This window comes from Stegodyphus dumicola, chromosome 10 (assembly GCF_044657685.1).
Source record: "Stegodyphus dumicola isolate Sdum_Otavi_A_Nest chromosome 10, ASM4465768v1".
Lineage (NCBI taxonomy): Eukaryota > Metazoa > Arthropoda > Arachnida > Araneae > Eresidae > Stegodyphus > Stegodyphus dumicola.
This window is the reverse complement of record NC_140777.1, coordinates 180,088,899-180,148,755: the sequence shown is the minus strand read 5'-3', so window position 1 is coordinate 180,148,755 and position 59,857 is coordinate 180,088,899. Positions and strand designations below refer to the sequence as shown.

Genomic DNA, 59,857 nt, shown 5'->3' with positions numbered 1-59,857 from the left:
ATCAAAAAGTATTATTCTATTTAATTTCATTGCTCATGCATTTTTTTAAATACAAATGAACTTTGACATTCCATGAGAAATATATGATCGTGATTTTCAGTTATTTCAGTCAGACCCATGGAGGTAGGAAGTTATTCTTACCTCCATGGTCAGACCCAAGATCTCTCTCCCCCCTTCAAACGTGTTTCCCGCACCGGGGTGGGGGGGGGTCTACCACCGGTCACCACCTGTTTCCCAACTTCTGTACCCTATGAGTTCTAAATATAGCATTGACCCATTATCACACAAAGGAAACTATCTTTCTTTTAAAGTACACCCTTTAAGTTTTAGTTGTTTAAGGTCGTTTAAACATCTAACTTCTCTACATTCAGTTTTATACACAGAAAAATACAGATTCAATTCTTCGAATAAATTCAATTTTGTACAATGAAAATGTATTATTCTACGATAAGCTGTAAGGCAAATAACATCTTTTTTTAAAGCCACAGGAGTAGAAAGCCAGATATTTGTTACATCAATTAATTTGTAGTAAAAATCGAATGCTATGTTACATGTGTGCGAATTAGCTGAGTCTGAACCGAAATGGCTTTCAACTTTATCACGCTTAAGGACTGTTTTTCAATTACATTGTGGTCGCTGCTTTTTGGTTTAATTTTCTAATGACATATAAACATTAAATTGTTTTTATTTGAGACTTAGGAATACAATAAAGCAAACTAGACTGCTGAAAATTCTTCAGAATGAGGTTAATAATATGGAAAAATACATTATTTATGCACTTTTGGGTTTTATATGTGGTAGTTAATATGGAATCCTTAAATTATATCCGTATATCTATGTATAGGTAATTTATAAATGGAACATAATATACAACAAGGTATAAAATATAAAAGCAAAATATCTTTAATGTACAATGTTCATTACCATACGTGTATTTATGTAATGTCAAAATAAATGATTAGTTAGGTTTCGTACAGATATACTTTATTTTCATATTTTGCATTTTTTGTATTATATTCAGTACTGTATACGTATGTAAAGTTTAATTTTACCTGTTCTCCTTTTGGGTTACAACTTTAAGTCAGAAAGAATTGTTAAGGCCTTCATAGGGATTAAATTATGTACAATCAATTAAGATTCGACTTTTCCTTTCTTTTAATAATTATATATCTAATACAGTATTTTATAAGTATACATAAAATATAGCAGGTTTTTAAGCTACTTATTTATATATGCATTGTTTGGTCTGGTTTGCTTGATTATATCTCTTCTGAATAAAAAATCTGTTCTGAATGCATTTTAAATCAATTTTATAAGCGTCCTTTATTCTGCTCTTACGTACAGATGTCATACAAAAACATCGTTAAATTGCATTCGATAGCGGTCAAAATGGATATTTTCGCTGAAATATGGTACCCGGAATTTTTCGTGATTCCAGTACTTCCTTTACTTCGCATAAGGAAGTAAAAATCCAGCGTACTAGGACCCTTTCCCGCCCCCCATCGCTCATACACAGCTGAAATGAAAAGCCGTTGCATGGGTGTTTTTACTTCTTTGTACGAAGTAAAAAAGAACTATTGTAATCCCGAAAAGTTTCAGGCAGCATATTTTGACCGCTATCGAATGAAATGTAACGATGTTTTTGCGTGATATCTGTACGCAAGGAAAGAAAAAATACTCTTTTCCACCCAAAAATTATAAAACTACTTTAAAATGAATTCTGAAGGGAATTTTTCGTGGCGTCTGTACGTACGTACGTATCTCGCATAACTCAAAAACGAGTAGCTTCAGAACGTTGAAATTTTGTATATAGGAGTGCTATAACATGTAGATGTGCACCTCGTATTTTGGTTGCAATCGGCCGCACCAAACGTATATAACTATATTTATATATATATCCACTCTGTTACCCGGCTCAGTGATCTCAGTTTCTTTACTTTTACATGTTTGTAAATTGTACATTTTTTGCTTTAAAAATGATTGAATTATGTTGTTTTTATCTTCCGGTTAAGGATTTTATGTCTTTAGTAAATCTGTGTGCAATATTTTTAGAATTATCAGCAATTTTAAAGTTGTTTAATTGCCGCTAAGCCTTTTTCTAATGGCGGCCATTGACGTTTACATTTGAAACAGGAGACTAGTGGATTTGTTGCCAATCTAGAGAAACTTAGCTTCCCAACAACAAAGATAACGCATTCATTTATTATTGCCAATTAAATCATGCTTAATTCTTTCTAAAATTTTTTCGAGGAAATAAGTGTTTAAGATTTACTTCGTAATTTTTAAAATAGATATTTTGAGTTTTTCTGTATTTTTGCCTTCTCGCGAAGTGAGAACTGAATTAATTCAATAAGAAATACTCAATCGTCTGTGAAAAACTGTTTCTTTTTTGTTTTCTTTGCTTAATTTCTTTTATACATCATTCTAGCTTTATTATAGTATTTGAATAGAACATGTGGCAACGATTAGATAATTCTATTCTTTAAATGATATAAATTTTGTGCATTATGAGTTATAATATGAACGAAATATATAAGTTAACTGTTATATAATTATTGGAATAACAGTTAACTTAGTTTCCGTTATATAATTATTATATAAGTTAACTGTTATATAATTATTAATACTATTAAGTGAATCTAGCGCCGGAGTGTCGCTATGGTAAACAAATACTAGAGTGAATTTTAAAGAATGCACTTATCCTATTGTGGTTTATGCGCTGTCGGCGAAGTAGATTTAATTCAATCCAATAAGTTTAAATGAAATGCAAGAAAAAAATGCGTATAATTTAATATTCCGTACAAGGAAGTCATGTGGTGTACACATCAGATTTTTTTTTGATATTATACTATAAATATTTCTCCTTTCAAAATATTATAAACAGAATTTAAATTAGTGACCAAGTCACTGAGAATTTTGTACTACAAGAATTTGAAAGAAAACGAAATTATCTGCGAACACTTATTCTCGAAATTTGGTGATATTTCAGTTGATCTTCAAGCCCCAAGTAGAGTAATAGGCATGGAGGTGGGAAGTTAACCCCATGGTAACACGGGAGGGAATATCTTGAACGTCATTCGCCATTGACATTTACGAGGACCAATAAGAAAGTATGGTAGAGTGGGGAGAAGAATCTTTTAGGAGTAATGCCAAACGGGTTTTCTTCTGCACTTGTGCTGCCTTAAAGGAAGGTTCGTGCGAGGCCTTCGCAGGCTCTGAATTTTAACTTATCCTGCAGATCTGCGTGAAGACACAAGAAAGGTGTGCATTTTCTTCGAATTGCTTTGAACTTACAAAGCGGGGTCCTAAATAGGAGAGTGAATTTTGAAGGCACATTTATCTACAACTTACTCATGGCGTCAGTGAAGGATATGGAGTTCTGGGTCGTCGATGGCAGTTCCATAGAGTACTTGGACCTAAGAACATGCGAATTTCAACGTGAGAAAATACCACGCGTAGTTTCCTCTTTTGATCTGAGTCTTCGATCTACTCCCCCGACTGCCCCTTATGTGCCATTGATTCCAGTTTTCGTAACAAAGTCGGGCAGAAAGAGTGTTTCATTCCCTGATTGGACAACCACGGTTTTTTTCGACTTCAGCAGAAGTATATTACAAAAACTTGAATTGATCTGCGAGGAAGATATAGCAAAGTTGTATGTAAGTCATTTGAGAGCGTTCTGTCATTATGTGGCGAGATCTTTTTATCCTGCTATGTGCTTTTCAATCAGTTTATCCCCGCAAAGGAAGTGTAGATCTCTCCGAACATCCAGGATAAAGTTAATCAACTCACTTAAACTGGAAGCGACATGGAAGCTAGTAGAGATTCTCTTTGGCAAAGTTCGTTTAGATTCTGACGTTATGATGGATATCCTGGACCCATTAATCTCGTGGAAAAAATTAGCAAAGTTTTCCCTTAAGAGCGATCCTGCCATAACGGATTCTATTTTATCTCATCTTCGAAGGAATCAACGTTGGGTGACGACGGAGGAGTTGATAAAATTTTTTTCTTCGAATTACGTGAACGTAGCAAGACCAAAACATATTTTGGTCTTCCTTAACCATGGATTTAAGAACATGTATAATCCTGTGTCAGGCGACACTCTCTTACTTTGGAGGATTTCAAGCGATCGAAATATAAAACCCCGTTTTCGGTAAGTCCTTTTCTTGTATATTTTTCGGATCATTAATGGCTGTCTTTATCCAGCTGACCGTTGAATGGTGGCAATTTGATTCTGGCTCGATTGTATAAGTGTTTCTATTTATTTTGTTATTATTTCATGCCTAACGTAAGCATCACAAATGAGTCCCCCAGGAAAGATTTCTGTCTTTCATACGTTGCTTTCACATATTTGGTTAAAATAAACAAATCACGATTTTTTTTTTTTTTTTTTCCCCACCTCAGCTATTTCTGCTACAGAAAAACTCTGATTATTCGATCTCTTGCTATTCTTTTTACCGAAGGAAATTAAGCTTTTTGTTAACTCATTTGTATATTTTTTATTTTTCATTTTTCAAAGTAACGTTAAAAAAAGATAATTTTATATTTATATAACGGGAATCAGAAGCGTACTCAGTGGTTGCACTGGGTGCCTGACCTCCCCCAATATCGCCGAATTATTCCAAAAACGATAGCAATTTAAAAAATTTCTGATCCATAAAAATTATAAGTAGGGCAAAGGGCGTTAGACCAAGAATGCTATTAATTTCGTTTTGGCATTTTGCATTGAACACTTTAAATGTCGGTTCACTTTTCAAATTGTTGCCACCAAATATTAGCACCTTGTGTTATATTTAAAGAAATTAAATAATGAAAAATCTGCATAAATGTATGTATGCGTCTTGCATTGCGATAAAACAACAGTACCTGGAGCCGAAATTTTGAAGAACCTTAATCCTCAACCGAATATGGGCATCTGGAAGCACTAATTTGAATTTGTTTTATTATCTATTTCATATTTTGTTAGGCGTTAAAGAATTTTTGATTAACAAACTCAACGATTTCAAAGCCAGGAATGGCAACCCTACGAAAAAGAAAACATTTTTATCGCCTCATTTTAAAATTATTTTGCGATATTGCTGTTGAACTGAATTTTATAGTTTAAGTGTGAAGTAACTGATATTTAATAAAGAAAGGTAAAACACGAAACGTTAAAAAGGTGTCTTTGAGGGGACTTTTGTTTTCGTTTTGCGATTTTCATTCGAATCACTGTAAAGTTTTGTTTCACTTTTCAAACTGTTGCCATCCAATATTATCGGCCTATATTATATTTAAAGAAATTGAATAATGAATAATCTCCATAAATGCATGTATGTGTTCTCGCGTCCTGATAAAACGACGGTACCTAGAGCTATCCAATTTTGAATCACGTCATCCTACTGCAATTACGGGCATCTGGAAGCCCAAATTTGGAATTTGTTTTATAATTGATTTCATATTTTGTAAAACTTTAACGAATTTTTGATTAACAAACTGAAGGATTTCAAAGCGAGGAATAGCAACGTTGTACAGATGAAACATTTTTATATCTGCGAGACTCTGTATCGGACTAAAGATAGGCTCATTTTAAAACTATTATCCGGTATTGCTTTTGAACTGAATTTTATGGTTTAAGTGCGATAAACATGATATTTAACAAATAAGGGTAACACACAAAATGTAAACAAAACAGCCGTTTTGACGTAATTTAAAATCTGAAAACTTTCACATGTTCTTTTTTCTTTAAAATGAAATCGGAATTAGGTTTATGGTTTAAGTGTGATGATGATATTTAATAAATAAATGTAACACATAAAATATTAAAAGACGCCCTTTTGGATGTAATTTAAAATCTGAAACCTTTCAGATTCTTATTTTATTTATTGTTTATTCTTATTATTAATTTAATTATTTTTATATTTTTTATTTAAAAGCAGAATCGATCTTTAAATTTACCATAGATCAGAGAAACTGTTTGAGTCTTGGCGCTAATTCAACTCATTATCCGATTTCACGTAAAGCGGAATGGCTTTTTTTCTTAGTTATAAGACCTGAAATCAGAACTAAGCGCAAATGAGGATAAATTCTACAGTGGGAGTGGGGGAAAGAAAAAGAGCATTCTTTATTCAGTCCCACAAACGTCATAAAAAATATGGAGTCACAGAAAATCATAAAGGTAGGAAATATATTCACTTTCATCATTCTTAGGACTCCAGAAACTATCTCCTTCCTCGTTATATTGCCCACCAGCGGTCGAGCGGTAACGTCGCTGAACACTGGTAGTTCGGTCTGAGGTTCGAATCCCGCGAACAGGCTGGCTGCATGGGTGTTTTCGTGGTTTACCTCATGTGTAACGTGTATACGAGCCAGTTTTCCTTAGAAAGTCCTCCACGAAGGCATCCCTCCCTTAAGGCAGATAGTCCTCGAGTGCTTTGCCGTAATCTAATAAACCAAACCAATCCTAGTTATATTAAACATTTAGGGTTAGGAAATTCGGTTTGATCACTCGCCAGTTAAAAGAATATTTTAGAAGTGAGAACGAAATTATTTAAGTTCTGTTTAACTACATTTTGCCGTATTAAATCATCTTTATCATCTTTATCTTAAATCATCAACATAACAAACGTGTAAAAAGTTGCTTTCTGATTAAGCAAGCAATGTAAATTGATATTATTTTATCACCTTTGAATTTTATTTCATAATCAATTTTTTTAAATACCTATCTTTCTCTTCTTTACCTTTTTTCTGATCAAATGTCTAAAATAAGTGTAATTTCTTTAAACTTCAGAAATTCATCCAAGTATCTCTCTTCACGTTAATAATTTTTTAAATATTCACTAACTCCACATTCTTTTTAGCCAAAAGCCCAGAAAGGCTATTAATTTGGGTTTGACATTTTGTGTTGCTTCATTGTAAACGGCGTTTCATTTTCAAACTGTTGCCACCCAATATTACATTCCTGCATTATATTTAAAGAAATTAAATAATGAAGAATTTGCATGCATGTATATATGTTTCTCGCATTGTGATAAAACAACGGTACCTAGAGAAATTAAATTTTGAATGACATACTCTACCACTCGAATATAGACATCTGGAAGCCCGATTTTGGAATTTAGAATTTGTTTTATAATCTATTTCATATTTTGTACACCTTTAACGAATTTTTTGATTAAGAAACTCAACAATTTCAAAGCGAGCAATGGGAACAATGCAGGGGGGGGATTTGAAAGGTTTCAGACTTTAAATTACGTCCAAAGGGGCGTTATTTTTGTGTGCTATCCTTATTTTTTAAACATCATGTTTTTCGCACCTGTGGGCCCACCAGCAGCCGAGCGGTAAAGACGCTGAATACTGGTAGTTCGGTCCGAGGTTCGAATCCCGCGAACGGGCTGGCTGCATGGGCGTTTTTGTAATTTTCCCCACGTGTAACGTGTATATACGAGCCAGTTCCTTAGAAAGTCCTCCACGAAGGCATTCCTCCCTTTAGGCCGATAGCCTTCGTGTGCTTTGCCATAATTAAATAATCCAAATCCAAACTCCAAATTTTCGCACCTAAACCATCAAACTCAGTTCAAGAGCAATATCGCAAAATAAGTTTTTTAAAATGAGGATATCTTTAGAATTTCTGATACACAGTCTCGCGCGATAAAGATAATTTTTTTTTTTTTTTTTAATACAAGGTTGCCATTGCTGGCTTTGAAATCCTTGAGTTCGTTAATCAAAAATTCGCTAAAGTTTTACAAAATATAAATCGATAATAAAACAAATTCCAAATTTTAAATTTGGGTTGTTACTGAACAGGAATGTACCCAAATTAAAAATGAGCATTTTAAATTATAATGTTGATTTGCATATATTTTATCTTGCATGTAAATAAATATATACTATATACCACTCTATAAGTATACATTAAAATAAAGCAACTTTTAAGCTACTTATTTATATATATTGTTTGGTCTGGTTTGTGTGATTATAGCAAAGCATTCGACAACTATTTTTCTAGGGTAAGGTTGCTTCAGTGGAGGAATTTCTAAGCAAAACTGACTCGTATACATGTTACACACGGGGAAAACCACGAAAACGCCATTACAACCATTTCGTTGACCGGGATTTGACACCCGAATCGACTTACCAATATTCAACGACTTTACCGCTAGTAAGCCACACACACACATCCATATTAAATTATAAAAATTATATTTATGTGTCGTTTAAAAAGTGTAATTCAGTGCAATTTAATCATAGAGCGTTATAAATATTGGGAAATCTCAGATCAGCGGCACTTGGCACAATTTTTTCCGCCATCTTGAATCACGAAAATTCACCATACCCTCGGCATGGAGGTTACCTCCATGACCCTCGGGGGGGGGGGGAGCGACTAAATTTCAACTCAGCAGGAAAATTTGATTGGTCAACGGTACACGTCACATCTGACGTCAAAAGCGGGGTGTTTTAGATTTACCCCACCATGGGATTACCTGCCATTTTCGGTTGCTTGTTTTCTGAGCTCCGCAGTGATATTTTTTGGCGGGCCAAAAGTGTTTTTTGATAAAATATTTTAATTGGTAATTTAGGTATTGTTTGCTTGTAATTAAACACGTGATTACAAATTATTGTAAAGTATTTATTTTTGAGACAAACTTTTTGTAATCTATTTATTTTTCATATATTGCCTTTTGAGAACAGATAAATTTAGCGGAAATTTCCTTTGTTGAACAAAGGAAAATAAAAAATGTTTCAGAATAGCAAGCCGTGTTAGTTTCAGTCAAACATTAAATATTTTAATATCATATGCTACCATTTGTTTGTGTCAAACATTAAATATTTTAATATCATATGCTACCATTTTTTTGTGTCAAACATTAAATATTTTAATATCATATGCTACCAGTTTTTATTCATTTTTTAATATTTCTGATGACAAAATAAGTTTTTTATTTTCTATTGTAGTACATAACTTTTTGTTATAACAATGGAATATGAAAAGATAGCAGTATTTGAATGTATGTACTGCTGCAAAAAGTACAAGAAGAAAAAGGTTTTATATGAACACATTCGGGAAGTACAAAGTACCTGTTGTGGCTGAAGGAAATTTGAAATGTCCTATTAATGCCTGCAATTTTTCATGTAGAACGTTTGAAGAGTTAAGAAATCACGCAAGAGATCAACATGGATACACTCTTAACTCCGTTGAAATGACATTTAATACATATGAAGGTAAGATATTAGAAATTTGCATTTTCTGCGATAAAAGTTTTTAATTTGAATAGCCCCAAACTGAGTACAAATTACTATTTTTGCAAATTCATTCATCAAGCTGGGGAATAAAATACATCTATTTTTGTGAGTATAATTGATAACAGAATAATTTCCTTAGCATCTTGCTTTTTTCTGTTAGCCTGATAAACCCCCATTATTCTTCAGTAAAAATATTTCAAAGTAATATTTCTCTTCCTCAACTATTTGAAATATGAAGTAAACATTTTCTAAATAATAAAAACATATATAGAGATGTACTGCTACATAATTATTTATACATGTAATTCAGTGCTTCATTAAAAAAAAAGACTATCCTGTTATTACACAAACGGATCTCTTAATGCATATGTATGATGAAGATATCAAAAATAATGTGGACCTAATAAAAAAATTGTTAAAATCTTTATTAAAGTGGCAACCTTCAATCGTAAGTTTAGTATCATAATGATAGACACTTATTTTATTATATGTAAATGAGGCTTAAAATTTATTGTATGTTATTTTAAAACTACTTAAAGAAATTTATTCGATGTCTTAAAATTTTAATAACCTATACACATTGTATCAGTTATCAAGAAACAGGCTACAATGTTTTTTTTACTTTAGACATAGGCCAGATGACACTCATGTTATGGAAAATGTCTGGTGACAATTTGTCTCTTAAGAATAAATTTCTTGCATTATTATACAACTTTGGGGAATATGTTTTAAGTCTTGTTTAGCCGGAACACGAGTACTAGTAACTGTCAAATAGGAAGAAAAATATGCCAATGTACAACTTAAAACAGAGTCATAGCTAGGGTTTTCAGCGCCCAGGGACAACTGAAGGTTTCGCACCCTCTACTGCTTGCCAAGGATGGAAAACATTTAATTCTAAAATGTCGTAACATCAGTTTGCCGCCCCTTGGATTCTGCACCCGGGGACAGATGCCCCCCTCTAGCTACGCCCCTGACTTAAAATTAGGCAACTTTATTTCAGTGTAGATTTTAAATAAAACTATCAGTTTTGAGAGCAATTAGACACAGGTCTCTCTTCTTGAAGAGAAAAAAAATTCTGCTAAAGTGACCAGTATCTATTTACAATCAGTGTCAAAATAAGATTTTGGTTAGTTTTAAATTAGTAATTTTGTTTTAAAGATTCACTAGTGCACAATTACAATGGGCTTTTATATTGTATGTAGGCTAATGTTTACCCTTCAAATTTAGATTTCTTACAATGGAAAAGTGAGGAAGAACGAAGGGAAAAAATTTCTTACTTTTTGAGAAGTACAATAACTCTTAAAAAAAAAAAAAAAAAAGAAAAGAGTGGAAAAAGAAAAAAAAGTTACTTCCTTTGTAGTCGATGGTGGGAAAAAAAGTTACTTCCTTTGTAATCGATCTGGATTTTATAATTCTAAAAGTAAAGGTGTAAGAGCTATAAAATCACAAGGTACCTGCAAAATAGAGGGGCACTGTCCATCTACTATTGAAGTTACCAGTAATGGCATTATTAAGATTTTATATTTCCAAACACACGTGGGACACACATATATGTCTGTAAACATATAGAACATTTGCCATTAACAAAAGATTTGCGAGAAGTGATTGCAGGTAAGTTTCTTTATGAACTTGATTTATAAAACAGACATTATTATACAACATTATCATATAAATGCAATATTTTCAGGTAAGTTAAATGAAGGCATTCCACCACAGAAAATATTAGATTCCACAAGGAATAGTATTAAAGAAGACATTTACAGGGAGCATTTATTGACAAAAAAAGACATACATAACATTTCTAATTCTTACTGTATTGGTAATGATGAACAATATCATCCAACTGATGCTGTCAGTTTAAGGATCTGGATAGAAAAAATGAAATGTTTAGATGATAATCCAGTTCTTTTTGTAAAATTCCAAGCAGAAGTAGCAGATCAGCACTTGGAAATTAGTGACTTCTGCATCATCATAATGACATGTTCAAAAGCATATGCTTTTAAAGTTTGGATCCGATAGCATATGCACCGATAGCACACATGGGACTAATGCTTACGATTTTCAATTATCGACAGTTTTGGTCATAGACGAGTTTAATTCAGGATTTCCTGCTGCATTTTGCCTAAGCAATAGAGTAAATTTAGGTTCAATGCAAAAATTTTTTCAGTGTATTAGGGACAAAGTTGGACTGCTGTCTGTAAACTGCTTTATGAGTGATGATGCACCAGTATATTATACTGCATGGACATCAGTAATGTGTGATGCCAAATTTAGGATTCTATGCACCTGGCACGTTAAAAAGGCATGGCTGCAAGCAGCAAATTCAATTATCCTCTCAAAGCGAAAGGAAGTTTTGAAATTTTTAAATGTAGTATCTGAATGTCATGATATAAAAGAATTTGAAGCACTGATATCTGATTTCCTCAGCAAACTCTTTGCTGATAGAGATACAGACAAGTCTGCTAATTATTTTGCTTCAAATTATGCAAACAGATGTGAGTTGTGGGCTAAATGTTATAGAAAAAGATGTAACATCACAGCTAACAATCATCTTGAAGCATTGCATCGAGTTTTAAAATATTCTTATCTTGATGGGTTGAAAAACAAGAGGGTTGATAGGTGCATTGCGAAGCTTATTAATATGGTGCAAGATAAATGGTTCCAGAGATTTATCAAAACAACAAAAGGGCCAAACACAGCAAAGATCAACCAAACAAATTTACGACACAACAGAGCAATAAATTTTCCAGCTAATAATATCACAGAAATCAATGAGTTTTCTTGGCATGTGATTTCAGAAAGTGACCCTACTCTTGAATATACTGTTACTCAAATACATACACAATGCATTAATTGTAACATTGTTTGTAAATGGTGCAAAATTTGTAACGATGCATTTGTATGCACATGCACAGATGCCACGATTAAAGGAAGTGTCTGTAAACATATACATGCAATAATTTTAAAGACAAGATTACCTAATAGAGAACAGCCAGCTAAAACTAAAGAATCAAATGATGTAAAATCCTTTCTTGATCTATCAGCACAAAAATTTAAAAAATCAGGAACCAAGCACCATATTATAGATCAACTGAGTATCATATCAAAACTTGTAACATCAACAACAGTAAATAATATACCTTTGGGAGATATTGAAAACACACTGAATAAAGTGATTAGAAAATTAAAGAACGAAAAGCCGAAATTGAACCTACAAATAAAAAAGCAGAGAAACAAAAGAATTTCTTTTCTACGAGAAAGAAAAGAAAAAGTCCATGCAGTACTGAAAATATTGCAACAGCTTCATACAAGAAAGCTGCTATAGATGCATTGGAAATAATGAAACTCTTATAATTCATGATTCTTTTGATCATGTATATTGATATCTCATCATGTAAATATATTGTATATAAAATAATCTCTAAATAGTTTATAAATTAAAATATGATGAATTAAAAACAGTATATAAATTTAAAATGCTCTTAATCTTATCACTACTTCATCCTTGCTAGTTACACAAGTAATTTATTAATCAGTTTTTGATCTGCATATTCTGTCGCAGTATTTCACTACTAAATTATTAGTGTAAAGTTCTCCAGTTGATGGTACACATACAGTACAGTTAGCAACATCATTTTACAAAACATAGACATATAATGTGTTTATTAGGACGTATCACAACAATATGTGCAAAAGAACTAAAAGTTTCAGCATGAAATATGCAGTTACAGATTAAGTCAAATATAGATAGTAACATCATATACAGATAGAGAACATAATGGGAATAACAATCGCACTTGATTATTACAAAGGAAATTCATAATTCAGTATCTGCTGACAAATCAGAGTGTGCTGGTATTTCTCTAAATAAATGATTAAAAATGCCACAAAAATATAATAAGTGCTTTAAAATTCTTAAATTCATATAATGTAAATCTTAGTGTTTTTGAAAATGCTACTGTATTTTGTTATTGAGCCGCTAGTTATAATAACAATTTATGAATAGTGAAAACTTAAATTATTCCAAGAGAATTGATTAATAAATTTCATACAGTAAATAAAGCATTGGGCTGCAAAAGTATGCAGATATATGACAACCAATAACAGAAATAAAAATAAAATCTTGAAAAATTTTGTTAATTGGCGAAGCATGCAAGAGCTATTTATTTATCTTGTAAACAATACATTTTCAGTAGAATCAGTACTTTAAAAAATTGATATACTTTGGAAACATGCTCTGCAATGTAGTTGTTTTGTGATGAAACTGTTGATAGTGATGCTTTGATAATGCTTTTGTTGATTTGCTCCACACAGTAAAACTGTAGAATTTTTGTATACATAGTTCTTGCTTTTATGTATGGATGCAAATTATACAGCTTTTAATTTTTCATGAAACTTGCATACATATTAAAGTCAAGTGACTTTTCAGAATATTACAACATTATAAATCTCACACCTTGAGATTACTAAGGCTTATACACAGATTTCAAAGGAAAATATTGATATAGACACAAGTATATAGTTTCCATTAATTAACACATTGTTATTGATGTGTGTATTTAATTATGGCAAAGCACAATAGGGCTATCTGGCTAAGGGGAGGGATGCCTTCGAGGAGGGCTTTCTAAGGGAAACTGGCTCGTATACACGTTACACATGGGGAAAACCACGAAAACACATATGCAGCCAGCCCGTTCGCGGGATTCGAACCTCGGACCGAACTACCAGTGTTCAGCGACTTTACCGCTCGGCCGCTGGTGGGCCCATTGTTATTGATGAAGATCTCTTTAATGATTCTTACATAAAGCTATTTGGATTTTTTTCCAGAGAAAAAACAAAGTTTCGTTTAACCTGCGAGCACACGCACCGATCCGACGAACACTAGAACACGCGCCGGGTATGTCATACCCGAATAAAAAGTTTGTAATTAAAAATTTGCCGAATAAAATTAATCGGTTTTTAAAAGAAATTAAAATGTAAAACCAAGTTAATACTTCATTTTAGACAAAATATGAAAGAATAAGGAGAGGTAAAATTATTTACTTACAATATTTTGAACATTGTTTACAAAATGAGGTCATATGTTCCATACATATACTCGTACTTTTGCTACAATTTTCACAAATGTATCTAGTCTTTCTATCTTTTTTCTTGGGGCACCATGACCACCTCTTGTAAGTAATTTTAGGTTTTTTGGGGGGTGGTTCATTGTTAACATGTTCATCGGTGGTCAGTGTTTGTCTAGAATCAGGAACTACAGATGCTCGTCGTCGTTCATTTTGAACACTTTCTATTAGCTGCATCCCTAAGGCTTTGAGAAAAGTACGCCTGGTACGGTATTCCGTTGGTGGTTCCTTCTTTGATAGTAGAATTATTCTTGCATTAATGGCAGCCACATTTAACACTGAAAAGAAAATCACCATAGGCCATTGACGTGCTACTCTTGCTGTAGAATACGCAGCTGTCATCTCATCTACAACATCGACTGCTCCTTTTGTCATGTTATATAATGTAATGATTTCAGGCTTTTTAGATTCCCCAATAGATTCATCGATTTGATTGCCGGAATGCATTGTGGATAACAGGATCGCACTCTTATTTTTTTTTCAGCACATAAGATACAAGTGTTGCTTCTTTCCGAAAATTGAAGAATATACTTCTCTTTTCTTTGCCAGAAACTCAGGTGGGATTTCTCTCTCATTTTTACGCATTGTACCTATTATCGTAATTTTCTTCTTTGGGAGATCTTGAGATAATTCAAATCCCATATACCAATTATCAACTGTTAAATTTCGACCAGAGTTGTATAAGGGCCTTATTAAACGTTTGACAACTTCGCTTGCACCATTTTCAACTTGAAATGGCCCATCTGGTTGTTTACCAGCATAAATTTCCATACTCCAGGTATAAAATACCCTTGCGTCTACAAGAGCAAATATTTTTATGCCATACTTTGCTGGCTTGTTGGGCATATTTTGTTTGAAGGAACGACAACCTCTGAATGATTCCAACTTCTCATCAATGGTCACATACTCTCCTACAGTATAAGCCTTTTGGCAATTTGTGACAAAATTTCCAAAAAATTCTCTGATCGAAGCTAATTTATCAATGTCTCTTCTACTGGGACGATCTCTAATGTCATCAAAATGGAGGCATTGTAAAAGAAAGAGGAATCGGTTCACTGACATTGTTTCCCGAAATATGTCCATTCCTGTTCCGCCTGTTGCCCACAAATCTCTTACGTTCACATGGGATGATTTATAAACTCCACATAAATACAGCAATCCAATTAAAGCTTTGATTTCCAACTCATTTGTTGCTTTTGCATCCCGTTCACGAATGAAATTTCCACGTACAATCAATATAAATATTTGTATTGTCGACTACATGTTTTAACATATCTTCATCGATAAGCAGTGACCAGGAATCTAAAGGTGTTGAGACGTCTTTAGAATACTTCGTATTTCTAGGGAGTTTAGTTATAATATTTTTGGCTCCAATTCTAACATTAGTCCAGAATTTATTTTTGTTCCATTTTACTCCATTTTTTCCAACATAAAACTCATTGCTACATTGCAAAGTTTCATTCTCTGTATCTGAATCACTACTCTCTATGGATGAATCATGATTACTATTATATTCTTCGTCATCAACATCTTCATCGTCTTCACTAAATGAATCCTCATCAGAAGAAACTGTTTCAAGAATATTTCTCAATCTTTTCATCTCTTCATCGTAAGGAATATACGGCGCCATGCTTACAACTTAAGAAAAACCTATACTTGAAAAAAAACCGTTGCACCTGTCATCTCAGGAATTTCCCCCATTTAAGTATGTGGCCTTGAACTCAGCTACACCAAGTTTCGTCCTTTTATGAAAGAATAAGTGATAAATATACAAAAAGAAAAAGGCCCATGGGTATGACATACCCGTTGCGTGTGCTCGCGGGTTAAGAAAATAAACCACAGAATATTCTTAATTTTATTATAAACTTTCATTACATCACATGAATCTTTAAACACTGAACTAATCGTTTTCAATTTAAATCACAAATGTATTCATATTGATTTATTGACAGTATGAATAATGACCAAAACTTAATATTATCTGTATATAGTAAGAAATCATTGATACATAGGGTAAAAATAAGCATGAAGTTAGACTATATTAGCATGCTAATGGATCAACTAATTAAAAAACTTTACCTAATCATTTGTACAAGATTATTTAATGAACACAAAATGTATAGGAGTTACTCCAACCCTTTTTTGACCGCGGACACATTCTAACATATATTTTGAGATCTTGTACCCTTATGACTAAACATTCAAGCAGATTTCAGGCATGATAGACTTTTAAGTGCTTCTTTGTCATGAAATAACCTTATGATCATTCCATTCAACTACTACAAATCAAGGAAAGGAGAATTAATTACCAGTGTTTTATATTTTTAGCCACTTGATAACGTTACATAATATGGATTAACTCAAAGCAAATTCTACTGATTATAATCAGATAATTGCATATCTCTTCTGAGAATTTAGATTCTTCCGCATTCATTTCTTTGCAGATTTTGCTCTAAATGGATTTCAATACATATTTACCACTAATAATCGCAAATGATAATAAATAACAAATTAATTTTTATTCTAAACATGATTTGGGCTGGCTGCATAGGCGTTTTCGTGTTTTTCCTCATATGTAACGTGTATATGAGCCAGTTTCCCTTAGAAAGTTCTCCAGGAAGGCATCCTTCCCTGTAGGCAGTTAGCTCTCGAGTGCTTTAATCAAATAAAAACCTATTTTTAAACTATAATTTCAAATTTTGTATTTTGTCCTTATTTATTTCACTAAATAATTGAAGTCCTCTTTAGTACATACACATATCAGGCGCTATTTTATCTTCATTTACAAAATAAAATGGTTGAAGTAGTTTTAGGACTTTTCTCTCATGGGGAAAAAATATCTGCATTTTATCCAATTTCCTTTATGAAAACTGAAGTTTTCATACCAAACGAAATTCTTACAATATAGCCTTCCTTACGAACTCTCTTATTTACCATATAAACCATTTCGGATCTTTGCTTTGGTAAATGGTCTAAGGCCTTTTACCAGTATATGGCTGTCATAATCCCTAAGGAAGCATATTAGAAAAACAAAATGGTCAGCTATACGCAGGGTATAATTTCAAAAATTAGAAGTACCAGAGCCCTTTAGAAGACCTTCAGGAAAGAGGAACAAGAATAAATAAGAGAATAAGATGACTAATAAAATCATTAACAATTAAAAAAATTAAATAATTCATTATTAAAAAAATTAATGGTTAAAGTAATTAAATAATTAAAATTTAATAAAATGCAAAGTCATAAATTAGAATTTAATAAGCAATTTTTAATATAATTTTATTATTAAAAATAAAGTTTCCAAGACCAGATTTCGACTGAAATTATTGTTCAGTTACATAAAAGAAGTGCCAAAGCCTTCTTATTTAGGGCTCCGGCTAAAATGAATTTTTCTTAAAACTAAGAAGTACCGGAGCCAGCCTCCGGTGGGCAGTAATTTAAGCCCTGGCTATACGGATATCTTGTTAAAGCAAGAGAAGAACCCATCTTTGGTCATGACCAAACATGGCGCATGATGAGTTTTGATTGTAAACCACGAGAGGCGGAGTTTAAATAAATGACGTCACCAGAGCCGAGCCAACCAATCAAAATTTGAAATTTAGTCTCACCCATCCTCGGGAGGAATTTTTTGACTCCAAGAGGAAAATGGCATCAAAAGGTGCTTTTCCTCTTCAGTCCAATATTGGGGAAAAAGCTCTGCTGGACGAAAACCGCGATGGCAAAGTGTAGCCATTTGCATTAAGAAGGTAAACCATACACCTAGAACAAATTACAAACGATTCATTAATGTTGCGATTGAGTTAATCTATGCACTTTTTTTTTCATCATATTATTTTAGATTACGATATTATTAACAGCATTATTAACTTTTATACTTCTCTTTTTTAATTTTTGAACAATTATCAATAATGATGGTTATATATGTCTGAAAATATGTTCTTCATATATATGCAGTAATTATTACGAAAATGCAATATATATCACATAGTTAAAGATGAAAGTTAAAAAAAAAATAAAATATACATGTATTTTCACAAGAATATTACATCCCTGAAATATATTCCAAGCTATTCAATCATCCAGTCCGGTTTATTATTGGACATTCCGGATTCTTTTTTGCACATAATTTTGTTTAATAAGGTTAAGAGGGTTATTTTTATTCCGATTATTAGAGGTGTTTTTTTATTCCGTTTATTAGAGGGTTATTTTTATTCCTTGTTTAAGTGCAAAAATTGTTTTCATGTAGGTAAACAAAGAAATGTATTCCTGAAATGCATAACTGCAGGGAAACAAGATTTGTAACAAGTGCTTCTATGCCTTTTCACGACATTATGCAATTTTTTAAATTTCGGAAAGAGACCAATAAAATAGACTAGGATAAGGTTAATTGAATTTGTTTGTATTTATTCCATAAAAAGTTAAATCATAAAATATTATTTTTGTATAATTTCAACGTTGTCTATAACAGTGATTTCAAACTGGCGGCACCCGAAGGAATTTTATGTGGTCGGCGAAAGTATTTCAGTCATGCATTTGCTGCAAATACAGTGATGCAAGGATTTCTATGTTTTACTTAGTTGAAGTCTGAGTTTTCAATACTATTAAACATGAACAACAACACGTCAAAAAAATATATAAATATAAATCTCATACAAAGATTTGAAGATACAAATTTAATTAACTTTTATTCGTTTTTCGTGAAAAAATAAAGAAACTTTTGCTCATGTTTTGGCTAATGGTTTAGATTTTTCACTGATATACCCAACTTTTAATCCACAAAATCTATATAAAGAAATCGGTGGCATATGCTTATAACTTTATACTAACTTATTAGCATTTCAAAGTGTAAGCTGGAAAAAGAGCGTATTTTATTCCATGAAAATGAGATCACTTTATTCTGATTAGAAGTGTAATTAATTTATTTAGGTCTATAATTAAAAATTTTAAATAAATTTTTAAAGTTAATTTATTTAAAAATTAATTATATGTAAATACACATGGGATAATGTGAGCCATAAGGACGAAAAAGGAGCATGTTTTGTAATTTTCTAGTGTAAAAATAAGATTATTTTATTCTAATTACAGGTGTAATTATTTTACTTAGAAAATAATTAAACAACGAATTCAAAACGTTTACTGGCAAAGTCATGTGATCATCAGCACAAAGATTTATCTACAAAGTCCCAACGCAAAGTATCTACATACTGTGGGTAAAAAATGTATTTGCACACCTACAATTTTGTTTGCAATTCATAAAAAGAAGCATTAAGAAATAAAAAAATTGGTATTGCCAGATCAGAATAAGTTTAATCATCCAAAACAAACAGAAAAATTACAATAATATAAATAACAATGCTTTTTTGTAACGAAATTAATATATCTCGTATCAAAAAAGTATTTGCACACCTGCATGAATACAAAAGAAATAAAATATATAAGCAAATTTCAAATAACTAATATTTAGTATGCATTCCTTTAGTATCTATTACTGCTTGTAATCTTGCTGGCATTGATTTAATGAAATTTTCTGTAACAGTAGAGTCAGTATTCGACCACTCTTTAATAAGGGCAGATTTGCTTGAAATCTTCCTTTTTCTTATTTTTAAACCCAAAGAATTCCACAAATTTTCCAAAGGATTTAAGTTTGGTGATTGTGGTGATGTGGCAAGTTTTCTGGGTACATTATAAAGCAACCACACACGTGTTATACCGGCAGTGTGCTTGGGATCATTGTCTTGCTGAAAATAGTACGATATTACTGATACCCAATTTTATTGCACTTTGTGTCAAGTTATCTCGCAACACATCAATATAGGTTCGAGCTGTCATATTCCCATCAATGAAACACAAATTACCAACTCCTTTGCTAGCCATGTACCCCCAAATCATAACAGAACCTCCTCCATGTTTAACTGTAGGTAGCACATTTTTGGTATGAAAAGCAGTACAAAGTTTTTTCCAAACTAATTCCTGCCATCTCATTTAAAGATATTGAACTTACTGTCTTTGGAGAATATGACATTTTTGCAGAAATCAATTGCCTTATTGATATATTCCTTAGCGAATTCAAGTCTCTTCAGTCTATTTCGTTCAGTTATGAGAGGTTTTTTTCTTGGAGATCTCCCATAAATGTGTGCATCGTGCAGGACATTTCGAACACTTTGGGCACAGATTTGAAATCCAGATGTTGAAGCGACATCATTGGCTAAAGTAATTGCACTAACAAAAGGATTTTTCGATGCTTCTCTTATGATTTTTCGCTTCATTCGCAGTGAAAGTTTCTTTGGGTGTCCAGAACGCAAGTTATTTGATGTAGATCCTCTTTCTTTATGACGTTTTATAACATACCGAACAGTAGAGAAGCAAACATTTACTTTTTTACCTATTTTTCGGCCATTTTCACGTAGAACTTAGGCCATTTTCACGTAGAGAAACAATTTTTTCTCCAAACGAAATCGGCAATTCAGATTTCTTAGGTGCCATTACAATTTGAAATCGACAATCAACTCATAACGTTTCCACAACACCTACTTTTATAGTCGTCTTACGTATGTTATTTACTGCGGGATGACTGTCAAATAATAGCATAAAAATGCAAATTTGCTGAAGTTGAGTTGAGTGTGCAAATACTTTTTTGACATAAGATATTTTAATATTGTTGCAAAAAATGTTTTTTATTAATATTATTGTATTTTTTGTAATTAATTTAAATGAATAAGCTTATTCTATTTTTTAAATGCCAATTTTTGTATTTCTTAATGCATTTTCATATAAATTGTGAACAAAAATATATGTGTGCAAATACTTTTTGTACCCACTGTATAGGAAGAAAATACCCCTTTCCTTTTTCCCTCGGTAAAGCGGTAAAGACGCTGAACACTGGTAGTTCGGTCCGAGGTTCGAATCCCGCGAACGGGCTGGCTGCATGGATGTTTTCGTGGTTTACCTCATGTGTAACGTGTATACGAGCCAGTTTCCCTTAGAAAGTCCTCCACGAAGGCATCCATTCCCTTAGGCAGATAGCCTTCGTGTGCTTTGCCGTAATTAAATACACCAATACACACACCTTTTCCCCTCAGTTAACATCTGAGCTAGCATCCTAAACAGTCTTCCACTCAATCAAAAAAAGCCCAACATTAAGAACCAGCGTAAATTAATTTACGCTGATTTTATTTTTTTTTCAGCGTAAATTAAAATTTACACGGACTTTGCTTTTGATTGTTATTCAGAGTAATATTTAAACTAAACTAAACTCTTCGCACTGTTAGGCGCCTATCGCCCCAAGTTAGCGAACAGGATTTCGGGAATCTCGCCAAGTGCCGGTTATCTGAGTATTCCCTAAATATTTTATCGAATTACTTCGCTTCGTAGACTTTTTGTAAGTTTCATCATATTTCTTAAAGATAATCTCAATGTTAATTTCATTTTCAAGCCGTTTATGTACCTTATTTTTCCTGCTCTGAATCCTATTTACAGAATTATTTCTCACGATTATAGCTGAAAATGCAGTTTTATTAATGAAGAATTTAAAGGGGTTCATATACCTTAAACCCCTTATGGGCTTCGAATTATGTGCCTGTTGCAAGAATTGAGATATTTTATTTATTTTAAAAGTAATTACCTCCAACTTTTTACAGCTGACGACATAATATAGCTGCTTTGGAAACTAGTAAACAGAAATTTTGTGTTGCCACAAATATTTTTGTAATTTAATCAGCTTTGTGACAAAATTTTTCGTCATTTTTCCACCTTGCGCGCATGATATTTTAAAAATGTCTAATGGTACATACTTGAAATTGGATGGAATTCTTTATATGGGCACTATTTTCTAACTGAACCGAAAATCTGATGAATATTTTAATATTAAAAAATGTTATGCACGGAAACATTACAGATTTTTTTAATAAAATACATTTTATAAACTTAACTCCAAATAAAATAAAAATTGTACAAGAAATTCACAGTTTTTTGGTTTACAGTAGTTTTCAAAAGTTATAAAAGCTATATATAAACCGTGGAATTAAATAATGTGTGATTGTGGCAAAGCCTCGAGGGCTATCTCATAAGAGGAGGGATGCCTTCGTGGAGGACTTTCTAAGGGAAACTGGCTCGTATACACGTTACACATGGGGAAAACCACGAAAACGCCCATGTAGCCAGTCCGTTCGCGGGATTCGAACCTCGGACCGAACTACCAGTGTTCAGCGATTTTACCGCTCGGCCACTGGTGGGCCAATTAAATAATGAAACAGATAATTTTAAACTGTGCGCGCAAGGTGGAAACATGACAAAAATGTTTGTCACAAAACGGATTAAATTATAAAAATATTTGTGGCAACACAAACTTTCTGATTACGATTTCAGAAAGCAGCTACATTATGTAGTCAGCCATAAAAATTTTGAAATAATTGCTTTTAAAATAAATAAGTTATCCCCAATTCTTGCAACAGTCACATATTCGAAGATCAAAAGGGGTTTAAGGTGTATGAGCCCCCTTAAGGATAAGAAGAGAATTAAGTCCTTTTCTAATTATTCTTGAAGCATTTAAAAAAAAAAAAAAAAAAAAAAAAAAAAAAAAAAAATGGCACATTAATACGAACTGAACTAAGGTGCTAGATAGATAAAATAAATTTATCTGCATTAAATAGAATTTTAGTCAATTTTAATTGTCATTTTCCCTCTAATAAACCCCTCTTCAGAGTTCAATAGCAGTCGACAGTCGATCAGCTATTGTCGGGGTTCATTTGAACCCAGGATGTTATCATTTGCTGATGAGAATAGATGCCGACAGTTGATGAGAAACTGATATTTAACAAATTCTAATATTTAATTGAAGAAAAAATATTTATGTATCCAAATTTTTCAAGCCCTATTGCATACATACAGAAATACTCTCGTAATTAGAGATACATATACGTTATTTCCTTCGTAATTTTCAATATAATATATATTTATATTTGTGATTAATAAATCTTTTGAAAGGAGCGCCATATTTTAAAATTATTATTTAGAAATGCATTAATATATTTAGGAAACATATTTCTCTCTTTTCTCAGGCTCACTGTAGTCAAGTCGATAGGCCCAATGAATGGAAAGATCGATTTGTTAATTCATTCTTAATTTCAAATCGCTTGAATGGACTCACAGTGTAAGCTATACAGTGAGCTATAAAAATTTTAACAAATGGTCTGTACTTTATCTTATGAAAACAAAGTATCAGAATCTAACTAAATGTTTCACTTCTTAGAAAAATAGAAAATACAAATATTTGAGAATAAAGAGAAAATATCTTTAAAACAATGAAATTTAAATTTGCAAAAATGTAATAATTACAAAGTATCGCACATTAAAATATCGAATAAACTTATTCTGCCTAAGCTCGCTAAATGTAAAATAGATTGTGCAGTCAGAAAGCTCTCGTTGTCACAGAAATATACTATTCATGGGGTTTAAAGGCTTGAAAATTAGATTAGATGCAAATTTAACAAATGAATTGAATGAACCCTCCTACAGCCTACCACTATGTGTAAGCATTTTCGTGGATTTCCTTAACCCTTTCAGGGGCGGTAGTTTCGCTTTGAAACCGCATTTTCAACATTTTTTTAAATTTAGAAAATTTGGTTTTTTTTCCTCAAAACCGCTGCTAAAATTAAATTACTTCTTAAAGCTGATAACAGATGGCAGCAGCAAACCTTTCTGGGCATCCATTAATTGATACGAATCATTCAAAAATAGCTTCTTTTGCACGCTACTCTTTTTGACCCATTTTAAAAACAAAAAACCCAAAAATTTTTAATTTTTCCACAATATATTTTATAAGCAGGCATCAATGAGTAATGAAATGGCCTTAGTTCACAAAATAAAGTAATGGAACCCTTTTAATTTTGAATGTTTTCATTGCGGTTTCAGTATGAAACCACCGCCCCTCTGAGACATCGAAGAAAGGATCAGATGACGCAGTCGCGAGATTCTTTGCAGTTGTGTTTATTGCTTTCGGAACACTGCTGTAAACAGTTGGACAATATCTTCATTTGAGTGACTTCAAAGATGAGGATTTATGGAGCTTTTGAGAGAGGGAAAACATTTATTATTTTTTACAGAGACACTGAAAAACACTCACAGTTGCGTTTTTATTATGCTTCTCTTAGTGGTCGCTTTTCTCATGCTTCTAGTTCATAGTAAAATAATTGTATGCATCTTACTTAATTTATTATATTTTTACATATAATTTTCTTAGTTTTAAACATAATTTTTTAAAATATTTCCTAGTTTTATGAAAGTAATTTAGTGCATTATTTGTTACTTTTTGTCTCATACTTTTTTGTTTCCTGTTTTAAATTTTTATTTATAATTAAAAATGCGTGTTTATGCAAATATTACTTACTTCATTAGTTCAGTAATTTACTAGTATAGTCTGCAATTTGGGTTACGTTCAGATACTTTTCAGCAAAGTAAAGATAAATAAGCAAATGCTTAGTCTTAAATGCTCTAGATGGGTGCTGGTTTCAAGGCGAAACCGGTCCCCTTTCCATAAAGGGGGACGAAAAAAATTTTTTTAAACTCATTTATGTTTTTAGGACCATTGCATGTCATTATGCTTACTTTTTGATAACTTTTAAAAAATCATAACATTGCGCCCCTGAAAGGTTAAGGGGGTTCATACACCTTAAACCCCTTCACACCCTTCGAAAATGTGACTGTTACAAGAATTGGGATATTTTATTTATTTTAAAATCAATTATTTCCAACGTTTTTCAGCTGACTACATAATATAGCTGCTTTCTGAAATAGTTATCAGAAAGTTTGTGTTGCCACAAATATTTTTGTAATTTAATCCGCTTTGTGACAAAATGTTTCGTCACGTTTCCACCTTGCGCGCACAATATTTTAAAAATGGCTAATGGTACATACTTGAAATTGGATGGAATTCTTTATATGAGGCCTATTTTTTAACTGAACCCAAAATCTGATGAATGTTTTAATATTAAAAAATTTTATGGACGAAAACATTACAGATTTTTTTAATAAAATAAATTTTATAAACTTGACTCTAAATAAAATAAAAATTTAACATGAAATTCTTAGAATTTTTGGTTTACAGTCGTTTCCAAATGTTATAAAAGCTATATATTAAATATGGAATTAAATTATGCAACAGAATGTTTTAAACTGTGTGCGCAAAGTGGAAACATGACGCAAATTTTTGTCAAAAAGCGGAATAAATTATAAAAATATTTGTGGCAACACAAACTTTCTGGTCACTATTTCAGAAAGCAGCTATATTAATGTAGTCAGCTGAAAAACGTTGGAAGTAATTGCTTTTAAAATAAATAAGTTATCCCAATTCTTGCAACAGTCACATGTTCGAAGATCTTATGAGTTTTAAGGTGTACGAGTCCCCTTAAGGTAATGTAAATAAGTAGCTTCTCCGTTCTGCGGGGCTTACGCTTCACGGATGCCCAATATAGTACATTTTTTTAGGGCGGCAACCTTCGTCGATTGGCGACGAATGTAGACTTCAGGCACCGTATTATCAATTGCTGCGAATTGTCTGTTCTTTTTTGTGTTATACAAAAAATAAATTCATAGTCCAAAAGATATATATTCAGTACTGTTTGCAGTAAGAATTACTGATTTGTTATTCAGATAAACCCAGGAATGCGGAATTTATTTACTCGGGACTTTAAAGGTTATGTGGAAACAGATATTCTTTTTTCAAACTAGACTTTGTTCTTTCTTCAAAATAGACGTTGTTCTTTGTTGACGTGTTGATGTTAATACCATAGCTAATGTGTTGATGTTAATACTATAGCTAATGTGTTGATGTTAATACTGATGAATTAATACTGTAGGTTACTGTAACGATTAATAATCAATTTACTTAACCTTATTTCATATTTATTTCCTAATGTATTTTTGTTTGATATTCCATCTTATATTAGCTGTTATAAAATTTCTTTACAAATTTATCTGAATTTATATTTTCCACAAAGGCATCTCTCATCCAAATAACTGTTGAAAGCCTTGCCATAATCAATTAATTTAAACTCATTTTAATTTTTTTCAAATGCGGTTTATATCTATTTATATTTTCTTATATATTATATATCTATATCATATATGTAGAAATTACTTTCAAAACATGAGGAGAGCACGAATATTGCATTCTTAGATGCTTTATTTTACTAATAAGAAATAGATAAAAGTAATAAAAGGTATGTTAAGTAAAAATTAATATTGCAGGTGATAGTTATACTTCGTCCACACAGGATTCATGTAATGATGAACATTTCTCACACGCTATCAGTTCCACAGGCACATAGGCTCATGCCTTGAGAGAATACGTTATCTTCTTAACATCCACCGCTAACTTTAGATAATATGAACGGCTTGGCTTAAACATCAAAGGAAACCGTCTGTTTCCGTCAACCCCTTGGAGGATAAGCAAGCCATCCGCTTGCTTCTGCCAAAGAATGTCTACAATACATATTCTTTGCTTCTGCTACTCTCAGTGCTTAAATTGCGCCGGAGCCCGGCTCCGGTACCTCTCAATTTTTAAGATAGATTACAATTTTAGCCTGAGCGCACCGGAGCCGTAAATAAGATGAGCTCCGGTACTTCTCTTTATAAAATGAACCACAATTTAAAGGGAAACAATTAGAATTCCTAACGTTTTAGTTTAACAATAAGCAGACTTTGCAATACTTTTTTTTTCCCTAGAAATGCGAACTCACGAGAACATGAGACGTTCAAGTCCCAAACAAGTTCAAGTTAAAGTTTCCGCATGTGAGTCCCCTCACTCACTTTGCCTTTCAGAAGGGAATAAATTTGGGGGGGGGGGGGGTTTGTTTAGGAACGCGTAAATTTCTCGCCATGCCATCATAGCTACTGTATTGTTATCGATGCTTACAGTTAGTTGTTTTCGTTGGAAGGAAAATTTGTGTTTTTAAATGTGCGTTAAGTGACAGCCAGTACAATAAGAGTGAAATACTGAGATAAACTGCTCATGCACGTCCTATACATCGTCTTCCCACAGTATCCACTGATGGGGGAGGAAGCGTAAACAGCAACTTTACATTCATCCTTAGAATGGTGTCCAAACACCGGGGTACCTGTGTTCAAAGACCCTACCCCCTGTAGAACAAAAGTACTTTCGAATATTGATTGGAAAGAGAAATATACATATAAAAAACGTTACAACATAACACAACTATGACAATTATTATTATTTCTTTTCTTTTTTTTTAAATAATAATTATTGCTATTTTCTTTTTTTTATATTTATAAATATTTATAAATATAATTATTTTTCTAATTAATTTTTTAATATAGATATATACATGCAGTCATCAGTAACAGGAAAGGTCAGTGCAAGTCTCTCAGTGCCAAGTGAGATACAATTGCATACAATCACATTTATGTAAACAAAACTACACCGACTTCAGGAAAAGAAAAGTAGATGTTACATATTCCATATATTGAGAATGGCAAGTGGCCGATTCAAATTACGAAGATCATTATAATCATATGTACAGATTTTAATTGCCGGGTTGTCAATACTATTTTGCATTTCTTGGAAATTTTTAGCAAGTTTATAATAGAAAGATCTCAATTGAACAATTTTAAGTTCTTCGTGTATTCTGTTATTTCTCACATACCATGGGGAGTCAGTTATTTGTCTAAGTACTGCGTTTTGTGCAGTTTGGAGCCTTTTACGTTGAGTTTTTTCGGCAAATGCCCATACCGGTCAAGCATAACACAACATGGGACGCAAAATGGACTTGTAAATAAGTAACTTATTTTCTAATGATAAAGCACTGTTTCGAGCAATTAAGGGGTAGAGTTTCATTTTACGCACTCGAAACTTCTGAATAATATATGTAATGTGTGGGGCCCATGTGAGAGTATTGTTGAGGATCACCCCAAGGTAAGGGACCTGCTTAGACCAAGGGATGTCAGTGCCATAGAATTTTAGGTGCCAATTAATTTTCTTCCTTTTGGTGAAGAGCACAGCTTTAGTTTTCTGAACGTTGACTTCAATTTTCCATTGTTTAAGCCAAGTCTCAAGTGCTTGTATGTGTTCTTGTAAGTGTTGAACTACTGGACGAACAAATGCACTTTGTGCTGGGATCGCTGTGTCATCAGCGTACATAGCTAGTGTTGTGTTTGGTGTTGTAGGGATGTCGTTCACATAAATATTGAATAGGGTATGTCCTAGAAGACTACCTTGTGGGACGCCGGCCCTTATGGCGCGGCGGGTGGATAGTGTACCAGAGATGTGAACGACAAAGTGTCTACCAGTAAGGTAAGATTTAACAATGTTGGTGATGTAGCCTGGGAAATCCAGGCTGTGGATTTTGTAAGTGAGGGCGTCCAGCCATACTCTGTCAAAAGCCTTCGCTACATCGATGAAGATCCCACCTGTAATCTTGCGTTGGTGCAGGACTTCCGAAATCATCTCAACTACCCTGTAGAGTTGGTTTGTCGTTGACAAGTTCTTCCAGAAACCAAACTGATAGGGTATTATAATGTGCCCATCGTCAAGATGCCTGTTAATTCTTGTCAATAGCACGGCTTCAAACAGCTTGCTAAGTCCTGGTAGTAGGCTGATTGGTCTATACGAATCCGGACGGTTGTTAGGCTTCTGTGGCTTTAAGATAGGCGTGATGAGTGCAGTTTTCCAAGGACTTGGGAAATGCTGCATACGAAGAACTTCGTTGAAGAGTTTAGTCAGGACTAGGACAACCTTGGTAGGAAACTTCTTCACCATGTAGTTAGTAATTCTGTCCTTGCCTGGAGATTTCTTTTTCTTGAGTTTCTTGATGTAGATAAGAACTTCTGAAGGCATAACTGGACTAATGTTGTCCGTGTGTGGAGTTGTAAAATTGGAGTAGAAATTAGAAACTAGATTTTCTGTTAGAATGTCAGTAATGTTGTTCACGGAAAACTGAGATTCCAGATGCTGTGCTAAAAGTTCTGCCTTCTCAGTTTCGGTGTAATGGATCCTGTTGAGGCCTTAAAGGGGCGGAATTTTATTGTGGCATTTTTTGTACCTGGACAAGGCTCTCCACAGTGAATTATCATCTGTAGAGAGTGAGTTCAGGTAGTTCGTCCAACTGTTTTGTGCTTGGAGTTTTGTAAGAGACTTGACTGCATTATTGAGATGATTGAAATGCTGCTTATCCTCACGGCTTCTGGTACGTTGGAAATGCCTTCTGGCAGGATTTCTCCTTTTAACAAGGGCATCAAGTTCACTGGATCTGATGTACTTTTTATATTTAATTTCTTTTGGTGCGTGATCATACGCAGTTTTAATTTTATTCGTGAGCTCTTCCACGTAACTGTCAATGTCTCATTCAAGCATACAACATCACAATCATTAACATTACTACTAATATTAGTTGTTTGATTTTGCATAGCAGCACAAAAAACAGTATCAAGGATATTAACATTTGGATTATTGGCACCGAAAAACTCACACTTACCTTGAATTATTCTGCAGAGTCCTTCAGCGACGGCACGATAGTCGTCGAAATCCTGTTGCATTTCCTTCTCAGTATCAGCATTTTTCACCCTTTTCACCATGCGGGCAATAGCAGCACCTTGAGCGTTAAGTTCCGTTTCAATAGTGGCCTTAACATGAAGAGCTCGAACTAAATCCTCCGGAGTGAAGCTGTCCTTACTAAGCAGAGATTCCACGTTGCAACCTAATGAGGAGTGTCCTTATTTAATCATAGCTATTAGTTCAGGCACATGGCAGTGATCCGCCGCCTTCATAATTCCAATATTTGTAGAACTGGATGCAGGAAACTCATTTCCCTCCATTGCAAATACACACCGTAGACAGGAGAATCACTAAACACTATCACATAAGATTATAGCAAAACACAAGCACATCCGAAGAGAAACACCGTCAAACCGCGCAGTCCAAAAAAACACGAGGCGAAATGGCGCGAACGTACTCATAAGGCTTAACTAATCCGATCTCGCGGAGCGATGCACACACACGTGTTACAAGGTCGAGAGTCAGCCAGCTAATCGGATATATTAGGATTCAGAACTCATTTTACCCTGACACACATCTGCTTGATGGCTATAATTTTATCAGTAGAGAGCCGCGGTCAAAGAGAACGTTCTCTCACCAAAATTCCCTTCATTTTTTGTTTCCACCCATTCTGTTGTCACCCTCATTCTGTTTCACCCTGGAATTTTTATCAGCTATAAGTATATTTAATTTTCGTGATGATAAAAGAACTCCCCCCTACGATCAGAGCTTAAATTGGGCTGAAGCCCACCGGTACTCGGCTCCGGTGCTTCCTAGTTTTTGTCATAAATCATAATTCTAGTCGGAACGCACCGAATAAGAAGCCCTGAACAAGAAGGCTACGGCACTTCTTTTATGTAATTGAATAACAATTTCAGTGGGAATTTTATCTCTAAAATTTTATTCTAACAATAAAATTATATTAAAAATCGCTTATTAAATTTCAATTTATCTCTTTACATTTTATTTAATTTTAATTATTTAATTACTTCAATCTTTAATTATTCCAATAAATAATTATCAATTGAATTTTAATTGATTAATTGTATAATAATTATTGATTAAATAACAATTTATAAAAATTAATTTGATAGTAATTAACTATTTAATTAAAAATTATTAATGAGTTTAACAGTCATTTTATTTATTTATTTACTCTTGCTTCTCTTTGCTGACGGTCTTCCATAGGGCTCCGGCACTTCTAATCTTAGAAATTAAGCTCTGGCTACTCTCCACGTCTGGACCATGATGGTCCCCACATAGCACAAAAACATCCTTGGGATATCCGAAGGATATTGCTCGCGGGATATGCGCACATCCTCAGGACATCCCGCGAACCTCCTAAACACCTCCTCCCGAGTGCTTAATGTCACATCCCGGGATATCCTCAGGACATCCTAACTAAGTCCCACTGACAGCGTGCGGGATGTTATTAGGATGTGAACTCCTACTTACTACATCCTCAGGACATCCCGGGATATCCCACTAACCTCCTAAACACATCCCATTATATCCTAAAAACATCCTATCTATGTCCCATCGACAGCGTATGGGATGTTATTAGGATTTAAAGTCCTACTTACTACATTTGTTTATTATCCTTATTAGGATTAAAATTAATTAGTCCTTATTAGGATTTAAAGTCCTACTTACTTCCCGTAATTTCCTCCTAAACTCATCCTCCCTAGTGCTTAATGTCACATCCCAGTATATCCTTAGGACATCCTATCTAGGTCCCACCGACAGCGTATGGGATGTTATCAGGATTTGAAATACTAGTTACAATATCCCTTTAACCTCTTAAATACATACTCTCAACTGCTTAATGTTACATCCCAGTATATCCCCAGAAATCTTTTTATATTCCAGTGAAAGTGTGTAAAGGTGTTGTGATAACCTGAAACTTGCTTATTTTCCACAGACAGTCTCAGGTCCTCCATCTGTGGAAAAATAAGAAATGTTAAGAATATTTATACAATTTATTTTCTAATTTGAATTTCAATTTATTTAATAATTTGTAAATATATCTAAAACTGAGCAAGAGACTTGAAATGAATTATTAATACAAAATATTATAAGAGAAAATTTTGCTTTAAAGTATTAAAAATCTTTCGATCATTTTTAACCATTCAATAGCCCAAAACTGAATTCTTCGATATATTCATAATTAAATTATTCTACAAATTCAGTTCTGACTTCAGTTAATTTGTATTCAAAATTCAATAATAAAATTAAGCATTTAATAACCTTTAAGTAGTGGACCAGATGTGTGTAAATTTTGAAATTCTGAACTTAAGTCGGTTATGTTGATTGAATCATTATTCATGGCTACAATATGATTAAACAGTTCATGAGTTCGTCTTGCTATTTGCTGTAATGGAGCGGAAGATTTTCTAATCAATTTTTTTTATAGAAGATATATAGCTTTCAAATTTAAATGCACTGTAATTATCTAACGGCCCAAACATTTTTACATCTTCGCAAATATGCAGTAGGCCGTGAACATTATGAGCAATATACTGTTTTTCATAATAAAGCCCAAAATTTACTACGAAGAGTTTTAATAGAGACTGTGCGTATTCACCAATTGCCGTCTGATTCTGTATTTTCCATAAGAGTCTGATCGAAATATGAAGTAGTAAAAAATGATCATGTAGCTTTTTGTTAAATTAAAAAAAAAAATAAATAAATAAATAAAATAAATAAAAAAAAATAAGTGGGCTTGTGTACAGTAAAAATTGACGGTATTCTTTAGCTTTCCAGTGTTTCAATTCTTTTAGAGTTGGTTCCTTGGTTTTCTTGCAAATTCATTTGGTATATAAGGCTTTAAAAACTGGTCATTTAAAAAAAAAAAAAAAAAAAAAAAAAAAAAAAAAAAAAAAAAAGTTCAACATTTTTATGTGGTAATCGTGCTTGTAAGGTGCCTCCGCCTATCCTAATAGTAATCATTTTTTGTACTACTCCTAAGCACACAAGGAACATAAAGTCTAACGGAATATTTATTAGTCCTATATTTGGAATATTCCTTAAAATGGGATAATCGTTTTGGTAATCGTCATCAGTCAGTTTTTGAGACATAAAAGTTCATATTTCGAATCACAGTTTGAAATGGAACTTAAAGAATATTTGCTAGCGCGAAAATTCGACACAGTCCTTTTTCATAATTAAATATTACTTCATCTTCTGACGAATCCGATAATATACGTTGATTTATTCTGCTGTAAATCCGTCTTTTAGATATCTGAGATATTTTTTTTTTTAGTTCTGATCATTTTTGTAGAATAAAAGAAACATTTAGAAATTTACTTTTCACACTCTGTCAATGTAACGCTTGCAAGCGTCAGCAAGTCAGTTCGTAACTGAAAGAGAATTTGGAACGACGGCTATTAACGTTTAGCAGAATAGCTGAATTCTGGAAATCAGAAAGTAAGTACGTGTACTTTCCACTCTGTGGGGTTCTTCAAGGATATCACTATTACGGAGCAATTAAAACCGTTGGGGGCGTTTTGCGACTTTGTTGTGAAGGGATGTTTCCCTTGTAGGGGGATACAAAAGAAGGGAAGGTCTGACACATAAATCTGCCACGTTAACAAAAGAGAAATCTTCTTGGGGCATCGGCTACAGAAAAAGTGCTCAGAGGTGTTACATTCTGAGCGGAGCTGGGTTTTCTGGATGTTATAAATAAATTAATAAAGCAGCAATTATTGTTAAATTATGAGGAGTCATGTAGCATTGTCGGCATAACGTATAAGACTGCAGAGCGCTGGATATATTTTTTTCGCTCTTTATTTAGCAAAGACCGATTATTTGTATGGTTAAAGAGGTAGCAAAGTGAGGTTTGAGGAGAGTAAGAACTTAATGTTAATTCTTCCCATTCTCAAACTTTATTTTCCTATTACAGAGAGGTAATGACTGGTATTTAATTCTGCGAACCTTAAAGGTATATTCAGGGCTTATTGAAACTACTAATTGATTTAAAATCAACCACCATACTGTACTCGTTACTGGCCGGAAGATCCATTAACCTCGCCAACAAACTAAAATACTTTATTAATGAAACAACTTGTTACAACAAAAAATATAATAATACATAATTTTTAATCAAATTAAAATTAACATATTCCTAATTTAGGGAATAGAACACTTTTCCATATAATAGTACAACATATAACAAATGACATCCTTGTCGTAAAAAGATTATTTGTACAACAATGTATAATCTAATATAAGTTTTTTATAATACACAGAGACCTTCCAACAAAATGAATAACTTTTTCAATTTATTTTTAACATTTTTAAACATAAAAATTTACAATTGTCAATAATAATTCATAATCCAAAATTATTCACCATTTTTTCTTTTTCTTTCTTTTCCTTCATTTTCTTTTTAAGAGAATATTACCCATAGACAGTTCTTATTATAAGATCCATTTGTCTTCTAAAACAGGAACAATTTTTATCTAAGCTTGAATGCTTAGTTTCTAAATCTAATTTATATTTATTGTTCGCTTGTACGCAATTAATGCATTCAGGTTCATTTTTGCATTCCCAATAATTATGTCCTTTTTTCGAACATTTCCCACATATCAAATCTTTATCACATTTACTTTGAAAATGACCATACTCTTGACATTTAAAACATCTTACAACATTTAGATATTCTTTTACTGTGATTCTATACCATTTCAAATTAATTTTATTTTGGTTCATAATCGGACCAAACTTATCTGGTTGAATATTTGCTACCCAATGTACTTTTTGATTTTTAGCTTTTATTTTGAACAAAAGTTCAATTCCGCCATTTTTAAATATTTGATTTTGTCTCTTAATTGCTTCCAAAATTTCACCTTTATCCAATTCTTCTTCCACATTATACAATATAATTTTAGGTTTTTTTTCTTTTTAGGAGCTTTTACTTGAATTTCATCTCTTAAAAGAGAATTCGTTTTTATTTCTCGTTCTAATGAAACAATATCTTCTTTTTTCGAACATTGTACAACCAATCCACCATTATTCACTTTTCTAACATTTTTAATACCAATCTTCAACTCAACTGGATCAATAATTTCTACCACTTTTGATTTAACTTCTTCAGAAGAAGTTCCCTTTTTACTTGGATACAGTAGAACAACATGTTCTTCTATTTTCTTAGTTTTTCCTTTATTCTGATACGTTTTCTTATCACTTATTTTCTGTTGTTTTAAAACCTCAGCAAAAGATCTTTCATATTGTGGTTTCTTGTCCAATATTTCTAATTTTCCTTTTAAATTTTCGATCTCCAATGCTTGAGATACCAAATAACTAAACAACACCTCTTGTGTGTTAAAAACTTTCTTTCTTATTGCAATTGTAATTCTACTTGCATCTTCCAAACAAGTCTCTAGCTCGCTAATTATAGTCCGAGCTTCTTCGATCAAATCACTTTGCACAACAGTCTCTGTCTGAACTTTCTTATCCATTGTCAATCTCTTTTGGGGTTTGGATTTAGACCACCTTTCTTAGGAGGTGGAGCCCTCAGACCACGACAAGGTACCAAACCCCGGGAAGTGTTTCTATTGATTATCAAAATTTAAGTATAAAAATACTTTCCAATAATAAATGCTTTTCCATTTCAATCAAAATGAGCCAATAACTTCCCCTGAGGGTACAGAGAGGTAAAACATAAGTTACTTCTTACCTCAGTCGCTTTGAAAAACTAATTCTCATTATTAAAGAACTTACCAGAAAATGAACGAAGAAACTGCAATGAATTTTTTAGCCCAATAAAATTATTCTTCTGTTTATAAATTCAAATTAAAGCAAGTTAAACCTCGTACAGACTAGTTTTTAACTGCGTTTGTAAACTAAAATTTCGTTTGTTAAAAAAAAAAATATTGTTACTTATTACTGCACAGCACTAAACATCATTCATTACTAATATAATAGTGTAACAGATCAAAAAGTATTTTTTTCTTTTGCAGTTTCAAAGTATAGTTATTTCTATGCTAAGAACTATCGATGAATTTAATAGAATACTTTTATAACTTGATATTTCTGATTAGTGCCTCAGAGACGGGTAAGTGATTATATTGACCGATTGTCGTACAGAAGGGCTCAAGTTCGAATGCCATATAAGGCATGGATGCACATCATGCCCATCTGTTCATAGGATAAATGTCTTCGTAAAAGATTTTCTGAATTAACCTGTAACGCACATAATATTTTTGTTCAAAGATATTAATTCAAAGATAATTCAAAGATATTAATATAAAATAATGTTTACAAAATATATTATGTAGCAATTAGAATTTAATCGTAAACACACTTTCAATATGAAACTCAAAAACGGATGAAAACACGTGCCTATAACTTGTAAGAAAGTTCTATGATCAATAGGCACTGTGAAACAACAACAAAAATTTGAAAATGTTATTACTTAATATTTACAGCCAACATATACAAGACGAAATCCAGTGTCATAACAATTAAATTTTCATATGCAGAATAGGTAATCCATAGAGTAAGATTTCGATCCTATAACATGACTTGCGTGTGGTACAAGGTTACTTTAATATTTTCAGATATGAGCTTCCATAAAAAGTAAGTACTGAAGATATCTGAGAAAAAACATTCTCAGGAGATCTTCATATATCCCGGGACATTACGACTTGAACAGGACATCTTTAAGATGTTGATTTACGAAGTCCTCAGGATATCTGAAAATCAACATCCTGTGGAGATCTTCATATATCCCGGGACATTGAGACTTGAATAGGATATCCTCAGGATGTTGACTTAAGAAGTCCTCAGGATATCTGAGAATCAACATCCTCAGGATATCCTAACTGCTTCCCGGGAGATTGCGACTTAAATAGGATATCCTGAGGATGTCTTGTGTTATGGGGATCTGGACGCAATCTGGCCTTGTCTTGACTGCTCCGCACTGCGCTAAGCTGGGATGACGTCACCACGCTACGTATTCTAATTCAGCATCGGTCGTTGAAGTTTTCCACATATATATACTATGAACATCTTTTTATATTTTCTTTTTGTTGATTACATTATCTTACCTATTAGTAATCCAAAAGACATACATTTTATTTGTAATCAATTCTCTAATGACTAGGCTTACAATTTTTTTTTTCTCAAAATTTTGCCATATGTGCCAGTTAATAAACGATGTTAATTACAGCCCGGTCGGGTATTTAAAAAACATAAAGACCACTTTTCCAAACGAAATAGTTGGAATAGATTTGCTTGGACCCTACCCTAGGACAAAAAATAAATAAAAACAGACATCTTTTAACAATCGTTGACCATTTTTCAAAATGGGTAGAAATAGTAGCTCTTAAACGAGCTTCAGCTAAAATAGTCGCAGATTCGTTCTTAAATAAATATATATTAAAATACGGGGCCCCACTAAATGTAATATCAGATAACGGAAAACAGTTTGTTAGTAGTATATTTAAAAATTTGTGCACAGGACTTGGCATACGCCATCTGAAAATGGTACCATATAGACCGCAGTCGAATATAGCGGAACGCGTAAATAAGAATATTGTAAAAATTATCAGGGGATATGTGAAAATTTTCATGACCGCTGGGACAGCTGTGTCAATGAGTTAGGTTTTGCCTTGAGAACCGCAAAGCACGATACTACGCAGAAAACCCCCGCGGAGTTATTTTTAGGAAGAAAAATCATAACGCCGTTGGATAAGCTGTTCTTTGTACAACAAAGACAAGAAGAATTCAAGTTAAAAGACGTTCAAAAAATTATTGACGAAGCAATTAAAAGTTCTGATATAGCAAGACAAAAACAAAAAGTTTATTATGATAGAAATAGAAGGGAATTGGAATATAAAGTGGAACAAAAAGGTCTTAAGTTGAAATATTCGTTATCGTCGGCACCAGAAAACAGAGTTGCGAAGTTTGAGCCCAGGTTTGAAGGGCCGTACATGGTGGAAAGAATAAGAGAAGCCACGTTTTATTTAAAGGCCGAAAATGGCCAACAACTGGTGGCAAATATCGATCAGTTAAAACCTTATTACAGTCGCACTGAGTTTAAAAATATTGCAGGATTTATTACAGGATCCTGGAAGTAAGGAGAGAAGTCCGCCAGCTCAGGAGAACAGCTCGAGTCCCCCAACACAAAAAAGAAAGCAGAGCCAGCAAACTTCGGCCAGGGAAACCCATACCACTAATGCTACAAGCGCACAAAAAAGGAGAAAGTTAGCACTGACAGATCAACGAGTCAGAACCGAGGATGCTGCAAAAACTCAAGTGCCATCGACCACAAGAGGGAGGCCTGCTGACAAGGTTCCAGGAAAGGAGAAAATTCAACGACGAATTAAAACTAGACGTAAAGCACAGTTTCCAGCATCAACAACTACAAGGCAGACCCAAGGAGGACCAGCGTGGAGATCGAAAAGCCAGAAAAGACACAACCGTGTCGGAGCAACAAGTTCCAAGAGAAGTTTCAAAGACCCTGAAGGACGGAGAGCCCCACCGGAGCAAAAACGGAAATTGGCATTCCAGAATCCACAACCTGCCCGCAAGAGTCCCAGATTCCTACATAAGGGGAAAAAAAGGAAAGCACTGGAACTAAACGGAACAGAACATCAAACAACGAGAAGATTGGAGGTCATCAGGTTTTCTACATTTCAACAGTTCTGTAATGACAGGATGCAGAAAAAGATAAGTGAAAATTTCTTTGCTAATTTTTCTTTGAAGTTCAAATTATATCATCTTGTTATGAGTTGCTAAATGTTTAGAAAACTTAAATCGCAGATAGCGATATTTTGATTGTAAATGTTCGTAAGCATAGATTTTTATGTTAGTAATTTGGCGAGAAGCTACTAGCGTTAAATACTTTTTGTTAAGAACTCGCAAGTTGCGAGAAGTAAATTGTGAATAAGTTTAGTCGGAAGACTATTGGAATACTAAAATCTGTTAACGTAAAGTTAAGATTTCGTGTAAATATTGGTAAAGTGTAATTAAGCAACTATGACTGTTAATGTAAAAGGAATTCAAAAGTGATGTGTAAATATTTAAATATTCATATTCATGTAGAACTGTTTGATCTTTGTGTTGAAATATCGTAAAGATTAAGATGACATAGAAAATAAATTTTTATTTCTGTGTATGGGAGTTATGGAAGAATGGAATGTTTATATAAATATGTGTTTAATGTTAGGCTCTCCAGTTAACACGTTTAAAAGTAAAATATAAGCTTTTGCTTACTACAGTAGGAAACAGTTTTCGTGTAGGGAGTCTTGGCAGGTCTAGTGTGTCAAATTTAACAAAGTTAGGTGTTGTGTAGCGGTAGTTTGTTCGCGGTAACACAACATAGAAGACCCTAAGTACATTTCAGTACATTTGCTGGAGAGCATGGGTGAAATAAATCTGTAGTATGAATGAAAGTGCATAAGGGCCAAATGATGAATTAAAAGCGTAAAGTTAGGATTTAAAGTAAAGTTTTGTAAAATGCATTACTAATGACATTTCCTTCCAGATATGGAAGGATCAAGACCTGACATAAGTCTAGCAAAATAAAGAGTCTATGTAGGAAGAAGATGTATGTCAAGATATAATGTCCAGAAAGGACACATTGTAAATTTTATTTTTCCTAGCTTTAGTCTAGCTCTTAGAATTGTTGTAAAGTTGGCCCTAAAAACGAAACTTTATGTCATTTAGTTAATTTAAAAATTTGGAAGAGTGTAGCTGGAGTAAGTTTTCAGACTTTAAAAGTTTTAGACGTTTAAAGTCTTAAACAAGGTCGTTTTGAAACCTTATTTTTCGAGTATTTAAAGTCTGGTCGGAAGCTATGTAAGGATTATGTTAATTTTATTAACAGTTAAATTTTAAGTTCCTTTCCTGTCAAATTCTTAACTCCAACTTACTACTTCCGGCCAGAACGTAATTTTAGAAATTGCTGAATATTTAATGAGAAGGAGCGGTGTTTAAACCACGAAGTTACTTACAGAGACAGAGAGAGAATCAGAGTTTCTGAACTACGCGCGTCTGCCTTTTTAGCCGCTCTCTCTCTCAAAGCTGTTTTTACGCTCGGCCGTACTCAGGCCCTTGCTAAGCTTCGTAGTAAAATAAGTTAAGGAGCCAACTCTCATTGAACCTTGATAGCTTTGGCTATACTTATTTAGTTAATCTTAGTTTTAGTTTAATTCTTAGCCTTTTAAGTTCAAGTCCAAAGTGTGGACTTTATTTGTACACTCCCAGGCGGAGTTTTGTTAAATCTTATCGAGATAATAAAGAGTTAGTTACCCTTCTCTCTTGTTGTTTCCTGTCATCGAACTCTAGCGATTATTCGCTTATCAGTTCTGAGGTTCCTCACTTATCTTAGAATATTATCTTAGAATTCCAAAGTGAGGTACCTTACAAACTAAAGAATGAATTTTCTTTACACACTGTTAAATTATTATATTTCAAATCAACAGATTGCAATTATGCAATAAGACAAGATGAAAAATACAGTAGTCATTGAGGCAATTGTTGAGGAAAGTTTTGTAAAGCATCAGCTCAGCTTTAAAAAAAAAAAAAAAAAAAAAAAAAAAAAAGCATGCAATAGCTGACAATGAAACCAAATAAAAATCAAACAGAACTCTATTAAACGTTATGCAACAAAATTAATGAGTATGAACGTCTATAAACATTTTTTTTTAACTTGGACCAGATCTCGAAACATCAACTAGATCTTAGGCAATAAAATTAATAAAAATTTATGTTGATAAGTATTTACGAACAAATAGAACAAAATGGCCAAACTTTCAACTAGATAACCAAATAAAGCATTTGTGTTTTAGAGGATTTTATTTACTTCACATACATACATTAGCTTTACATTTACTTTCATAACTCGTATCATAACATACTCTTATCATCGAATGGTTATGATTTTCTATAGTAGTAAGCAAAATTTTTTAACAGTTTCTACTTCGTGTCTGCAAAGTATTCCTTTAAATTGCAAGGTTTCGCGATATTCATTTTTCTTCTGATAAAGTTCATACACGAATCCAAAACATTATAACCTTCGCAATCGATAAACAACGGCCATTTCATTACCTATGACAAAAGTCTACCTATCCATAGTAAAAGGAAAGTCTGTGCAATCTGAAAAAGCGGCGACCCAAGCCATCTTCACCATGGAGGTAGGAAGTTTCTTACCTCAATGATCTTCACAAAGGGGACTCTGATCACAAAGGGGACATCACACAAAGAGAAAGCTCTAAATGTACAGGAAATTGAAATGCGCTTTAGGTCCATTTCTTAGTGCAATGGAAAAAGTGCTGATTTGCAAGCTTGCTTTTATTCTTTAGGTCTTTGTTAAATTCAGATGAGTGACTTAGTAATACAAGAAAATTTTTTCCTCTGGTTAGGATACAAGTACGTTGTTTAGTCTTAACAGCCGGTGAAAGGAGGGAAATATTTCTAAAGCCTGTTTTAGATGCAAAATATTTATCTTTGGAATGGAAAATAAGGGGCAAATATTTGAGTTTTGAGAGTTTTGATTGAAATAAGAGCTTTGAGGTGTATTAAAGAATAAAATCATTTAGCAGCTTTTTATTTTTGAACAAAAATGATATATTATAACTTATATTTACAAAAAAAAAAAAAAATAAAAAGGACCCCTTACCGCGCCTGATAATCGAAAGTGTCTGTGTGTGGGGGCGATTCTAGCTGTCATAGCATGAAGCATACTCTTTTTATATATTATCTAAAGCATAAAATATAATAACTTTAAAAATGCAACATAGTTTTTCAGCTGAGTCTTAGTGTTTCATTTTAAATTTTTAAAAAAGTTTTTTCCCTCAGTAACATTTCTTTGTAACATTATACTAGCTCTTACAGCATGATACGGTTTCTGTATGCAGCAATGCATGCATATTTGCTAAAATTTTTCATAAAATAATAATATTGAATTTAAATCACCTTTAAAATCTTTTTACCCATATTTTACATAAGTATATTCAGCTGAATGGCACCATCGCAGTGGGAAAAACATAAATTTTATTTTCTAATTTTACATTTCTAGAGAAATTTTAAAAGTTTTTGCCTTCAGACTTGCATAACTGTACTCAAGCACCCATCTCTATAGATGCACATCGAAAGTTTGCAAAAATAGATGGAAAAAAAAAAAAAAAATTAACAATTGGCAGCTACCTGGGGAAAAAATGTCATAGAGGGTGACCGGTATGAAATACATACCGGGCCTCAAAATTCAAGATTTCACTCTAGATTTTTTTTCAAGTCTCAGTTTTGTCTGCTAAGGATCTATAAGTTACAAGTCATTCAAAATTTTACCACAATTTAAATTATTTTATATACCGCCCTTCAAAGGGTTAAAGCACACTTTTATTCTTTAGGGCATCGTCTTTGTTAATTTCAGATGAAAATTACCAATGGACCAAATTTTAAAAATATTTTTCTTTCGTACGCTGAAATTTTTACAACGTAATTTTTCATATTAAATATGTACAGAGAAAGAAAGAGCTGGGGTATCCCTAGGATTTGAAATTCCGATCGAAATGCCAATGTTTAGTGACTTTGATCGGATGCTATATGTTGAAAAATATATTAAAGAAAATAGAAGATGCAATATTCGTAAACATAAAAGCATGCTGAATTATAGATTTACACGTTTGGTATATGAATTAAACTTATCTTTATGCCATTATGAAATATTAGGAATATATATAAAAGTATTAGTGAAGAAGGAAATGGCAATTTAAATCCCCCTTTGTAATCTAAATGGCATTAGGATCATCTATAGCATTAGGAGAGTTTACGGTTAAGTCCAATACTGTCGCAAAATCTTATAAAAATTCTAAATGAAGTACAGTGTCTCACAAAAGTGATGGGACACTTGTGCTTTACAAAAGGTTAGGTTAGGTTATTTAATTACGGCAAAGCATCAAGGGCTATCTGCCTAAGGGGAGGAGTGCCTTCGTGGAGGACTTTCTAAGGGAAACTGGCTCGTATACACGATACACATGGGGAAAACCACGAAAACACCCATCCGGATTCGAACCTCGAACCAAACTACCAGTGTTCAGCGACTTTACCGCTCGGCCGCTGGTGGGCCCGCTTTACGAAAAGGAAACTGTAATAAAATAAATTTAAAAAACATGTAAAAATTTTTTATGGGTGTGTTTCATACTTAAATTAGTAACAATTATTACATAAGATACATTTTCTAAAAATATTAATTTAATAAAAATACAATTGTTCAGAACGGAGCAAAAAATGGCTCACATAAGTGATGGGACACCATTTGATAATACTACGTACTACAATAAAAATATTTTCTGGGGTTTTTATTTTTACTCACAAGCAATTGGCAATAATTTCTAAAATCGTCTGCAGTATTTCTCTCCAATTTGTTTTGGAAATTTTGTGTTTTTTAGCTCTGTGCAGCCCTGAATACTAAACGAAAAGAAACTTTGCTTGAAGTTCGAAAATTAGTTATTAATTTGCATATTGAACGTGGAAAATCTATTAACTGCTGAAACAGTTAACTTGAGTCATTCAACAGTTTTCAATATCATTAAACGATATAAAAAGAATCATATGATTCAGGATAAAAGAAGACCTGGCCGACCATCAAAGCTATCCAATGGAATAAAGCGAATTATCGTTCGAAATATTAAAAAAAAAAAAATCCAAGAATGAGTGCTCTCCTGAGACTATTAGAAGAGTAATTCGATCTGCTGGATATCACGGTAGAGCAGCCGGGAAAAAATTCTTCGTAAGTGAAAAGAATAGAAAACTCAGACTGGCTTTCGCAAAATCCAACATAAATAAGAATTCTGATTACTGGAATGAACTTATATTTGCTGATGAGAGTTAAAATATAGTATTTGGTTCTGACGGTAGAATTTTGGTGTGGAGAAAACCCAGGGAAGAATTTCGCAAACAGAACTTGGTGCCAACAGTAAAACATAGTGGAGAAGGAGTTATGGTATAGGGGTGTATGTCGTCCGCTGGAGTTGGTAATCTCGTTTTTATTGGCAGTATAATGGATCAATACAGGTATATTGACATTTTAAATCAAAATTTGAAATCTTCAGCACGAAAACTGAACCTTCATAACGATTTCAAATTCTACCAAGACAATGGCCCCAAGCACACTGCTTTGAACGTTAGACTGGCTGCTGTATAACTATTCTGAAATAATAAAAACACCACCACAATCTCCAGACTTTTAAATCCCATAGAGAATGTTTGGCAAGAATTTCTTCAAAGCAACAATTAAAATCGGTGCTTCAAGAAGAATGGGCTAAAATCGCTCCAGAAATCATAAAAAAAATTAGTCGAATCCATACCAAGAAGATTAAATCATGTTTTAAAAGTAAAAGGAAATCCAACAAAATATTAAAACCATTTAAAAAGTAAAATTTTTGGATAAATATTTGATGAAAAAGTATGTGAGCCATTTTTTGCTTCGTTCTAAACAATTGTATTTTTATTAAATTAATATTTTAATATTTTGAGAAATTGTATGTTATGTAATAATTGTTGCTAAATTTAAGTATGAAACACACCGACAAAAAATTTTTACATGTCTTTTTAATTTATTTTACTACAGCTTCCTTTTGTAAAGCACAAGTGTCCCATCACTTTTGTGAGACACTGTATATAATAAATCGGGAAACCACGTGCTTTAGAGATTATTAATTTTATAAATAATTAAACGTGAAACTATATCGGAAAATAAGCTGCATATTCAAGTTAGATCTGTACCAAGGTTTTTAGAAACATCTTCTGTTAACAAGAATTATGTTGCAAGAGTTCATGAATAAGTTGAAATATGAAATCGATAATAAAAGTAATTCCAAATTTGGGCTTCCAGATGCCCATATTCGGGAGGAAACGTAGGGTACTCAAAACTGGATGGTTCGTTGTTTCATCACAATGCGAGAAACTTACATACATTTACGCAGATACTTCATTATTTAATTTCCTTAAATATAATACAACGCGATAATATTACGTGACAACAATTTGAAAAGTGAATCGGGCATTTATAGTGGACCAACACAAAATGCCAAAACGAAAATAATTTTACGTTTTGTGTTTTACCTTTATTATATTAAACATCGTGTTCGTTGCACTTAACCATAAAATTAAGTTCAACAGCAATATCGCAAAATTATTTTTAAAATAGCATTTTTTTAGAATTTTTACACAGTCTCACGGGCTGGAAATAAAAAGTCCCCCCCCCCTCTCCGTTGTGTTGCCATTGCTCACATGGAAGTCGTTGATTTTGTTAATCAAAAACAAAATACGAAATCGATAACAGAACAAATTTCAAATTCCGAATTAGGGCTTCCAGATGCCCATATGCGGTGGAAGATTATGTTATTCAAAATTCGATGGCTCTAGGTACCGTTGTTTATATCACAATGCGAGAAATATACATGCATTTATGCAGATTCTTCGTTATTTAATTCCTTTAAATGTAACACAGGGCGATAATATTTGGTGGCAACAGTTTAAAAAGTGAACCGACCTTTATAGTGAACCAACCATAATAATAAACTTTAATAAGGCATTATTTAAGACACAATAACACGCGGAACAAATACTAATTCAGAAGCCAAACAACAAACATCAGCGTTATATTTTTAAATTTTCACAGTACTAGTTTCGATTGTTTTACCTAACCACCACCTTCAGCTGCAAAAGTGCAAATGGACATTTTAAACTGTTTGCGCTTTTGCAGCTGAAGATGGTGGTTCGGTAAAACCATCGAAACTAGTCCTGTGAAAATTTGAAAATATAACGCTGATGTTTGTTGTTTGACTTCTGAAGGCATTATTTATTTTCCATTCGCATCTTCTCCCTTTTAATGTCAAACCCGATTAGTATAGAATAATATTCGGGAATGATTATTTTAGATATTTATTGAGGGAGAGGGAAATAAACTATTTTGTTGGTGCAATTGTAGGGTGTCTTCGTTTTTCCGCGGTTGTCAAAATTATTCCAGTTTCCGCGAAATCTCAATCTTCATTACCCAAAGAGGTTATAGTGGGGAGTCAAGGGAAGCTTGGCCTCTCCCGAAAGGTAGAAGAGTGTTTTGTCCCCGATTACACGAGCATTTTCTGTTCATATAAAAGTTATGTCATCATTTGAATAAATGTAATTTATAAATTAAATATTGTAAATAAACATTGTTGAACATAAGCAAAAAACTTGGTGAATTACTACATGTAAATATAATATATATATACCAAAGTAGAAAGACAACATGAACTAGAGAGACCTTAGTGGTCAAGAATTTTGCGCATTGAGCTGCAAAATTTTAAAAACTTTTTTTCGAAGAAGAGGAATGTTTAAGGGGTGTTGGAACTCCAAAAGCTTCAAAAAATTGTGATTTCGGATTTTTGCATTTTCAAATTCTCTACACTTTAATCTTTCTAAAAATACCATTCTTTAATCTCTATGAATATTAGAACTGTAAAAAAATCTAGTTTTAATTTCTCATCTACTGCTTTGATCAATGAGGATTTTTACATAAAAACGCGTTTTTCTCCAAACGTGATTTTCTTGTACTCGATGTACCTTTTCTCAGGAACTACTGTTCACAGGTATCTAAACTTTTTATGCCTTATTTATTAGGTTCCCTAATATTTACTGAAATGAGCTCTTTGTAATAAACTTAGAAAAAAAAAAATTAAAATTTTTTTTGTGTGAGAAAAGTGTTAAATTTTACTATGCCTAACAAAATATTCTGTAATTTACTCTAAAATTCAAAATGCTTCAAAAGCTCATTTCAGTATAATCAGATAGGTATACTATAATTACAGAAAAAAATTCAAGCTTGTACCTACAGTAGAATTTGAGAAAAGGTACATCGAAAATGGCCAGTTTAACATTGTCGGTATAGGGGTCTCTGATACCCCTTAAAACCTAATGCTAAAAATGTACATTTGACACTGTAGTTCCTGAGTAAAAATGTTACATCATGTAACAACCACAAACAGTACTAAAGAAGTAAAAGCTATCGCGTAAAAACTTAATGTAAAAATTACAAAACGAGATAACTTCAAAATCAAAAAGGGATGACCCTTTGAGCGCAATGTTAAATCTAAAAGCGTTCAGATTTTATATGAATATATATATTTTATATTTGTATATATATATTTTATATTTTATAAGTAGATATATATATATTTTCATTTTATTTGTTTAAAATAATACTAAATTCTGCTTCGAAAAGTGTTTTAGATTTGTAAGCCAAAGGTTATACGAACTGCTTTCGTTTATTTAAATAAAATAAAATTAATTTTTTAAAGGTTGTTAAAGAATATTTATTTAAAACCGAGAAAGCTGAACAGAAAGTACTCCTGGTGCTTACAAATCAGACAGCGATTGTGATTAGAACTCAAAGTAAGACATTTAAATTTAAACCAAGTAGAAACTAGACAAAAGCTAGGCAGAGATATTTAATATGAAAGTTGGCTGAAGTTTGACCGGAGTGAAGACATTATAACCGCAAGTTTAATGCACTGTCGAAAGCCATGATGACTTGTCTTAGAGACTAGCAATCCAAGCAACGTGGCCTTCCAACAGGCAGAACACGCTCCGTCTGAATCATCTTAAACCTTGCTTAATACACAGGCGACCTAATTTTCATTCTTGGCAGGAAACGGAAATTGAGGAGTGATACTAAATAGTTTTAACATGAAATAACTGGTTCTGTAAAATAAACCTTACAAGTTAGCAAAATGAATCAATTCATGAATAATCAAAAACTTATTCAAACAAACAAATATTGTTAAACATAAACACTAATTTAAGTGCCTTTACGCCGCACACATTTTTTTCCTTTTGGCCCTTTTTAAAAAAATGATTATCATAATATACTATGTGTAAGGTAAATCCTAATTTTGAAACGGTAGTTTTGAGTTCATAGCACTTTCCTGTCTAAGTTCAGCTTAAAATTCCTTACCAGAATGAGGTTTTAGAATAGCCTTGAATGTAAATGAGTAGTAGAGAGTATTTAAGTCAAAGTTCACTGACTTCGAGAGTGGGAGAATTAGGATTCCTGAAAAGAGGGCGTTTGGCTTTTGACTACGTCTCTCTAAGCTCTTAATACGCTCGGTAATATTACGTGCCCTTGTGAGCTAATTTAATATTACGGGCCAACTAGTTTAGAAATTGTGTTAGCTTCGGCTAAATCTTTTTAGTTTGTCATTAGTTAAGTTCTTATATCTTACGTTTTGAGTTCAAGCCTAAGTGGAGGCTTTATTGTACGTCCTGAGAAAGGGGCCATCTGTGAATCTCTATTTTGAGCAACCATGGGTAATTAACCCTTCTTGAGTTTACATTTCTGTTTTTGGACTTCAGCGATTATTTGCTTAGTAGTTCACTAGTTTCCTCAACGTTTAGTTAATATATTTAAAGGGGGAACATTCATATATACTAAGGAGATTTTAAATAATGCATAAAAACTATTAAAACTGTACCTAAAAAGTCAGTACCAACTTAGGGATTTCATGAGTATTTCGAAAAGAGTTATCTCTCATTCTAACCAAAATAGCTGTCGCTGTTAAATTTCTGTTAGTGTTACAATTGAAATACAATATGCTTTACATCAAATTATTGAATTTTTTACCTATTGTTGTCTTAATATATCTCTTTTTAGGAGAATCTATCATGAAATCTTGGCTTGCTTTATAAGAAGAATGTCCATGGACAAAAGGGAAGCTTTGATTCTTGAAATGTGCGCTATGTTCTTCTGCAGCGGCGAAAGAGATTTGTCTAATTACATTGAGAGTATGTGTTACATATGGAGATCCATTCCGGATGTTTACATTACACTCGAAGAGATAAAACATACGCTTTTTAAGTTCTTGGATATCGAAAATGACGAATTTGTGGAAGAAATATGTCAGGAACTCCAGAGGCGGGGGTTTAACGGCTTTGAAGTCAAACAAGAGACGAATAGCGCTCAGACAAGCGAAGAACCCGAGAGCGAGATAGGCGATTTTTTGTTTGCCGATTCACATTTATCGGAAGAATATGATAGTCCTGACGATCGGCTTAGTGTGCGTGATTATTTCGGAGATGCGAAAAGATGTTCAAGTGATTCGAAGTTCCAGCTGCTGGATGAACAATTTTGTACAAATTCACTGCTTTCCAAAAATCCTGACAGCCTTATCTCTCTACCAAGAGGTGTGTTTCTTCCATATAGGTTTACAGATACATACTATTTCCTTCGAGGTGTTTCTTTTAACTTAATTCTTTTCACTAGCGTTGTAAACTCCTTGATTGACCCTGACAAACCCACATTTCAACCGCGCTGCCAGTTTGGCCGTAATCTAAGCAAGGCAGAAGAAGTATTGGCTCTCACTTCACAGCGCTCAGAAGAGCCTGACGATCCCCTTCATGAGCCAAGGAATCCGTTGCAATGCTCTCGAAAAGCGGCCACACATTCTATAACTCAAAATTCACAATCGACAAGAGATATAGAAAATAGAAATTCCCTGTCTTCTCAAGCGCCAAAAAATTATGAGATGTCTAACTTTGAACTAGGAAATTTATCTGAATCACCTGCACACAGAGAACAAGGAACTGGAAAACTTTTATTTAGAATAAAGGATCAAATACACGACTTAAGAGGCCTGATCAGAAAATTGCTGATTCATAAATCCCGATTGACAGAAGATTCTCTCCCTCAAGCAAGACATCTGCCTAAAGGCAAAATCAGAAATTCATCGATTTCCAGTTCAAAGTTACCGAAAAAACACGACAATTTTATAATTCTCCCAAGTCTGTTGCTGGATTCCAGAAGTGCGAGCAGGAGAAATTCACGTGGTTCTCATTTTCAGTTGCCAGATAAAGGATCTCGCATTACCCCTCCAACGAAAGTTCACTTTCACTCAAAAGTGGCAGTGAGGTACGGAGCTACTTATAATTCCTATTTGCCAGAAGAAACTCTTGATCACCCTAATACAAATTATCCGTTTTCTCAGGTGGCAGAAAATTCTGAGATCCCTTTCTCTCGAGCCAAGAACGTAGCCGAATCTCGTATCAGAACTGTAATGGCTCGCATTTGGACCCTACCAGGACTTTGGAGCACTGAACGCCTGCTTGCTCCAAAAGACAAACTCACAACTATGGTCAGAGATTCGCTGATTCGTATTTTGCAGTGGACGGAAGATTCTGCAAATCCATATATTCAAAATTTACAATTACCAGAAGACCCCAACATTCAAAGAAGCAGCCTATTTCTCTGTAACCCAGATGATATGGGAGAAGTACCGAATCACATTTTAACGTTTCCTGACGAGCTCGACGCTATGTATCCAACGGACAACCAATTGTTTCTTTCGTTTACTCGAGAATTGAACAGGAATAATCCACAATGGACAGAAGACCCACTCTTCGACGAAGCCGTTCGAACTATGGAAAATATGGCCCGTCTCGCATACCATCAATGGCTAGATGAATGGCATGCAACCTCTACAGACACTCAGGTTCGAAATTTCGAATTGCCGAAAACGACTGACCATGCCGGCCACCAACCTAGGCGTCTATTACACTATACCCGATGTGTGATCAGGGATGCACTGATTCTCAATTCGCAGCTACCACAAGGGATTACACTTCTCAACTTACCCGAGCGATTGCAATCATATTTAAAACTGGAACTATAAATTTTTCCTTCGTGGTGTAATCTTCATTCGAAAGCGTTTCACACGATGCATTCGCTTTTATAGTTTGTCCAGAAACTTGTTTTGCAACATTGTTACATAGATGTATGCATTTTCTTTTTGTAATAAGATAATACCATTAAATTTTTCAATTTTCAATATGTGCGTCTTTATTACGCTTCCATGCACACACATACACACGCTTGAACCGTTCTCATTCGGAATTCAGTCCTGTGTGGATACATGTACTCTTCCAACAATAAAATCGCAACACCAAGACACATAATCCTTAAGCTTGTGCAAATTGGGGATATTGTACATATTGGTAAGACATACAAATACAGTAGAGTTCCAATTATCTGAATCATCAAAAATTCGGATAATGGGATTTTTTTCTGAAGTAAAGGTTCTTCGTACATTTAGTTAGTTACTCAATGTACCCTATGTTGGAAATGGGAGAAAAAACTATTCATACAGAAAAATAGGTGTTAGTTAATTAAAATGAAAAGGCAACACTTTTACGTACGTACATCTTATACATCTGTACAGTACTTAGAAGTGAGGAACGTCCTTGTTTGCTGAACATCTCGGTCAAAGTAAAATGTTTGACGGACACCGTACTTCCTGTTAAAATTTCTTAGCTAGCCGTTACTTGCTTTGTAGGTTGAATAACCAATCTCCTGAGCTAAGACGTTAGCTTTTTCACAAAGAATCGGACCCGAAATTGGATTTCCCACAGAACGTTGTTGCAAAAACCACTTGAAAACGACATCTTCTAAATTTTTGCTTCTTGCTGCATTCCCCCCCCGGGGGTCGACGTAGAGTACTCTGCGCAGTACTGGCTAGGATCTGTACCTAGGCAGTCTCGGCCACGGGGGTATAACATTTTTGAACTTGGCGGTTCCCGATGGTCCATGGGGTAAGTCTATACTTGCTCTTCATGGGCCGGGAGGTGTAAGTCCTTTCCACCAGGGTAATGGTAGCCAAATAGCAAACCGGACCATTGAGAGTCTGGTCACTGCTGTCCTTGGAATTCCATGTAAAACCTAAGGAGAGGGGCATCCCGTGTACTGCTGGCAGGTAGCCCAAATCAACGGCCAGTCATCGACCCTAAGTTGTCATCGCCCACCCCACCGTGGTCTCGGTCCAGCCGGGACGGTGGTCTTGACTGGTCCGTGTTTAGCGGTGGGCTAGTTGATCGTTGAGCGATCATCAGAGGGTACCATAAAATTGTGTCTCGGGGGTGTGGGACCCTGGGCCCAGCAGGAGTTTTCAATGTCATCGTTGTGTGACGCTTACTGGTTTTAGCAGTTCCCAGAATGTGATTGGGTTCACGAACTGTGGTATAAATCTTAGTTAGTTCTTGCTGCATTGATTTTCTTGAAGAACTTCCATCCTCGTTTTCAAGCAATGGCACGAAGTTTAAAAATGTAAGTTTGTTCGTTTCAATGCCTGAAATCGGTGTTTGCCCAACACTATGTTTGTAGGCTTAATTCTTTTACAGTAATAAAATTTTTAGCCCCTAGCTTTAATCAGCAACATGTAGAAATTCAAGTGGTATAAAATCCTCATTATGAATGCATTTTTTTTTTTTCAGCCACGTTCAGAAAGCAGAGCTACTTATTTTTACCTACTGCTGGCATGGCCAGACCAAAGACTATCTACGTACACATAACAATACATATTCTTTGCAGAAACTGTGGCTTGTGAGCCGCTGCGTGTACTCTAAACGCACTCGTTGAACCCCCCGGTTGTATTTCAACCTAAGCCTTATTGGTCAGTTTACCATGAGAACATGTCTTTGAATTCTATTATAGCGAAGGGTTGTTTACTTTGTGTTTTATTTTGGATTTTTTGGGTGACTTTGTAGATCGATTAACTTTGCTGTTTATCTGTGGTTAAAATCGTGTCTACATTTTAACTATTTATTTTCCGAGCTGTATTTGTTTTTATATAAACTGAAATTTATATATCATCACGTGAAAATAGATGATACTTTATCGAACCTACCCGATACATTTTCATATCGTATTAAAGGATAGTGTATTCAGACTAAGGGAACTTGTGGATGAAAAATACTGCTGAGGTAAAGACAAGCTGGTTTACTTTATTTCAATATTTAGAAGATATGAAATAATAATTTGATGTTGACACCAAATACTGAATGCAGAAAATGCACTTTATATCCTGTTCCGTTGCTTGCTGGCTATTTATGTTAAAATTTTGAAATTAGTGGTTTTTACTCGTATATTAAATTTTGTAAGTTGTCAGCAATATAAACAAGCAATAATATATCTGAAATAAACTAACTGAAGCTAGAAATATCGTCGTGGTATTACATTTTAGAAGCAAACGCATTCTGAAAGCAGCTGTAAAATTATTGTTTCATTCCTATTGTAATAAATTCCAATCAATTGATATGCTTACTGTTAATTTTAAGCACACCAGAAATCCATCTAACAGTTTATTCAAACGTAAATTTACCTAATTTCTTAATAGCTAAAACATGTGTATTTTCATCAAAACAGTATATGTATATTTATTGCAGGATTGGGTTCACATTTTGTTAGATGAGAATTTGATCACTTGTTCGGTATCAGCAGTTGGAAAGAACTTTCCCTTCAAAAATCGGATGTGCGCACTACATGACTTCCTTGAACGGAATATTAAATTATACGCATTTTTTCCTGCATTTCATTTAAACTTATTGAACTGAATTAAATCTACTCCGTCGACAGCGTATCCTATTGATATATTCTGTTCCTTCGATAGCGCAACAGAATAAATGCACTCTTTAAAATTCACTATATTTATTTATAATAGCGATACTCTGGGGCTAGGTTCAGTTAACAGCGTTACATCTCATTTATTTTATAACTCAGAATGCAAAAAAATTATGTCATCTGAATTACCTAATCGTTGCCACATGTTCCATTTAAATACTAAATGCAGAAAAGAAATTAAACAAGTAAAAAATAAAGTTTTTCACAGACGATTCCACTTCTTTCCTCGAATTTCAGTAGATGTATTTCTCATTCAATTAATTGAGTTCTTACTACGGGGCAAGGCAAAAATAATAAAAACACAAACTATCTTCATTAAAAATTTAAAGATATACAGAAATATAAAACACCGAATACAGTTAAAAAATTAAAGAAAAACAATTTCTGCAATTAAAATTACAGTTTCTAAGCAAAAATAAGCTATTCGGCGAGCGAGCAACAAGTGCAGTTTAAGTTTATTTTCTCTAGATTGACAATAAATCCACTATTCTGCTAAGTTTTAATTGTAAACAAATATGGCTGCAATGGTAAACAAAATTAGGCCTAGCCGAACTTAAACCTCTTTTAAATTGTTGATAATTCTACAACTATAACATTCAGGTTAATTAAAAGCATAAAAAACTTAACCGGCAGATAAGAACAACACAGTCCAATTATTTTTAAAGAAAAAAATGTCCAACTTACAAACGTATAAGAATAAAGAAGTTCAGCTCACGGAGACGAGTAACAGAATGGATATATATATATATATATATATATATATATATATATATACTATTAGTGCTATGGATTGCAACCAGAATAGGAGATTGCAACCATAACATGTAGATGCAGTCCTGCATACAAAACATGCAGTTTTGCATACAAAATTTCAACCTTCTGAGGCTACTCGTTCTTGAGTTATGCGATATATACATACGTATGTAGGTACAGACGCTACGAAAAAAATCCCTTCAGAATTGATTTTAATTCAGTTTTATAATTTTTTGGAGATAAAGAGTCCTTTATTCTGTGCTTACGTACAGATGTCGCGCAAAAACATCGTTTAATTGCATTCGATAGCGGTCAAAATGGGTATTTTCGTTGAAATATGATGCGTGAAATCTTTCGCGATTACAATACTTCGTACAAGGAAATAAAAATGGGCGCATTTGAACTGACACAGCTCTAACGGAATAGAACCCACAATACTATGAGGCAAAATACAGGTTCTATACAACACAAAAAAAAAGGAGAATACAGGCTGTCCACCAGTAATGGAGACCAGAATTAAATGGTAAGTAAGAAAATATACCAACTTCTTATTCTATGCATATAGAATAACTTCCAATAGAAATTAAGGCTTGATTCACATAAGTCTAAGAACATTTTAATGTTAATATCTTCTCTACATATAATAAAAGAAAGAGTCTGTCTGTGTGTGTGTGCCTTTCGTTCGCGCTGCGCGTAAGCTAATAGACCCACGGCTACGAAACTCGGTACATAGGTGCATCTAGACAAGAGCCAGTGCCCCTCGAAGCGACTTTTTCGAATTCGAATTTTTTTTATTTTATGTTTTGTAACGAAATCGCGTCGTTTTGAGACATAATGGGATATAGGAAAGCGAGATTTTACTCTACGCACTCCATTTTCACATCGTCATGGAAAGTAGGCACTTAGCTATTTTACGAACTTAAAATAAATTTCGCGTTTCAATAAATCAATTAATAGTAGATAAAATCAGGTTTTGTTATTACCTTGTGATTATCTGCACTTCTACCGAAAAGTTGACAAAAAGTATTTCTGAGACAACTCACCATGTTGTCAAAGAGTATTTGTGTATCAATTCGGATATGTGCACAGCAGCCACCCCCCCCCCCGCCAAGCTATCAATTTCTACTACAGCTATATTTGCAGATTGTGATCTCCCCAGTGGATATTTCAATGTTTCAGCATAGTGGTAGACTGCATTGCCGCAGTTTTCATTGTCTTTGGTGAAATCTTGGACTTGGATATGTGCATGCATGGCTGAAAAAAATGACAAGTGTGCGTCTTGTATGGAGAAAAAAAAAAAAAAAAAAAAAAAAATTGTAAAGTAAACAGACATTTATAGCGAATCAACGCAAAATGCCAAAAAGAAATTAATAATCTTTCTGGACAAACTGTCTCTTTGGACTTTAAACATGAAAGCTGTCCGATTTTGCATTACGCCGTTTTTTTTACCGTTTTGCTTGTTACTTTTATTCATGTTCTTCGCCATAAACCATAAAATTCAATTTAACAGTTATATCGCAAAATAATTTTAAAATGAAAGTATTTTTAGAATTTACGATACACAGTCTCGCGCGCTGGAGATATTCCCCCAACCCGTACAGTGTAGCCCGCTTTGAAATCGTTGAGTTTGTTAATCGAAATTTCGTTAAAGTGTTACAAAATATGAAATCGATAATAAAACAAATTCCAAATTTGGGCTTCCAGATGCCTATATTCGAATGGAGGACTATGTTATTCAAAATTCCATGGCTCTAGGTCCCGATTTTTTATCACAATGCGAGAAATATATTTACATACATTTCTTCATTATTTAATTTCTTTAAATATAACACTGGGCTCTAATATTTGGTGGCAACACTTTGAAAAATGATGCGCTGTTTATAGTCAATCGGCGCAAAATGCTAAAACGAAACTAATAGCCGTTCTAGGCTAAAAAATGTCCCACTAGATGCATTTTTGAAATAAATGTACTAAAGATACCCAAAGAAACATTTGTGTCCAATGTCGGCAACAAGTTTGTCACTTTTTGGTGGAGGTATAGATAACTGGAAAGTACCAAAAATAAATGGTGCAAACTTATGCGCGCAGCTGTTAAAGCATCTGCTAATTTTAACATCCAATTGATACAGTTAAAATCAATTGTTATAAAACGTTTGTCTACTTCAGGATTCAATTTCTTAACTGCTAGCAGAAAACCGTTATCATATTTAATGGTGCATAAGTAATAGCGTGTGGCTCAACGGGTATAGTGGTTAGCGTCGCTGAATGCCGTGCCGAAAGGCTAGGATTCGACTCCCGGAGAAGGGCACGTCTGTTTGTAAATGTATAGTGTCTGTGCGACATGGGAGAACTCTAAAAATTTGGCGAGCCGAAAGTCCTCTCGAGAGGTTGATAGTAGGGGAAGAAGGGTAGCATGTTCGGATCCTTCCATCTGGGTGCTTTCCATCAAAATTGGGGGTGGAACTGAGCAAAATCGCACCCTCAACTTGCAACGTCAGGTGTAAACTTGCACTGAATTCGTAGGCTTCGGTTGACTATAGGTCAGAAGAGTCAGCATTAGTAACAACAACAAAAACAAGCAATTTCAGTGTTGACTGATCGTACCGTCTTCATAAGTAATGAAAACATTTGAGTCTATCAGAATTTTAGCTGCATTTAAAAAATGAGTTCAGAGTCTTGTCTGAAAAAGCAATATTAGTGTTGCTGCCTTTGTGAACTGCGCATCGATATGAAACAGGTATCAAAGATACAGATAAAGTATATATATACAGGTATCAAAGTGCAGAATTTACGGACTCTTACTATCTCTTCCCTCTTGATGGTTTGCTAGTCACGTAAAGTTACTGCTCAGCATTAATTTGCAAGACACAGGTTAGGCCTAAAACGCTCCTCCATGGAAAGTGTTCCTAAAAGGGCCTCCACAAATAAAAACGTTTGAGAATAACTATTTTAGCACAACTTCTTTGCACAATTCAACCACTAAGCATAGAAACAGCATTTACATGACTGGACTTTTTGACTGTCGTATTCGTTTATCTCAATATGCCAACTCAGATTTTCCCCAGATATGTTACGCTATCTTTTAAGATTGATAATACTATTCATATCGGGCATTCAATAGAACGCGCGTTATAACGAGCATAGATCCGATTGTACGATTTCACCATACCTATTTTAGATTCCAGATACACAGATATCAATTTCCAAAAATCGGAGAAAAGTTAAAAACCTTTAACTCTTAACTATTCAGATAAACAATTTTTTCTTAAAAAGCGATGAAAATGTAACAAAGTTTGTTTTCTTTCTTTTTTTAGCCCGAAGGGTTGGCGATTTGCGTTGAAAACTTTAAAGGTCCAGTTCACTTTTCAAATTGTTGCCACCCAATATTATCGCCCTGTGTTATCTTTGAAGAAATTAAATAATGAAGAATCTGCATAAATGTGTGTATGTTTCTCGCATTCTGATAAAACAATGGTACCTAGAGACATCCAATTTTGAATGACGTAATTCTCCACCGAATATGGGCATCTGGAAGACCTAATTTGAAAGTTATCGATTTCATATTTTGGAACACTTACGAATTTTTGACTAAAAAACTCAAGGATTTTAAAGGGAGCGATGGCAACATTGTACCGGGGAGGGAAAATATCTCCAGTGCGTGAGACTGTGTATCGGAAATTCTATAGATATACTCTCTTTAAATTTATTTTGCGATGTTGCTTTTTAATTGAATTGTGAGTGAGAAAAACGAGATATTTAATAAATAAAGGTAACACAGAAAACGTTAAAAAAACGCCTCTTTGGACGTAATGTAAAATATGAAAGCTTTCAGATTTTATTTTTTATTACTATTTTCTTTTTATGCTGTCTTAGATTAATCTGAAATGAAACTTTGTTTGGTTTGCTTTATTTGACTACAGCTAAGCACGAAAGGGCTATCTGTCTAAGGAAAGAGATGGCATCGCGAAGAATTTTCTAAAGAAAACTGGTTTGTTTTCATATTATACAGGGGGGGGGAGGAAAAACGAAAATGCCCATGCTGCCAATCCCATTTCCCTGGAATAGAACATCTAGCGTTCAGGGACTTATTCGCCAAACATTTCATTAATTTGCAATTCATAGAACTCTTCTGTCGTCATTGGCTCGTCATCATACATATTTTCAGTCTCGAATTCTGTATTGTTACAATTACTACTAGAACCTTCGTCGTCATTTTCACTTTCAAAAACAGTATCATCTTCCGTGCGTCTAGTTCGTTGCTAATACAACATTTTTTAAATGATTTTATAATAATTTTAGAGGGACTCTGTAATTAGTTCGTCACATAATTTAAGTCATGAAATTACTTCAAGTAAGTGACTTATTTGATAAGTCGTCCAATTTGAATGCGGGAAGAAAACAACTGCATTATATAAAGAAATTTTTGAACTTCCGATTCTTTTTTTTTTTTTTTTTATGGCCGCGCGTATAAGTCGACCCCCCCCCCTACTTTGAAGTCTTTTTTTTGTCCAAAATATCTCAACTTATACGCGGGTATATACGGTACAAAAAAAAAAAAAAAAAAAAAAAAAAAAAAAAAAAAAAAAAAAAAAAAAAAAATCTGATGTGTACACCACATGACTTCCTTGTACGGAATATTAAATTATACGCATTTTTTATTGCATTTCATTTAACTTATTAGATTGAATTAAACCTACTTCGCCGACAGCGCATAAACCACAATAGAATAAATGCATTCTTTAAAATTCACTTTGTTTACCATAGCGACACTCTGGCGCTAGGTTTACTTAACAGTATTATATTTCGTTCATATTATAACTCAGAATGCAGAAAATTTATATCATTTAAAGAATTATCTAATCGTTGCCACATGTTCTATTCAAATACTATAACAAAGCTAGAATGATGTATAAAAGAAATTAAGCAAACAAAACAAAAAAGAAACAGTTTTCACTTCGCGACAAGGCAAAAATACATAAAAACTCAAAATATCTGCTTTAAAAATTACGAAGTAAATCTTAAATACTTATTTCCTCGAAAAATTCCAGAAAGGATTAAGCATGATTTAATTCGCAATAATAAATGAAGGCGTTATTTTTGTGTTGCGAAGCTTAGTCTCTCTAGATTGGCAAAAAATCTACAATTCTGCTGTTTCAAATGTAAACAAATATGTCCGCCATGTTATTTAAAACTTAACCGCACTTAAAGAGCTTTTAAATTGTTGATAATTGTACAAATATTGCTTCCAGAATTACGAAAGGCATAAAAACTTTAATCGGAAGATAAAAACAACATAATTCAGTCATTTTTAAAGCAAAAAATGTGCAATTTACAAACTTATAAGAGTAAAGAAACTGAGATTACTGAGCCGGGTAACAGAGTGGATATATTTATAAATATATTTATATACGTTTCGCGCGGCAGATTGAAACCAAAATACGAGGTGCACATCTACATGTTATAGTAGTCTTATCTACAAAATTTCAACGTTCTGAGGCTACTCGTTTTTGAGTTATGCGAGATACGTACGTACGCACGCACGTACGTACATACGTTCGTACAGACGCCACGAAAAATTCTCTTCAGAATTCATTTTAAAGCAGTTTTTTTAGTTTTTTTTTTTGGAGGAAAAGAGTCTTTTATTCTGTCCTTACGTATAGATATCACGAAAAAACATCGTTAAATTGCATTTGAAAGTGGTCAAAGTGGATATTTTCGTTGAAATATGCTGCCTGAAGCTTTTCGCGATTACAATACTTCCTTTTTACTTCGTACGAGGAAGTAAAA

At 33.5% G+C, this 59,857-nt stretch overlaps 1 protein-coding gene across 1 annotated transcript; it reads left to right on the top strand.

The window, feature by feature from the left end:
- Positions 1–3,164: 3,164 nt before the first annotated feature.
- Positions 3,165–50,693, top strand: LOC118182833 (uncharacterized). Its single transcript, XM_035352228.2, has 2 exons — positions 3,165–4,150; positions 48,524–50,693. The coding sequence occupies exons 1-2, from the start codon at positions 3,354–3,356 to the stop codon at positions 50,535–50,537; spliced, it is 2,811 nt and encodes a 936-aa protein (XP_035208119.2). The 5' UTR covers positions 3,165–3,353; the 3' UTR covers positions 50,538–50,693.
- Positions 50,694–59,857: the final 9,164 nt, after the last annotated feature.

Coding starts and splice junctions, on each gene's coding strand:
- LOC118182833 (XM_035352228.2), top strand. CDS start 3,354: ATGGCGTCAGTGAAGGATATGGAGTTCTGGGTCGTCGATGGCAGTTCC. Junction 4,151..48,523: donor AATATAAAACCCCGTTTTCG/GTAAGTCCTTTT, acceptor ATCTCTTTTTAG/GAGAATCTATCATGAAATCT.